Here is a 72,089-nt window from a genome sequence, read left to right on the forward strand (position 1 = left end):
CTACAGCTGAACCCTGTAAAGCAGATATATTTATAATTAGCATTTGAGTACATGAAATGCCTAGCTTTGGGGCTTCTTGAAGCTGAAAAATCAGTCAGAAGGCAGGATACATTCACCACCAGAAGTATCCTTATCCAGGTTCAAATTCACATCAGAAGTGCCATGGTAGATTGCTTTTCTGATACAGTGAAGACTCAATACTTGAACTTAATTCATTCCAAATGACTGTTTGACTATCGATACTATAAATCATGTAATTCATTCTAATCTTAGCAAAACCGAGTTTATAAAAATTTCAATTTATTTATTTTATTTTTTTTTTATTTTGATTTGTACATACCGTAAATGAATGCTGGTGATGGATAACTTAGAAGAGGGCAGACGAAGGAGGGAGGTCATCAGAGAACGAGTCACCATCCATGAAAACGTCTTTGTAAGTTTTCTCCTGGTGTTATTCCTCTGAATCTAATAGTTGAGGGATGTGGCTCACTAACACTTGCACTCTTACCAGATTCCTTATTTTCACCAGTAATAAGCCTCTTTAGTGCCATCGCAAGTTTCTAAATGAAAAACAACCGACAGAATGCAGAAGAATGCTATTTTTCTCAAGACTGTGGCAGGACTAGGGATGTGCTCCAGTGTCTCATAAACCGGATTACCAGTATCAGAATGGGACAGTGACAGTTGTGAGAAGGGAGAGGACAGAGCTTTATATACAACCAAATGTGCGGCTGTTTGATTACCAGATATTTTCACCACTAATAAGCCTTAGGCGTCAATGTAAGTTTATAAATGAAAAACTACAGACAGAATGCACAAGAATGTATTCTGATGACCATGGCAGCACAACTGACGGAAGGAGGGGAGCGAGAGGCCAGAGAGCCATGTGTATGGGCGTTCAACTGTCAGGTATTTCTTTGAGTATTAAATTGAACTTTTGCATTCAAGTATTGAAAAGTTTGACTATTTAGATGTTTAAGTATTGAGTCTCCACTGTACACTGTCATGTCATAAGCTGTCACTAAGGTCTAAGTGATCTTTAATAGGCCACGATTGTCCTGATGCTACATGCAGAAAATAGTTATGATTACATACTTAGTGAAATACATTACTAAATATTTACTTTATGAGCATTATTTAAAAACTTTTACATTGCATATAAAAAAAAATCTTAGTTGGACAAAACTGCCTACTACAGAAACATTGAACATTACTTCACAATGCTAATCCAGTCTCCATAACAGCATATATTAGTACTACAGCATATTCCGGTGATTTTGTGGCTCCAAAAAGAACAAGTATGACGTCAAGCTTGACTTGTGTCTTGTTACTATTAAATAACTAGAACTATCACAGTTGACAATCTTGTGAATGGTGATAAAGAATCTTTGATTTGCCCAGTGATCATCATAAACTAACAGATTACTATTAGACTTCGGATATGATATAGTCAGCTACAGTTCTCTTGATGAAAAAAATTACAGTAAATATCACTTTCATGATGTTATGAGTAATATCAGAGTGCCTTATCAGAAAATATTATCTTATTTGAACACATCTGATTATAATAAACTATCAGATGGTGATGGTGTAAGGTTTTACATTTCACTTAATACATACCCATCCTAATGCATGAAGGGTGGGAGATGACTGCAAGATTTCTTTCCATTCTTCAAAGTGACATGTCTTTTCCCATTCTCTTCTGTTTTCTTTTTCTTTATTTTCTTCTTTTCCTGAGGAATATTCCTCAAGTTTGTTATTTTCTTGAAGAATTTTCCATTGCCATGGAGGGCATTTTGGGTGAAAGTATGCCCTGCCTCTGCTTTTAGTATCTGGACTCCTGTTGTCACATGATCTTGTGTGGAGCCCCTCAACAACACCCAGACAGTTGTCATATTTTTTTAATGTTAAGGAAATTCCGCATGAAAAAGAAGAATAGTTCCTGAGTGTTGCTGCCTTTGCTTTAGACACTTCATTGCAATGGTAGTGGTGGCTATGGTATCTGCTGGGTCCTTCCTCAGAGCAGTCTTGGGGGCAGCACTGACTGGGACGAACACTCCGTATGCCTGCAAAATGTTTCTGTATAAAATTTCTTGATTTTTTAAAGTTTATTTATTTATTTATTTATTTATTTTATTTTATTTATTTTTTGTACATTAAATATATACAGAATATCATAAAGCACTAAGTCATTAACATGATTAATTCTAGTACATTACCATTATTGATTTAGATTAATAATCTAGAATCCCTACGACTTGAAGTGCTCCTAATTATGAGTAAGTTAAAAAAAATGTTATATGTTTGATTACATCTTTAAACATTAATCATGATTCCAGTTTTATTCTTGAAAAAATAAGTGGTACATTTTCTTGTAACACATGCCAATTCATCCACAATAAAGAGTAGTTGCTGGGGATTCCATACTGACACCAGTCCTCTATAAAGATTTGCAACTGGAAACATAAATGTATGTCCCTTACATTTCAATACATTGCCTTATTTTCTATTCATTATGGTGTGGCACAGTCCATTTCTAGTTTCATAAAAATGCACACACACACACACACACACACACACACACACACACACACACACACACACACACACACACACACACACACACACAATAAGATGAAAAGGACATATAATTGACAGTACTGGTTAACTCTTGCATTAGAGATGTAGACATAATAGGTATGAGAGAAAGAAAGTCTTGTGCAGTGAGGCCATGGGAGAAGGGGAGACATGCAGTTAGCAAGATCAAAAGAGCAGTTAGCATGAAAATAGTGGTAGAAGATAACAAGAGATACAACACTGCAATGGTAATAAAGAGGCTGAATTAATCATGCAGTAGCAAAAACTTCATTAAAATGCTAGAGAAACATAAAATGAATCAAATGTATGAAAACTAATTTCATCATTCTAAAAATAAAATGAAACAATAATTAATGTCATAATGCTAAAAGTAAAATAAAATCCAACTAATGCCATTATTCAAAAATTAAAATAAAAGTGAGCAATCATGTAAGATGCATGTCATTAAAATGATCAGCTTACTGGTGCTTCAATAATACACAAACTTGAGTCTTCATTTATTTACTGACAAATCATAATTATACAAATAAATGTTTGTGCATGATCACATAATGCTGCAATATGTTTCTCATACATATTTTGTTGCCATTAAGAGAAGGATTATTATGAAACAATAGAAATGACAATTAAAATTTCTTGCTTGAAAATGCAGTTTTCAATGACTGAGGGTGGTTGCAAATCTTTAGCAATCATCCTGACTACCAGTTTGTTCAACTCTTTTTTTCTAATTAGAATAATTTTTGTATGGTGTTGCCTTGTTGATTGTATCAGTGGAAGTGGGCTGTAATTTGGAGGTTGATGGGTTTGAGGACAGTGATAAATGCCAATATATTCTTCGGAATTGCTAAGTTATATTCAACAAATTTTCATCTGAATTCAAATTAAAAAACGATTGTGCACTTTTGATGTCAAATCAAACTTGGCTTTGCATAGTACAGGAATTATCTAATGTAGGCAAAATGAATCAGAGTGGGCGAAATGACCTTTTGGTTTGAGCGAAATGACTGGATAACGGTTGACTTAGATTAAGTTTGTTTTGGTTTAGTTAGTTGGGGTACCAAAATAGACCACATTTAGTATTTCAATTTAAAAAAAAGAAAACTAAGGAGATAAACAGCCATATTTGACAAATGAAGGCCTCTCGTACTGTCTCCCATTCTTTTGCGACCAATCATAATCACTTCTAAGCAATGACTCCATACAGTGCTGGCGAAATTATTCAACAGTGTGAACGAATGACTCCATAATGTGGGCGAAATGACTCCAAGATGTAGCGAATTGGCATGTGCACGAAATAATTGGATACCCACGCAACCCCCTATCCTTGATGCCTTCCCAGGACCAAGTGCTACCGGTAGCTTATTGATATTTTTGTGTTCTGGTTTATTAGGAATGTAGTAAGAGGGCCCAGAAAATCAGTGTGATGTTTAAGGTCACGATAAGAATTTCATCTCTTATTTCCTTACAACTTCGAAATACTATATGACTCCTAATTTCTCAATGACTTGTCATGACAGTGAGGTGTGGTGGTGAAGTGGTAAGTCTTCAAGGCAACCTGCCACTACTGTGGACACGCGGATATACGCTGGCCTCGGGAGAAAACATTCATTTTAAAGGTTACCAACACTGACGACACATCTTACCTCTACCAACGGAGTGAATCACACGCCACATTTCCACTTATAGAGATATTTTCAGGTGCATTGTTGAATAAATCAGTTACTTAAAACTGTGGCGCAGTGCAGCCTCCTTTCACCCGCCGTAAGCAGTGTCGTCTGTTTTCTGTTGTGAAGAGTAGACCGTCTTTAATTCAGTACTTTAGTAAGTTGTGACTGTCTCACTTTCAGTTTTGTCAAATATTATTCGGTATTCAAGGTAATAATCACATTTTAATTAAACCCTGACCATGTATTCCAGCTGACAACGTATTTATATTATATAAAAAAAAGATACTAGTTTTCTTTGAAAAAATGAATAAATAAAATAAAGGCTTGCCAAATACGAGCACTTTTTTTTTTTCAGTGGACAGACTGCTATTTTTTGTGGTTAAAAACTTAGAAACGAAAATGTACATTTTGTGTGTGTGTGTGTGTGTGTGTGTGTGTGTGTGTGTGTAAAAGCCATCAGTAACGCGCTCAGGTAGAAACTATTAATCAAAATCTGTCTGGTTATCAGTTATGCTGAGTCTCTCCAACCACTGTCCGATCAAGTTGACAGGCCTAATTCCTCAACATTTAACAACCTCAGCTTTACGAGCTATAGCCAATGGTTGATTGCAGGTGTCTACATTAGCGTCTAAATAAAGAGAAATATCAGAACTAAACTGCTGAGTAAAGGCAGGTTCACACATGCCAATTTGCGACTGAAATTTTACGTCGGTAGAGTTTCCGACTCTTCCCTTCTAGTCGGAAAGTGTCACACGTAGCGACTGGAAAGTATCTTCCTCCACTGGCGATGCTGAAGCTGCAGTAGGCTACGTGGTTGCTCTTCTTTTGGCGTACCGGAAGAATAATAATTAAAAAAAAAAAAAAATGCCTGTGGATACGTCCCTGGCTAAGTAGAAGGAAAGAAAGGAGTGTTTATCACACTCTAAATTAGCCTACATTTCTCATAAGAAAATTGTTAATCTTAAGAAGACTGCATAATTGCGATTAAATTAAAGCCTGACAAGCCCTCAATTCTCACCTCTAACAACACCCTGCATTGAGGGAAACAGTTCTCGCAGAGTGACATCTATTTCGTCGAACGACGATTTGATCAATATATATATATATATATATATATATATATATATATATATATATATATATATATATATATATATATATATATATATATATATATATGTGTGTGTATATATATATATATATATATATATATATATATATATATATATATATATATATATATATATATATATATATATATATGTGTGTGTGTGTGTGTATATATATATATATATATATATATATATATATATATATATATATATATATATATATATATATATATATATATATATATATATAATTCATCTCGGGTCTCAGATGTGTTCTTTTCCGCTCTCCACCTCTAACATCTCTATATCTGGAGACCACATTTTCAAAGCTTTCTCCGTGAGACCACGACGTAAGTATACAGTCGCAAATCGATTAGCAAGATCAACATGTTGGTCTTGTTTTGCGACAGGTTTCTCAACTCCCTAGGCACCGATTTTAAGTCGAAAACTCTACCGACGTAAAATTTCTGTCGCAAATTGGCACGCGTGAACCCGCCTTAACATCAGTATGACTGTCTCAACAACATCGTGGGTAATAACTGAACTATTCAACAAAAAATGTTTGCGAGGTGTTCTGAATATCTGTGATTAGAGGTCATAGAATATTCGATAGCAAATCATTAAGTCTGAAACATTTGCTATCGCATACTCCATGACCTATAGTCAGATTTAGAACACAGAATGTTACTTAAACCGTTGTTACACCTGGAGCTTACGTGTGTGTGTTCCTCCTAGGGTTCGTGTACTGCTGTGTCGTTGCCAGGAGACTGTAACAATCTGTGGAGAAGGATACGCTGGGCAGAACTTGTGAAGTTTAATTTCTTGTGTACTGGTTACAACAGCAGCGAGTCCATTTCGCCTCTGCTATTTCTTTTCTATATTCAATCTTTTCTGATTCTTCTTCCTGACTCACTGATCTTCTAACTGACTTCTTACTTCTTACTTACATACTAACTCGTATTGACTCAATACATCATGGTATGGTATAAAACATGTTACATCTAGATCATTCCACTATATTACAGAATCCTCTCGATCACCTTTGTCACATAACATAAGACCCACTTCTCCACAACATACAAATACAATATTGATCATACCGAACAATGCTAACCCAGGTTACGCCCACCCACCGCCAGTGAGCCGGAGCAACCCCCGTCCCACAGTGGGTGACGCAGTGCCGTTTTCAGATATTTCTGGAGCGTTTCCAGGACAACACTGTATATTTCAGAAGTGTGTACTGTGTATGCGAGCATTAGGAAATAAGTGATCAGAAGTATGGTTGTATATCAAAAAGAATTAACATAGCTATCACGTTATCTGATGATGTTATAGTTTCTACAACAAAACCGAGGCATTTGTTTGTTCTCTGGATATCTTTAGATGTCAAGCATTTGGTGCTGTATTACACGATGTCATTTTCTCAATGACATGGTAGTGATTCCTGACAACTGTTGAGTAACTCTAGCTGTTTAAATAACGCTGCAGATTAAAGAAGTGGGGAACAAGTCAAACAACATTTAGCAAGGTTGGCTTTCATTTATTCTCTTTCTCTTCATCTTATTCTGTAGAGATTCGTTATCAGAGTTAAGAACCTGTGTAAAGCGCTTTCTGACAAGAAATTACCCCATCTTCAAAATTTCTATGTAACTCTATTGAATTTGTTATTAGTATTGTTGTGTATTAATCTTTTGTTCGTATGATGTGATTTATACGATTGAAAAATAATTCATTTATGGTTCGTTAAAATAACAGAAAAGTGATGCAAAATAAACAATAGGAGAGGATCCAAACTGTCAAGTTTTCAGTGTTCACCAAATAGTCACCATTGTCTCGCGGTACAGAGTAGTACGTCGTCTCAGAATAAGATGTATCTATTGATTTACCATGCTTCTACTCCTTCCAGTATTTTACTGTTGTTATTTTTACTATGGAATTTCTTAATAGTTGATTGAGTTAATACGACTAACATCATTGTATAGAACAAAATTATAGTCGCCTGGTGTACCAAGGTCTTTCAATTTCAGAGACTAATGCAGCACAAAACCTTAACACACATTTCACCTTGCCTCTGCAGAGGTTAATGCTTCACATGGAAAGTGTAGAACAATTTATGAGGAAAAGGAAAATTTACTACCCAAACCGAAATAGTCCGTGGATTCTGTAGTGCTGCAATCACCGCATCCCTAAGCTGTGTTTTGCATGAACATGGTATGCCTTTAGAAAAAAAAAAAAAAAAAAAAATCAGGATGGCCAATGTCCATAAGCTAACATCGTTAGGTCTAGGCTGCAAGGTCAACATGACTTGTATACCCTCATTGACTATTTCTTAGACTCCACCACTCTCAGAGATATACTCAAGGAATATCCTACATTTGCTCCCAGACTGTAGGATATTTATGCAATAAGGTGTGCAATATCTGTATTTGTTTATTTATTTATATTCTTGCTATGTATACCTACTATCTATTTTTATATTTTTTATACTCTACCCTTAAGTCTTTGTCCAGGGTTCGGTGGCAGGGTCCATCCTCCTCCTTTGTTGTATTTTATTATTAATGTAACAATAAATGTATTAGTCAATCAATCAGTCAGGTCCCCATGTCGCCGAAAACATCTATGCCAGCGTTTCTCAACCTTTTAACCCTTGCGTAATCCTTAATCTCTTCAGTACTGGGAAAAATTTTTACCTTGAGCTTTTTGTACGATTAGATAATTTTATTGACATTAGGAAGGGTCTATGTAGGTCAGAATATTAATGGCCACAGTCTTCACTATTTTAATCTTCACATAAGTTGCTAAAGCTGTATAAAATCACCAAATAGTAAGCAGAATATGATAACGCGTCATGGTAGTACTGAAGGGGTTCAAATAAATTACATATCTCAAGGAACCCCTGCGCAAAAACAAAATTTTATATCATATATTTATTTATTTTTTTTTTTTTCATCGTATTTCACGTGACAAATATCATGATATAAATTTTAATCGCTGGTTTAAGGAAAATAATATATTATAATATTACAATAACCAATAATATATTGTGCGTGTTCAGTTATATTACGTATATGAAATTAAATAAAAAGTCAAAAGTGCATTAGCTTATCTCACTTGTTCTTGCGGAACCCTTAGGGACCTTCTGCGGAACCTTAGGGTTTCGGGGAACCCCGGTTGAGAAACCCCTGGTCTATGCAGTAGAATTGGTTTGGTTGGCAATAGGCAATCTCACTATCAGACATTAATTTCTTAGTTATGAAAATAAACTCATTTAGCGGGCTTCTTATGTTCATAGTTTCTTGTAGCCTATTTCCTAGCCAAGAAGAAAAAATACTGACTTTGAGTTATCAATTGAAGAATGAAGTAATTTTTCCCAGGAATAGAGATAGTACTGTATAAAAAATGTCCTCAGTGCATTTATATAACCTTGTTATACTATCACAGTATTTTGTCGTAGATACATGTTTAGATATATTTTATATATTTCAGTATCTCGGTATCTTAGAGTAGAATATCCAAAAATATACGATATGCAGTAAGCTACATCCTTTTCTGTGAAATATTACGATATCTAGTGTATCTGGCAACTGCAACTTGTTTCGATCCTCTCGTATTGATACATAATGACAATAATAATAATAATGATAATAATAATAATAATAATGATGATGATGATAATAATAATAATAATAATAATAATAATAATAATAATAACAATAATAATAAGGCAAGAAAACTAGTGAATTTGCAGTTTTTAGGGTAAAATGTCCGAACGGCCTTCTACATCATAATGGTTGTTATGTGCCGGGTAGTCATCAGACTCATGCCCTACCTCCTCCTCTTTGGAAAATAACACATGGTCATCGTCTTGGTCAAGGCCTTGGTCATGGTGATTGCTGTTTGAGTCTGCCGTGTCCTCGCCCCTCACTACCGCAACGTCACGTGAAGCCCGTCGACGAATTTTCATTTCAATGTAAGTGAGGACGAGTACCTGTTCACGAGACTTCCACCAACGGATGTTCTTGCTGTCCGTTCGCCTGTAAGATAAAATGTACCTCACTTAGCATTTTTTTTTTCATGGGTATAAACGCTATCATTTAGATAGAAAGTACGTACTATCGGGAAAGCCAGTTGCATGCAACCAGGGCCAGGTTGTATGTAACGCAGCCCTAGTAACATGCAACCTGGCTTTCCCAATAGGTTGCCTAGGTTGCATGCAACCAGGGTTGGGTTGTTTGCAACTAAGGCCAGGTGCGTGCAACCAGGTTGCATTCAACTAGATTCAGTTTGCATGCAATCCAGCACAATGTTATTTTCTTGAGGCCGTTTCATATTCATTTTTTTGCATATCGATGTCTTTATATTACATGTAATTATTTTTCCTGTTGATGAATATAAAGTTACGCCTCTAACTGGAGGATGTGAATTGGTCGCGCCGCGATCACTCCTGAGCTTCGACCGTTATATTTCTTCAGAAATGAAAATTAGTCAACGGTGTACTGACCCGAGCGTGGCCGGGAAGCAGCCGTTGGGGTGTGCAGAGTAGCAGGCGTCGAACCACCAGCCTCCCTCCTTGTCCTGGGCACAGCTTTTGTTTAGGGTCATATCCTGCAGACAAGATGAAATAAGTGAAATGGTATATTGAAAACACTTCATAACGTGTAGTCATACAAAATAAAGGTCATTCTGAACAGAAATTGTACAAGACCTTTGGTTTGCCTTTCATTTGCGTGGCAAGCTACGACAACTGACTATCACTAGCTCTTGTAGAGAGGTCAAACACACCTGGTCACGATCAAAGGTGGAAAAGCGACGGCCAGAGTGGTAGTACGAGAGCGCGTCGCCTGCATCACCTGAGTAGTTGGCCACTAATAGCCGATAACCGTCCTCTTCGGCACCCACTTGGAAAACCTGTCAGCGGACATTTCTGTTAAGTGCTCAGATGGTATCTATGATCAAGCGACAGGTCTTTTCTCGTGACAAATACCGTGTCTTAATCTTGGAAGAAAAAACAAATGCAGCTATTAATGTTTTGGATACATGTGACCCATAATATCAAGCCATAAATGACACTTATATTTCATGTTTCATTCTAAGAGGACCATTTCTTGTAAACTAGAGACACACACTATGAAAACTCACGAAACAGAGGAATAAAGCAAGAACATGTGTGTGTGTGTGTGTGTGTGTGTGTGTGTGTGTGTGTGTGTGTGTGTGTGTGTGTGTGTGTGTGTGTGTGTGTGTGTGTTTTCAAGGAAGGTGCTTGGAGTCATTTAGATATTTAAGTCAAATTAATAATTTGTAAATAAATCTTACAGGTTCAGAGTCGATATATATATATATATATATATATATATATATATATATATATATATATATATATATATATATATATATATATATATATATATATATATATATATATATGTGTGTGTGTGTGTGTGTGTGTGTGTGTGTGTGTGTGTGTGTGTGTGTTTGTGTGTTTGTTTCATTAAAAGCAACTGCTAATTCAGCATTTATTATCTTCTTTAAAATATTTTCTTTATATCTAACCTTTACCAAAGAAAACAACAGTGACGGAACCATGCCCTTCCTCGACGTCCTCGTCAGACAAGAAAATGAGAAGTTCACAACTATCGTTTATACGAAACCCACCAACCCGGGATATTGCCTCAACGGACGCAGTGAGTGCCCCCAGAAATACAAGGACTACCATCGGAGCCTATATAAAAAGAGCCGTTACACATTGTAGTACATGGAAACAAGTCCACGAAGAAATTGAACGCTCATCTCAAGTTTTAGTTGACAATGGCTTCAGTGAAAAGGACATCCATCACCTTACAAAGAAAATCCGGGACAGCTGGTACTACAACAAGAAAGAGAAGAAGGAAGAAATTGAAATTTTCTACAAAGCTGCATTCTTCACTGCGTACAAAGAAGCAAGCTGGACCGCCCAGCAACTTTGTATTCTGTATATATATATATATATATATATATATATATATATATATATATATATATATATATATATATATATATATATATATATATATATATATATATATATATATATATATATATATATATATAATTTTTTTTTTTTTTTTTTTGGTTGCTTGTACTGTCCCCCTCCCCCTTTGTATCTCACCCCTCTTTTCTCAATAAACTTTGTAAACTGGTCAAAGCATTCCCTCTGACACCAGCCGATGAGAAACAACGGTACTGAGGAAGGGTCACAATGTGGTATGGTATACCTGCATACATGACGATGGAGAAAGAAGAGTTGAAATATATGTAATAGAGAAAACAGATAAACCAGCAAATTTGTTGTTAGGCTCAAGCAGACGGGAAAGGAAAAAGGTTATAAACTTTGACCGCGTGAGTGGGGCGGATGACGGAGACAAATATGTTTTCTTTGGGCACGGTGTACGAAGGAGGGGAAAGACTACACTTGACCTGGCCATCGTCAGGCTATTCATGTTTACTGTGATGGGTCAGTCAATGGCAGCAGGTCTGGATGTGGGCTGTTCATCCGTGACTATATCTCTGCCAGTCTCTACACTGAGACTGAGGTTTCCAGGCGGCTCCCTGCACCCATGTCTTCCACTAGAGCAGAACTGTATGCTGTACTGGAGGCGCTCCACATTGTGGCGCCTCTCCATAAGAATGTATATTTCTTTATTGACAGTCAGGCTGCATTGTACGCCCTTCAATCCACCTCCCCCATGGACTGTGATCTAGTTAATAAGTGTCTTGATCTCATCCACGCCCTAGAAGGTGCCGGTGCCACGGTCCATTTCATCTGGATACCCTCTCATGTGGGTATCCCGTTAAATGAAAAAGCAGACCACCTTGCTCAGTGTGCCCTACAAGATGACACAGTGGACCCTGGCACTGAGTACACTCTGGGTTATGTTAAGAGTAGCATTAAGGACTTTGTACAAAGTAGCATTAGTGATCAGTTGGAGCTTTGTTGCCATGGGGGCAGTAGCACTAGTCTTCGCTATGCACGTGTCTCCCAGAGCTGTGCTTACACCTACGGGAGACACTGCATCACATGACAGGGTGACAATGAGGCTCAGATTAGGCTACAAATACTTTTGGGAAGTCAGTGCTTCTCCTGGTGTGCTGTGTGCTACACCAAGGGGACACACTCTGCGTCACTATATCATGGAATGTCCTCTCATTGCTAAATTTAGGCCACAAGGTCAGCATGACTTGTACAGCCTCATTGACCATCTCCTAGATTCTGCCACCCTCAGGGATATACTCAGGGAATATCCTCAGTTTGCTCCCAGACTGTAGGATGTCTTAGGCAATAAGGTGTGCAATATGTGTATTTATTTATTGAAATACTTGTATTCTTGTTGTGTATACTGTCCAGAGTTATTTTTGTGATACTTTAACCTTAAGTCTTTGCCCAGGGGGTGGGTGGCAAGGCCCATCCTCCTCCTTTATTGTAATTATTTATTAATTCAACAATAAATGTATCAATCAATCAATCAATCAAGATTCCGCCCCTGTTCGATTCTGAGTGGTAAGATTATATATATGGACACGCCTATGGGGCGGGTCATGTACGTGGGGTATCCTGGAGTACATAAGCAAGAATATTGAGAGAGAAGGGGAGATCTCCCGCGGCCCAGGGAGAGGCCGCGGAACAGAATCTTGTAACAGTAGAGTGGAGTTTAGAAGTTGTAATGCAGTCTTGAAAACAAGTAATTCAGTAATTAATATTATAATGACGGAGGAATAACGATAGGATGTCTACATTTAATATTTTGATATTTGGTTATGTAATGGTTATAAAAGGAGTAGTTGTGGCCGTGGCATGTCGTTCTGTTGTGTTGTGAGTGCTATGAGAACATCGCCGTATCGAGTAAGTGTCGTGTCTGTATAATGTATTTCTGGTATCAATATCTTGAGTATTATGAGTAAATCGCCGTGATGCGGATATGTGTGAATATAGGAGGAAGTCGCAGCAACGCAGATATATTACTTATGAGCGGTATATGAGGTTTAATGAGTACATCGCTGTAAGACCTATATATTTCATTGAGTGTTATCTTTGAGCTAATTGAGTAGGTCCTTGTAACGCAAATATATATGATATATTGTCCAGTAAAGAAAACGAAAATCTTTGGTGAGCAAATTTACGTGTTTGTGTTTGAAGTTCGCAGTCATTTTCATATGTGGTATTTATATATACTTGAAGGGTGTTGATTGTCGGAGACGTATTGGATGTGTATAGTAGTAATGATTTAAGTAAAGGAAGAAAATTTGATTGGTGTGTCCATAACCAGTAGCCAGAGAAGTATGCAACATAGTGCAACATTTGTGCAACAGATCGGATCACGACAGCAAGACCCGAAATCGCGATATAGCCAACATGACTAGCTTCGGCAAAGTCATACAAAAACTTGAGAAAGAGATAAAGATAATTATAAGATATAAAGAAAATATCTTAAAGAAGATAATAAATGCTGAATTAGCAATCACTTTTAATGAAACATGTATAAGAGAAAGACTCCTGCCTATATATATATATATACTCTTGATATATATATATATATATATATATATATATATATATATATATATATATATATATATATATATATATATATATATATATATGATTTCCAGCAAGCAAGGGAGGGCTGGTGGTATAAGCCGAGCCATACCTCTAGGAATAGGACAAGCAAGAAAAAATGAAGCGGAACAAAGCAATACTAACCTGGTAGTGGGCGTATTTGCGTCCCAGCTCATAGTCGACCATGTCCACCCTCAGCTCATAATGGGCGGAGTGCGTGAGCAGGTGCAACGCCTCCAGACCCAGCCACATTTCGCCCCTCAGTTCCCCGAAGCCTTCCCGGTAGGAACTCCAATCTCGTGCGAAGTTTTCTTGCACTCTCTGCGATTGTCTGTAACCAGTCAAATTAAGTTAGACCAATAGTTCCCAAACTTTTCCTGAGCGAGTACCACTTGGAGGTCCTGTACAGCCTCTGCGTATCACCTGGCTCCAGAAAAAATCAATTCCAGCAAATATCAATTAATTCACAGTGATAATACACAATTGAACTAACAAGGAACACAACTTAATTTACTATAGGGATGCATCTGTTTCTTCTTCACCAGCAGATAGATGATAGATTATCTAGATTATCTTATATAATAAAATCATATTTTTTTCTGAAAATATATTAATTTAATTTAATTAAAAATCACATATGATCCCAAGTGCTCATGTACCGCCTGGAAGGTCTTCGCGTACTACAGGTTGAGAACCACCGAGTTAGATGGTCGTGTGTATGTACATATGAGAGAGAGAGAGAGAGAGAGAGAGAGGCGCCACACAACCGCCATGCACTTAATAATTTACATTGCAAATTTCAAGGTCATGGCCAATGCTGGACCATATATGAAATATTTGCACATCTAAAAAAAAAAAAAGTAAGCTGAAATAATAAATAGGTATATAAAATATGATAAAATGAATGAGTAAATTAGAGAAAACTTCGCACTTTAATCATAGTTATGTAAGTCATATATACAAAGTTAAGTGAAGACAAAATGAATATGTAACTCCGCGAGGACATCCATATTGGCTTTAGTATAATAACTAATAACAGGCTTTTGTAACTCCGAAACAACCGTCATTTTTCCACTCATAAAATCAACCATGCAACCACCGCACATCATAAGTGCTCTCTCTTTATCAAGGTTGCTAAACGTTCCATCTAATATTGAAAGAATATATCATTGGACCACACACACAAACACACTCACAGGAAGGAGGTCTGTCCCTTTTACTGCCCTATCGGTGTGGGTAGTGACTCTTCAGACACCCTGAATCTTTGACTGAGTTGTATACCTGCGTTGTATGACTGTCCAACCCCCGCCGTGTTTCACCATGTCGCAGTACACCTTGAAGGTGAACGGAAACACGTGGTACACTCCGCTGCCCTGTCGAAAGAACGCAAAACAAAGCTTAACCTACTTGCAGAAACACCTCTATAGCAAAATCTTAAACAAAACAACTTTTCTTACAGTTACCTGTATCCCCGCCAAGCGCAATGAGGAACAATCTTGGACTACAGGTGGCGGCTCCGGCGGCTGCAGCGGCATGGCTGCTGCACTCCAAGATTGATGTTGGTTATTAGCCGTCTATATTATTGGGAAATACTGGTAATTCTAATGTAAATTCAAACCAATAAGATATACTGCGCGTATAAGAGAGAGAGAGAGAGAGAGAGAGAGAGAGAGAGAGAGAGAGAGAGAGAGAGAACATTATACAAATATCAGATATACTTGCTTTGGTTGCTAATACTCAAAACTAGATCAGTGATAGTGTATAGTTCCTGTAGAAGAGCAGCACCACACGTTGCTAATCCCGGCTGCCCGGCTAAGTAATCTTCTCTGCTATCAACGCTGTTGATGTCGTTATTGCTGGGGCGACGAGGTCCAACCGCCGCTGTTACATATATGACTGCCATCACCGTCACCCACGCACACAACAAACGGACATCAACACACATCTTCACAAATCAAAAACCAAAGAGCCAAAATCAATGCAACATCAACTCTTGAAATTTGATCATTCATGTAGAGTGTAACATTACTGAAGCGAATGCACCGTACTACAAATAATTTCTTTTTTTCAGTGTTATTTTCGCTATGCTTACGTACCCTGCAAGGTGACGGGGGGAGTGGTGTGTTGTTGGCGGCGTGTGGAACATTAGTGGCTGGGCAACACAGAGAAGCATTCACCCACGCACGTCCTCCCTCGGGAAAATGGCTTCCTGTGGTCCGCAGTTCATCAAGAAATTGTAGGATGCGTTGTGTGTTACCCGCGAGACATCACTGAGCGGCGCAGCATTCAGTAATGCCTATGTTGTTACAAGTGAACAAGATGCTGTGTACCTCCGTGACGAATTTTCTTATAGTCTATCAATTCTGCAGTTTTATTCAACTTTAAGATCGTCATTACTTACCATGCAGAGCAATGACTGCTGAAATATGTAGTTGTTGTTAGTTCCAAGCCATAGACTCTTCCTAACAATGTTTTTGTATGATCATATTCCTATATTAAAAGAGTCATTTATAAGTGTAAAGGCTTCTTACGTATAGCTTCCCATATTTTATTGTGATCTGATGTTCTTAATGCTTTAGAAAGTTTGGGAGACCATATAGTATGCACAAGGAAGGAACTAATTTCAGTGAGCATCACGGATCTTCCTTTTCATGAATCTCAGAAATCTAATTAGTTTGCCTTTCAATCTATAAACTCTTAAAGTTGTTTTAAAACTAGTGAACAAAGGATTTAATAATAAATGCAACGAAATCTCAGATCAGTGTTATTTGGTTGATTTCGTATTTATGATTAAATTTAAACGATTTCAATCAAAAAGAGATAAGGATCGTAAACCTTTTAAGGTTTTGTAATATTACGACACTAAGTGTCGTAATATTGCAAAATTACATTCCTACTCACGCTTTGCTGTACAAGTCTTGTACAGCAAAGCGTGAGTAGGAATGGTACTGGTAGCCTATTGATTTTTTTCTTAGTAACGATGACAGTTCTAATTGTATGAATGGTAAAGAAGGAAAAGTTCCTGCAATGTCATTTCGGTCTGACACACACACACACACACACACACACACACACACACTCACAGAGAGAGAGAGAGAGAGAGAGAGAGAGAGAGAGAGAGAGAGAGAGAGATGACTATTATTACAAAAGTAGACAACAAAGGAGGAGGTCAGAGCATGTCGGCCGGTCCCCCTAAACGTAGAACAGAGAATAGACATGCAAGGAGGAAAATTACATTGTACTTGGAAAAAAAAAAAAAATACATACACACACAGTTGAATTAAAATTCAACTTAAACACACACACACACACACACACACACACACACACAGCTCTGAGCTCGCTCCGTAATGGGGAAGACTGGCTGGGTGACCAGCAGGCAGTGCTTCCATGAGTTGATGAAATCTTACCCTAGATTTTTGTCGATTTTACCCTAGATTGTCGAAGTTGCACTCTTATCATACATAAGTTTAAATATTGCCCCCGCCCCTACCCCCAAACACACACATTTTGGACCTTCGGACGGTTAGACTAACCGTCCGAAGGTCCAAAACTTGTACGCGTAGTAGACGGGTGAGTGGAGTCTGGGGAGAAAGGGGATGGGGTGGGGGGGTGAAGGGATGGTACAAGTCACGGGGATGATTGTGTACATGAATCGAACATGAAAGAGAACCAGCCTGCCACTAGATTGGCACCATTCCAAGCACACCTATTCATAGGGCGGCAGATTACCCTAAAATTAACCTAGTTTATGCATTACCTTAAACACTACCCTAAGAAGGGTCCAATTACCCTAGTTTAGGGTATTTTACCCTAAAATGGAAGCACTGCCAGCAGGCGACCCAGAGTTTTTCGGAACTAGGGATTGATGCCAATCATGCCATGCTTTGCGTCTAGATAAAGGGACGTACATGTACACCCTACATGTGTAACGGTCGTGACGCATAGTGAGTTATGAACTGATACTTGACTAATATAAGGGATGGCTAACTGCTTTTCCTCAATAATGACAGTACTGAATAACTGCAGGGGGAAATTTTTTGCAGTTTGAAATTAGGCTGTTCTTTTTGGATGGTATTGTTTGTTGGCGGACAAAGGTTTAGTTCCCATACACAACAGCAAGTTTTGAAAGAGTATTTCAGACCTGATGCATGTACGAGTACATGTATTGTCCAGGGGGAAGCGGCAGTTTTACCAGTGTAAAAGATTGGAATGCTTTGTATTCCAATCTTTTACATAATAATAATAATAATAATAATAATAATAATAATAATAATAATAATAATAACAAAAATTAACGCCACATAAAAAATTATTATTATTATTTTTTTTTTTTTTCACTCTCTCCCCCGGTGTAGTGTAGTGGACTCGTGGAGTTTCCCCGATCCGGTTTCCAGCCTTGCTCTCGTCTAGATGCATGAGCGGCGCAGGTGTGGCTGCGATACTATTAGGTAATCCGTTTCCGCCCCACCCCACCAAATAGGTCTCCCTTCCTGACACTCATACACTCCCTCGTCCCCAGCAACTCGCCACCTCTTGTTGTATCGTACTCTGAAAAGTCTCTGATACCTCGCTACGTCACACCAGACTCAAACCGTTAGCACAAACGGCGTGCCATATCCACATTTATCATCGCAGTATTCGCATATACATTATATAACATTTCTTTCACTATTTTAGATGCCCATGTCACTAATACTTCGTCCATTCATCATCAAACATTATTCATGATGTACAAATACGTCAAAAATAACTCAAATATCCACATGTTTTGGCCTGTAACATCAAGATCAAGATCGAATCACTTGTGACGTCACGGCTCTTATGCCTTTTCGATTAAATGCCACTTTTTTGCCTAAAACAATGCTGGTCCGTATATTTCTCATGGTTTCCTTCAATTTTGAGGCCGTTCCAAGGTATTCCATGCGGTACAACCTCGACAGAGTGACTGCATCATAGAAAATTAGACGTCCCGCATCATTACCAGGCAAATCTGTACTAAACTGTTGTGTTCCATCAAAGCTTTCGTCGTGTAGTGCCACCTTGCGGTGGGTTCCGGGAACATTGCGTCGAGATTAATTACACACACACACTATAGGGAAAAGTATAAGACAGACGAGATCTTATACACTATGGAAGGGGTAGAAATTCAGAAAACAAAAGAGGAGAAAGACCTGTACAATAAAAGACAATTTATCACCGGAAAAGCAACTTAAACAACATAAATGGGGAAACATATGAGTGACTAAGTCACTAAGAAAAACGAAGTGGGCAGTTACCTATGTAGATGAAAAGATGAAAAAAACTAATGGAATATATGATTCGACCTAAACTAGAATATGATACACTTATGGTCACTACATAATAAGAAAGATATTATGAAGATAGAGAGGTTTCAAAGAGGTGCAACCTAAATGTTTTTAAGTTTGAGAGACCTATGATGTTTGAGGACAGATTAAAGATATTAAACTTCCAACACTACAACAGAGGAAAGAAAGAGGAGACCTAATTGCTATATACAGGGCATGGAAGGGGATGGACACAGTTGACAAAGAAGACCTGTTGGTGTGGGACTCAGGAATGCAAGGGGACATGGTATGAAATTGAAAAAAGATAGCGTGTAGAAAAGACATTAAGAAATATAGTTTTTCCAAACAGAAGCATAAAAATATGGAACATTTTGGATGAAGCAGTAGTTCAAACAAGAAATATTCATGACTTATAGGATAAAATGGACCACATTTGGAAACGGGACAGCACGAACATAACTTTTTTTGTTTTTCCTGTAAAACACAACTAGGTAAATACACACACACATACACACTGTGATGTGGTCTCAGTCCTACCCGAAGATCGGTCAATGAGCTCTGTGCTCGCTCCGTAATGAGGAAGGCTGGTTGGATGACAGCACCATACTTGCTAACTCTCACGCACCAAGCGTGAAACTCAAGCATTTTACTTCCATCTCAATCTTACACCCATCACCTCTAAAAAGTAACTCATTTTTACAAATATTCCCCAAATATTCTTAACATGATATTTTACTAGAGAAATTGTAAAACCGAATTTTCCGGATTATAAAACGTCTGCTTGCTTTAATTTTGAAAACCTTCACCTGATTGCTCGATTACAGCCAACCAGCAATCGCTATACATAAATTCATCGCGTACTTTGTTGTTGTTGAAGGGGTGTAGGGAGGCGCACCAAGGATTTACAAGAAACTGCCGAGTGATATCAAAGGTTGTGCCAGGATCGATATTTTCAAAAAAGAAATTGAAGACATATTTGTTCAAGGAAGTTTATGATTTTAACGGCATGGAAATCAAAGGCAATTATAGATGCTAGTTGCTTTTGAGGGAGGCCTGAGTGCTGCCTCGCAGTGGAGCGGAGTCTTGAACAAACACCCCAATTAACAAGTAACAAGTAACATCCTGAGAGGTGCCGTGCCTCTCATAAGTATGATCATTGTCCTGGAAGACACGCACATAATGAAGGCAGAGACTGCCATCAGCACAGCCTTGCGTAGACTATCATTAGTAATGATAGTCTACTATTTACAAAATAACGAGAGAGAGAGAGAGAGAGAGAGAGAGATTGGGGTATCTTTTACTCATTTTGGGATAATCTGGGGGAAACAGTGAAATAGCGAAGATAACGGTTAACTCTCTTCGAAGGGCTACCTTCAATCGGCTGTAATAAGCAAAAAGGCAGTAATATTTGTATTTTCAGTCACTAGTCATTTAGTTTTCCTCTCATAATTTTAATAGATTATGATTTTAGCATAATGATACTTTTCTACAGAGGTATTTATCAAAAATATATATTACACCAAGAAGAGCGAATTACGAAACAGAATATTTAATTTTATATTTACTCGAAGTTCGGATTGAAGATTCAGAAACGAACGTTGTGTATAATACAAGCATGGCAGTTAACCTCCTAAGGTTATCCCTTTTCGAAATCTTTGAGAGGATCATAACTTCAAAAAGATATTGTAGTAACGAAGAGGAAGACATTCCTCGACGCAATCGGACGAGATACTGTCCATAAACAACGTGTGGCAGGACACAGTGCGCCGTGTGTGCGAGGCGGCAGAGACTACAGTCCCGTGGCAGCGCCACACAGCGGATAACCAGGGAAGATGGCAGCCGTCGTCAGATCCAGAATATATTTTTCCTCTGTTGTGCGCTTCTCCGACCGTGAATCTTTTGTCTGAACTCATCAGCACGCAGATAATAATGGTGAGGATCGTTGTATCAGAGCTTTATTCCCACTGACTATTTTTTGGCGCAGACATGGGGAGTGTGTTTGGAGCTGCTGCTACTCCACCTGCTACTGCGTGGTTAACGGAATGATGAAATGTAAGGCCAGTGACTGATGACGGCTCATGCTATAGTGTGATAGTGCTTCCTTGTCACATGGATTTCACATTACGATGTTGACCTGAACTGTCACGCCGCCGTACTGTCAGGAGATGGTCGGTGCTTGGCATCGTTATTTACATTAGGCCGGCATCACATAAAAACGTAATTTGGAGATATTAAAGCCTTGATTGCATTGAATTTCTTAAGCAAATAAGTTCTCGGTAATTCTTTTCAACAGATATTCAATGTTTTCCTTTATATTTTATTTAAAGTCATTACGATTTGATGTTTTGCTGAAGCAATTTTATTCTTATTTTCAGTATGTTGCACTAATGATTCCTCACTATAATTGCTCAGAATTGCACAAAGTTACGTGACTGCCATGAAACATTTTCCTAATGACTAAACTTTCCAAGGATATTTTCAATGAAATAAAACTCCCCAATTATTCTCAAAGCGGAGGGCAAAGACAAAATGTATGTGGTTAAGTAAGCTATAATTTATTTCTCTTACCCTATAGGGTTCCCATTCCTAAACAACCAGTTGTAGAGACCAATGTAGTGCATTCACATTAATAATTGATAGGTGTGATAAGTTGCATGCTACAGATGTACTGGTTATTTAATAAGGAATTATATGTCAGTTTAAGTAATGATAATATTATATAGATGATGAAGACAATATGTAGTATCTCCTGTTCATATATCCCTTTCGACATCCTACCTAACATCCATATTTGCCTGACTTTAGTTATGGCTAGGCACAGAGGAGGAAAATCCAATACAATAATAGTAATATTAATTACATCAACTACTAGTCCTAGCATGTTTGTCAGACTTTTGGGCAAAAATAGAAATGGCTCAAGTTTTTGGAGCTGAAAATTAAGGTACTGTCTGAGCTGCCTCTGCCTTCTGGACAGAATGAGAGCAAGATTAATGAATTTTGGGATTAGTGAGTGCAGAATATGCCATATATGGTATTGCATTAATTGCTGCAGCTCATTTAGTATTGGGTTGTTCTCGAAGTTCAGCAGTTAACCATATTTGAAAGTTTTAGAATCTTGTAACTTTTGAAAGATGAATATTTATTTGATGAAATATTTTGTTAATTGATTTCCAGTTTCTTTAAATTAAATATAAGAAACCAAGATCTTTCATGAAACTTCAGAGTACTAGATTATTTTCTTGTTTATTTCCAAAGAAACAAGATTATTATGTATGGTGACACTTTTTTGCATCTCAGTTTAAAAAATTTTAATATTATTTCAACGAATTGGAAAGTTACAGACGTCTTTGAATAATTGTAAAGCTCTTACTTAACCCATACAGTGTTTAGTATGTACATATACATACCTCCGTGATAAGTTTTTAGTATGTATGTATAGTTTTCTTTTAGTGCCTTTGTACGTCTGATTTTTTTTTTTTTTTTTTTTTTTTTTTTTTAAAGTACTATTAAGATTTGTGACTAACAGTAATATAGAAGTTTATGACAAGTCAGGAATGAATACTTATATGTATGCCTTTATTTTAGGTTCATATCATAGTTTTTATGAACTGAATAGCTACTTCAGTAGGAATGGAAACTTTATTTATTAGTTTTTTATTATTATTATTTTATTATTTTATTTTTTAATGCTTTGGCCTATAGCACCTGTAGGTAACTTGAAGAGTATTGGAAGTGCTGTTAAGGGGACCGTCTGGTGACCATGGTACCGAAAAATATTGAAAATCCCCAAAACACCACCAGAGCATCCCCGAACATATGGCAACTTAGTGATGGAGTATTTTTGGGAAATACGCTAAAATACGTGGGGTATTTAAACTTTAAGGGACCCTGCCATGCCCATCGCAGCCCGGGGCTTCCTCCCTCCCACTCTGTACCATAAATGATGATAATAAGCACGGAAAAAGCCATGAAAAGTGGTTTCTTTGGTAAGGAAAGGTGGGCGCTGGCAACTCAGTACTATGGCGTACACAGGAACACACCCTCTCTCCTTCCATTTCAGTGTCCATGTGACTGTGATGGGAGGAGGATGTATTGAGTATCTCGCCTATTGTTTCACGCCTTGCAAGCCACAATCCAGCCTATTTTACCTGCATTTTTTGCCTTACAATGTCTAAACAAACGGTGCAAGGGGAAATTACAAGTTGTACCGACCATGCACGGATGGGAGACAACCTCGCCTTCGAACGACTAATACATACAGTCATTGTAGGGGCAGCCAGGTGCCATATGAGTCTTACAGAATATTCTAAACATGCCTAAAAAACATATATGAGCACAAAATATCCAACCCAAATAAATGTACAGGGTCATAGAGGCCAAAATGACATCTCGTTTTTTTTTTTTTTTTTTTTTTTTTTTTTCAGTTTCCACTTTTTTATCATTCAAATTGTATCTTCTCCCACATTTCTCAACAGATTTTCAAATTTGAGGTATCATTTTGAAGCTCAATGAAGCTGCTACATTTCCATCTCATAGAATTTGGAAAAATTTATTTTCTGTGCCGCAATGCAATTTTATATAAAAAAAAAAAAATTCATAATGGCCATCAAAATAAAAAAATTCAAAATTCTATGAGATGTAAAGTTTTGTTACACGACATACTTCATATATGTACCAGCAGAGTTGAAATCTGCCCTCCGGTGACAAAGTTTTGTAGGAATTTTTTTTTTTTTTTTTTTTTTTTTCATGCAGTTATTTATGCTTTGATTCACTTGTAACTACAAAACTAATATCGTGTAATAGTCATCTATCAGTGCAAAAAGTATTACTCACATACCTTTTTATTTTTTTAAACCTAACCGGACGGTCCCCTTAACTTCAACCCATTAGTGGCACAGGCAATTTTATTTATAGTGGTACTCATATTAAGGCCCATAAGTGCATTTTTGGTGTAATCACATAGAACCTGGGTATCATGGTGACATGTAGGTAACTTTAAACCACTTGACAAATGGCAAAGTATTAAGGCGATACGTGGAGGGATTATTTTGCTCATTACTTTTTTTTTTTTTTTTTTTCATGCATATATTATCATGCATATGATATTGAAGCAATAAAATGAAACAAAAAATCTATGGCATTGGAGAGGGAAAAAAAAAAAAAAAATGGGTACATATATTTTGGCGCACTTGAAATGTGGGGTGTTGCCATATGCGCATCCAACTATTTTTCCTGAACTAACAGTTCTTGTTTACCTATAGGTATTTGTAATGTAAAAAAGTATTTATTTTTTATACACATAATAGAGTTGTGGAATGTGTATGTAAAGTAGAGACTAAAAAATAACAAAAATGTAAATATAAAATTCACTTTCCTTAGTCTGATGTTGTGAGCTCTCAGAAGAGAAAGTATTGGATAACAAGTATCGTATGGTAGCCACACTTTGGCTCATTACATTATATATATATATATATGAAGCAATTTGTGATTTTTTTTAGACTGTCAGGTAAATAAAAGATATCTAAAAAAAAAAAATGCAACCTACCATGAGCCATTTTTCTGAAAAAAGATGACGCTGTATGGGTTAATGTGTACAGTAGTACCTCGAGATAGAAGTTTAATTCATTCTGTGATAGAACTTGTATCTCAGTTTACTCGCAACTCTAACAAGTTTTCCCCATTGAAATGCTATTAATCCATTCCAGCCTCCCCGCCAAAAAAAGCACCCCAATTTTTTGTGTTTTTAGGTAAGAAAAGGTATTCATAAATAATAAATATTATATAAAACATAATAAAATATAGCAAAAGAGAATATAAATAGATAAACTGGCTTTATAAAGTATATTTATCTCGGAGATCAGGGGTGCATTTCACAGCACATTACCACACTGCATCTTGCCCCCCACCCTTCTTTTGGGACTGTCAATCAGCTGGAGTGTACAAATATAGCCAATCCTGCAGACATTATTCATATAATAAGTGAAGTTTTAAGTAGGCAAGAGAGAGAGAGAGAGAGAACAGAGGCTGCAGAGGTTTGTTTACAACTATGTTCACTCTGGGGTGTTAAGTATAGGTGAAGAGATAAGCAGAGATGGGAGAAGTTTGTTTCACCTTTTCCTTTTTTTTTTTTTTTTTTTTTTTTTTTTTTTCCGTTCACCATGAACTCTCAATTAATATCTGAACTCAATTGTTATTCTTAACGCTACACTTTATTACTGAACTTTTTTTTTTTTACTTCACTTTTGATTAACTTACCATATTTGATGGCATATAGGATGCACAGGCATATAAGATGCACCTTCATTTTAGCAGATCAAATTCAGGAAAAAAAAAAAAAAATTCTGTGTTATAAGCTTGTACTGTTGAAAGCAGTTTATGAGCACATTATACTAGCAGAAAACATAATCAATTTGCAATTTCATCTAACTATGGAATATGGTATGTGGCTTATGTTTTTCTGGCGAGAAATTTAGTGAAATGATTGATGGTATATGTAATTTCCATCACAAATGAATATTTTTGAGATATGATTGTTTTTTGAACTCCAACTTACCCCTGCCTCTCATTTCCAATGATCTTGAGAGATTTATGGGAAAGCAGGATTTTGGGGTGGGGGAACATTAAATTGAGTAATATGTGTTGCAAAAAGAGTTAGAAATCAACAAAATCACATAAAAAAAATTAAAATACTTTGATGGTAGGGGTGGCGGGTGGATGTAGTGGCCCAGGTGTTGGTTTGTTTACATCAAGCAACGTTGCCAATTCTACACTACCAGCTGTGTCTGCTACACCACGGCCCACGGCCTAAAACCCCTTGCTACTGCTCTATTGCCATGCTCCTTAGCATAATCTACCACTTGTAGATTGTAGGAGATTGTGTAGCTTGATTTTTTCCTCCTGCTGCCATAATGGTGAGGGTGTTGATGTGTTTTGTTATGATCGGATTGTATTGATGTAGAGTCGCGGGATATCCTTTGCAATAGGCCCCCTGGTATTGTTTTCTTTTTTGTTTTTGCTGGTTTATTTATTTTTTCCTTTTTTTATCATAAGCTATCTATTATCTATTTTCTTCAGCAAAAAATTTAGCCATTTAAATGTACAAAAAGCACAACACAAGAAATGCTTCCTTGGTTAAAAAAAGAAAAAAGACCCATGAACTGAATGGGTTGGATATGCGTCAAATAGTGGCAGCATACTTAGAGCTAGCTCATAACTCAAGAAGTATTGGCTCACAAGTCAAAGCAAAAATTTGACTAAGCAACAGCTTGTATCTTGAATTTATCTTTAGTTAAGCTATTCATGGCTTGAGGTTCTACTGTATATAATTTTTCTTCTATTGATTATTAATGAATTACTGCTTTCTTTGTTATTCAGGCTGACACCACAAACTCTGCTGGGGCTGATGATGACATTGCTCTTGGTGACTTAACCGAGCAAGAATCTAATGCCAGGAATCGCCAGGTGAGATTCAAGCAGCAGAAAGTGACCATTTTTAGATTTAGCATACTAGTATAATGTTTTTCAAATGTTAATTTTGTAGCTTCAAAATCATATAGTATCTTAGTAGTGATTTTGTTGGCTATGTAGATGTGCAGTAGAATAGGAAAGATGGAAGCATAGAATGATTATGACCATGATATCTAAGTGGCAGATTGTCTGACAGTACTGTATGTACATTTATAAGTAGTACTTGTATATTGTTTTATCAGCTGTTAGGTTTCGTGGCAGTAGAGAGAGAGAGAGAGAGAGAGAAATTCATTGGATTATTATTACATATTATTATTATTTATTTATTTATTTATTTATTTATTTATTTTATTTATTTATTTATTTTTTATTTATTTACTTTTTTTTTGCATTAATGTTTAGAATCCATATAAAGATTGCTTAAGTGTAGAATCTATAGGAGGATGCTTTTTGCTTAAAAGTGTACACAATTTTATTACTCTATCTACACAGTTGTGGCAATTCTGTTAGTGACTATATATTTTTTAAGACAGATGTTTATGTCTATCAATTGATATTTTATATAAATTCAGTCTTGTTTCTCCCTTGGTATATAACTTGGAAGATTTTGATTTCTTGTAAAATTGGACTAAATTTATTGTTTATTTCTGTGGACTCATTACACCCTTGTTTTTAAAAATAATCTTTGTCCTGTTCAAACAAATTGGACTAAATTTATTGTTTATTGAATGTTAAATTATTACAAGAATATTGTAAATTTCAGGACCCTGAATCTGTACTGGCGTCCTTTCGTGAGGAATGGCAACGTGAACTGGAAGGTGCTCAGGTCCAGAAAGGCCTTTGCAATGTGTCTATGCAATCATCTCCTTCGAAGGAGGCCACTCAAGGTTCCTCAAGCCATAATAAAGGAGGTCTGAAAGCTGTGCAGAGTGCTCTTAAGGACAATGGTAGTGATAGTGGTGGTGGCATCATTAATGAAGGTGGTGAGGGAAGTAGTGAAGGCTATGGTGTTCCTAATGTTGAGAGCAGTACTCCAATGGAGGAAGTTACATCAGACGTTGAAGCAAAGGTAAGGAATTTTTTCTCAATGAGACATTAAAACGACTGATGTTAAGTAAGATAAATTTTCAAGTTTTATTCCTTTGGTAAAGACTCAAAATCCTGTAGTAATCCATCTTTTTTCATGCAGGCTGACATACCTAGTAACGAGATACACATGCACACACATTCTATATGGTATATTAGTTAACATGTTCAGCTCACATTTATAAAGGAAAATGTTTGAACAGGACAAAGATTATTTTTAAAAACAAGGGTGTAATGAGTCCACAGAAATAAAGATGTAATAAGTTCACAACTAGATAAGTCCAGCCATCCCCTTCTGGTGAGGGGATCATAATGTTTCTTGGTTGGATTGCTCTTCTGGTATCGATCCTTATCTTGACACCCCTCTCATCTTTTCTTCATTAATTTCTGCAACATTTGTGGTCTCAGATCTAATTTTCAATCTATAGAACACTACCACTCCTCTATTAAGCCTCATCTTATTTTACTCACTGAAACAGGTATCTGAAGCAACTGACAGTGGCCCCTTTTCTGTTTCCTCCTATTTTCTCTATTCTCATTTTTGCTCCAAAGCAGGACATGTGTATGTGTACAACAACTTGACTTCCTCTAGTACCCATGCTCATGAATCCCACAAACTACCACCCTGTAGCTTTAGTATTCTGCTTTTTATTAAGTTTTTAAATCCATCCTCAATAAGAAGATCTTTAAACATCTTTCTCTTCACAATCTTCTATGGTTCTTGACAGTGCTGCTCTGCTGGTGATCTGGCTTTTGTTACCAAGTCATGGTCATTCTCTTTTAAAGATTTTGGTTAAATTTTCATACCATATCAAAACCTTTTGATAGAGTTTGATACAAAGCTTTAATCTCCAAGCTACCCTTCTACAGCTTTTATCCATCTCTCTAACTTCATTTCAAGTTTCCTCTGCAACTATTCTATTGCTGCTGTGGTAAACATATTATTTGTTAAGATAGCTAAATGAAAATTGCATTTTAGGCTACAGAGCTCTTCAAAAAGGCTGTTGAGTTGGAGCAAAGTGGACGACTCTATGAAGCTATCCAGTTCTACCGGCGAGCTATGACACTGGTGCCAGACATAGAATTCAGGGTCCATCATCAGAACATGCTTGAATGGAGTGAAAGTAAGACATAGTTCACTTTTCATCTGGTTGATAAAATTATTTGTAGTGATTAAGTAATCAATTTTTAATATTTATTTCTTCTAGCAGTGGTAATGTAACAATTATGGATTGCATTTTCAAAAAGCACATTTTGTATTGCTAAGACATCATATTTATTAATGTAGTATTACTAGATCAGGAACTCTCCAGGTTTACAGACAATTGAATCAGGTTTTGGAGGAGAATATTGGTATGAAAAATATGTATCAGTTGCAAAAGCAATTTTTTTTTTTTATTTATTTTATTTTTTTTTTCCATAATTGAAACATGTCTTATTATTTATGCTGCACTCCTAGGAACTCTAACATTTTTCAGAAGTGTGTACAAGTATTTTCTAAGTAAGGAGCGTATTTCAATTATCAAGGAGAAGCACTTGAAATGAAATTTTTTCCAAATATTTTGATGCAGGTACGAAAAATGTAAACATTTTTATGATGAAATATTTTCCACTAACTTTACAGATTATTCATTAAGTATTTATAGAAGAATAGTGATATAGAAATTATGTACCAGTTCAAAAGTGAGTTTTCTTAAGGTATCTTAATTTTGTTTTGAAAGGTAAAATTGTTGATTATGTATGCAACCTTTCTAGGAATTCTAAAATAGTTTATTACTGTATATATGGATTCTTCTTTTAGTAAAAAACATTTTCTAATAATCTGAAAATATATTTGAAATTATTATTATTATTATTTTATTTCTCTCTCTCTCTCTCTCTCTCTCTCTCTCTCTCTCTCTCTCTCTCTCTCTCTCTCTCTCTCTCATCTCAGGTCCAGATGTTTACAAAATATTGAAAAATTTTTCTTCTAAAATATTTTCCTCTAAGTTTGCAAGCACTTTAATTGGCTTTAGGAGGAGAACAATATTGATATGAAAAATGTACATCATTAGTAAAAAGTTATTTTTCTCTTATTTTATTTAAAAGTGAAAATGGTTATTATCTATGCTTATTTCTTAGGAACTCTAAAGAAAACACTGTAAGAATTTTCTTTTAAATTAGTTTTGTACTTGAAGATAACATGTTGTTAATGGTAATATATTCAAGGTACAGTAAACCCAGCAGTCAGACTCAAATAAGCAGGATATCAGATTAGTCAAGACTGTTTTAGTTTTTGCCCTTTAATTGAGTAATTTTGAGCCATTAGGATTTTATACTGGCTAAAATACTCCTGATAGCTCTTACAGGGTCTGTCATTTGAATTGTCCGAGCCAGTAGAGACACAAAATCAGTGTTTTACATAGCTGACGTAGTAAGAGCAAGGCAGTCTATCCGAACTTTTCCTTGCCTAAGGGGTACATTTTTAGTGTGTGTGTGTGTGTGTGTGTGTTGGGGTGTTTATTGTATTCACGATCACTTGCTGGTCACCCAGCAAGCCTTCCCCATTATAGAGTGAGCTCAGAGCTCATAGACCAACTGATCTTTGGGTAGGACTGAGACCACACCAAACTCCACACATTGGGAAAGTGAAGCCACATCCCCCCAAATTACATCCCGTACCTACTTGCTGTTAGGTGAAAGGACTACACGTTAAGAGGCTTGCCCATTTACCTTGCCATGCCTAGGACTTGAACCCAGGCCTTCTCGGTTGCGAGCCAAGCATGCTAACCACTACACTACTTGGTGTGTGTCTGTGTGTGCGTGCGTGCGTGTGTGCATGCGCGAGTGCACATCCCAAGTACAGGCAACCCCTGTTTAACGAAGGTTCACACAAAAAAAATTTTGCTACAATGAAGGTTTCATTTTTCTACTATCGTTTAACGAACACCAAACTCGCTTTAACGAAGTTTTATCCAGGTAATTTTTTCCAAATTTGAAAGCCCCACCGTATCATGCAAGCTGACAGGCTTTTGAATACACCAGAAGTTGCTGGTACTAAGGCCTGCCTCAGGAGAAATCCTGAGACACCTGTAGAATAAAGATCAAGCCTCTTGTGGACAACACAGTCACTGCCGATACAAAGGCCTGACTCAGAAGAAATTCTGCGTCACCTGTAGCATCAAGATCAAGATCACGCGCACCACTCACTCCCCAGTCAAAACATAACAGCGTCACCAGCAGCTCATCTTCCCTAGTTCAACTTACTACCAAAATGCCCGGCAATGTGGCCTAACATTCCTAAGAAGACCAGGAAGTGTCTTACTCTCGAAGTGAAGCTGGGTATTATTCACAGACAAGAGAGAGGCCAGAAAACTAATAACATTGCTTGCCACCATCTTGACTCCATCTACTGTCTACTATTTTCAAGTCAGCAGACTCTATTAACCCCTTCGCGCTGGATTTTAAGAAAGCCCGCCTGTATGATATACGAGTGGTAGTACTGCGCGCCCGAGCGCGGGAAACTCGTGCAAGCTTGTCATACTTGTCGTCTTTGTGTATTATGCTGCTATTTTTTAGTCACTATATCGCCTTCGAAGAGGAAAGTGGACGCTTCTCTCTTCGGAGAAAAAGAGAGAGAGAGAGAGAGTGACATTTGCTAATATTTTAGACACAAGCGGGACGCATGTAGCTTATCTTTCGAGAGGAAGAGGGGGAGGGAGGTAAGGGAGAGGGAAACAAAGGGAGGAGAGAGAGAGAGAGATTAGAAAATTTGTTGTTTTTGTATTTGTGTGTATGTGTGTGTGTAATTCACTGTTTGATCTGCTGCAGTCTCTGACGAGACAGCCAGACGTTACCCTACGGAACGAGCTCAGAGCTCATTATTTCCGATTTTGGGATAGGTCTGAGACCAGGCACACACCACACACCGGGAACAACAAGGTCACAACTCCTCAATTTACATCCCGTACCTACTCACTGCTAGGTGAACAGGGGCTACATGTGAAAGGAGACACACCCAAATATCTCCACCCCGCCGGGGAATCGAACCCCAGTCATCTGGCTTGTGAAGCCAGCGCTCTAACCACTGAGCTACTGGGCCGTGTGTGTGTGTGTGTGTGTGGGAAGGGAGAGAGAGAGAGGGAGAGAGAGAGATGGGAACAGTCTATGCCATTGGGTAATTTTAGACACAAGGTGGGACGCATGTAGCTTATCTTTAGTGATTGGTGGAGACAGGGATGGTGGGAGGAGCACTAGGATTTCAAAGACAGCATACGGTGTGTGTAGTTGGTATCCAACACACTATACTGAACTGAACTGAAGAAAGCTCAGAAAAGAAATATGATGCCTACGTAGGCGTCACCGTATTTGCTACTGGGGCTTCATGACGCTCACATAGGCGTCACCGTATTGAAGGGGTTAAGAAGGCTGGTGAGACCACATCTTCCTTGAAAGCTAAAAGAACCACCTGAACTCGTGACTCTACAATGGATAAAATGGAAAGCCTTGTGGAAATGTGGTACATAAGTTTTGTATGCAGTACCATGATGCGCATTTTGTTTACACTCCACAGGTTGCCGGTTAGTGTATTTCCCGTTTCACTCTCCCTCCCTTCATAAAGTTAAGATCATCAACATTATAAAGTTACGTACATACATACATTAGTGTACATTATAATGACTTAAATTAAACTACCTAAATGTTTAACTTCCTAATTTTTTACTTTCATTAAACCTTTTACTATACTATGATGCACTCTCACTTTGCTTACTCTCAATGGAAGTTCAAATCTGGGATTAAACTTGGTTATAATCGGTTCGCTTAACGAAGTTTCGCTTAATGAAGTGTTTTTTAGGAACGTAACCCCTTCGTTAAGTGGGGGTTGCCTGTATCTAGTACCTACTTACGTATTTATGTTATACTTTACACAGATAATTTCAACTGTTTGTGGCAACAAGCCTCAAAAGTATGAAAAAAAAGAAAAATACAGTAAGCCCCCACACTTGGCAAATCTTAGCTTGGCGAAATTCACTTTTAGCGGTAGGGTGGTCACAGACCACTGAGTGCACGCTTGCCGACTTGAATTCAAACTTGGCGGCCGCATGGCGAACCACGCAGCTCCCCTGTAACATCAGACCTCTCTCTAAACCTATCAGAATGCAGTGTGAAAGTCCCCTTCAGCCATTTTGTTTGTGCTACCCTCTGTTCTGATAGCGTAGGAACGAATTCTGGCGATTTACCGCCAACATGGCCTCTACCAGCGCAACAGGTGGTACTGGAGGGGATAAGGACAATGGTGGTGGCGGCAAAGACGAAAGTGGGCGAGGGAAACGGGTGAAAAAACGGGACTACAGACAAGAAAAGCATCACAAATGCTTGTTTATTGGTCTGTTTTGAACATGTGTTCTAATATGTGAAGACAAAGGATTTTATTTCAGCTCAAAAGATGGTATTTTAGGGGTCAAAAGGGAACTGGTAATGATCAAAGATTGATTGAGGGATTTTTTTGGCAATTTATATGGTATGAAGAACTTGTGTTTGGCGAAATTCACATTTGGCGGTAGTTTCGCCAGACTAATTAATTCACCAAGTGCGGGGCTTACTGTACATAAATGAATAAATAAATAGCTTCGGTAACTCAGATTTTTGGATAACATGGATTGGCCATCCAATTGGTCGGACTTACACAGGGATTACAGTACTTTTTTTTTTTTTCATTTGCTGGTATATCACTGTCTTAGTTGTCTGGTGCTCACTGATCTAAACTTCATTTAAGCCAAAGTATGTAGATTAAGGAAATGTCAAAATTATTTTATATTAATGTGAATGCTACTTTCTACCATTTACTTACTCAGACTACCAGACACAAGGGGAGGGTGAGGATACAACTTCAGAAGATGAATTGGACCAAGAGGAGATTCAAGACCTTGTATTTAGATTCCAGGCATTGGCATCTTCCTCTCAAGCTGTATGCATTCCCCAGTTTGACCAGGAGGTATGCAAAATGTCATCAGTTTTATTCCATTTCTAGAAGACTCACTAATTTTTATTGTTAAATATGGATTTGCTTTTCTTTGGCTTAAAAATGGCCTTGTTTTATCTCATCACATTACAGTGACCTATTCAAAGCATAACTGTCTTGTGTTCTTCCCATTGCTAAAGTATTGTTTAACAATAATCAAATTTCATAACAAAGTATTAGTAATACAGTATCAAGGTACATGTATTGATTTTCCAGGCACCACATATTTCTTGTCTGCCTCCTGAGATGCTGGAGCGCATTATGCACTGGGTAGTTGGAAGTGATCTGGATATGAGGTCACTAGAACAGGTGTCTCGGGTGTGTCAAGGCTTCTATCTGGTTGCAAGGAATCCTGAACTGTGGCACAAAGCTTGTCTCAGGTCAGTTTTCTGCTCTAACTGTATTCGTGTGCTTTCTAAGTACTTTTCTTTATGAGATATGTTGATGGGAATCAACATATTTGAAATATTTGTAGGGATACATTAGAATGCCTTGAGATAAGAGAGAAAGGCTTTGGCCTTTATTTATTTATTTTTTTTTTATGTAGGGAAGAGGGCCAGCCAAGGGCAAAAAAAAGAAAGTTAGAAAAAAGCCCACTTGAGCGCTGGCTCTCCAAAGAGTATAAAAAGTGGCAAAACCGTCAGCCAGAATTAGGGGAGCAAATGCCTCGATACCTCCCTCTTAAAAGAAGATAAGTTGTAGGAATTCGGAAATACAGATGCAGGGAGGGAGTTCCAGAGTTTACCAGTGAAAGGGATGAATGATTGAGCATACTGGTTAACTCTTGCATTAGAGAGTTGGACAGAATAGGGATGAGAGGAAGAATAAAGCCTTGTGCAGCGTGGCCGCAGGAGGAGGGGAGGCATGCAGTTAGCAAGATCAGTAGAACAGTTACCATGAAAATAGCGATAAAATATAGAAAGGGATGCAACATTTCGGCGGTGAGAAAGAGACTGAAGACAGTTAGTCAGAGGAGGGAGTTGATGAGACGAAGAGCTTTCGATTCCACCCTATCAAGCAAAGCTGTGTGACTGGAACCCCCAAACATGCGAAGAGTACTCCATACAGGGACGGATAAGGCCCTTATACAGAGTAAGCAGTTGGAGGGCGAGAAAAACTGTCGGAGACGCCTCAGAACACCTAATTTCATAGAAGCTGTTTTAGCAAGAGATGAGATGTGAAGTTTCCAGTTAAGATTATGAGCAAAGGACAGACCGAGGATATTCATTGTGGAAGAGGGAGACAGTTGAGTGTCATTGAAGAAGAGGGGATAGTTGTCTGGAAGGTTGTGTCGAGTTGATTGATGGAGGAATTGAGTTTTTGAGGCATTGAAAACTACTAGATTTTCTCTGCCCCAATCGGAAATCTTAGAAAGATCGGAAGTCAGGCGTTCTGTGGCGTCCCCGCGTGATCTGTTGATTTCCTGAAGGGTTGGACGTCTCTGAAAGAACATGGAAAGATGTAGGGTGGTATCATTTTCTGGTAATAAATTGACTTTTGATACTATGGGTATCCTGTATTTTCTGGATACAGGTGTCAGGTGACAGACAGATCAGTAGAAATATCACTTGGCTCTTAAAGTCTCAGAGGGATTATAATAAAATGTTGTACTGTCCATGTATTAAGTAAAATTGTTACTTTCAAGGCAAGAATTATGCTTCTTTAACTTTACTGATGTTTGAGTCATCTTAGCTAATTTTTCTCATACACCCAAGCTGCAAACTCTCTTGTAGCACAGAGACACACAGACACGTGATGTACACACACACGAAAAACCGCACCGACAGGACGTGTGAAAACAGCTCCTAGGGGAAGCACTACAGCAGGCATTGGAACCTGACCTAGACCGTATGTACAGGGGAGCAGGGGCCATAGGGTTCTCCTGTCTCTAAAATAAACAAGATTTGGGTACCATAAAAATTATGAAGTTAAACATTTAAGCAGTTGAATTTAAGACTAAGTCATTATAATGTACACTAATGTATGTATGTAAGTAACTTTAAAATGTTGATGATCTTAAATTTATGAAGGGAGGGAGAGTGGAGCGGGAAAGACACTAGCTGGCAACCTGTGGAATGTAAACAAAGGGCGCATCATTGTACCACATTTCCACAAGGCTTTCCATTTTATCCATTGTAGAGTCACGAGTTCAGGTGGTTCTTTTAGCTTGCAAGGAAGATACGGTCTCACCAGCCTTTTTAATAGAGTCTGCTGACTTGAAAAAAGTAGAGACAGTAGATGAAGTGAAGCCATGGTGGCAAGCAATGCTATTAGTTTTCTCGCCTCTCTTGTATCTGTGAATAATATCCAACTTCACTTAGAGAGTAAGAGACTTCCTTTTCTTCTTAGCAACGCTAGGCGACATTGCAGGGCTGGTTGCAGGTCGTTTTGGTGGCATGTTGAGCATGAGATGATGAGCTGGTACTGGACCCTGTTTTTGTTTTGAACTAAAAGCGAGGAAGAGTAGGGGAGTGGGTGGTGCGCATTTTGTCCATGAGAGGCGCTGGTGTATTCAAAGCCTGTTGGCTTGCGTGATACAACGGAACTTTCAAACTTGGAAAAAATTACCTGGATGAAATTCCGTTAAAGCGAGTTTGGTGTTTGTTATACAAGCAGATGTAGTAAAAGGAAACGTTCGTTGTAGCAAAATTTTGTTGTGTGAACGTTCGTTAAGCAGGGATTGCCTGTATATGTAAATGACATACAAAATGGGGTAACCAGTTATATTAATTTGTTTGCTGATAATGCAAAATTGCTAAGAGTAATCAAAACTCGAGTAGACTGTTTGCTGCTGCAGGAAGATATAAACAAAATTTATGAGTGGAATAAGAAGTGGAAGTTAAAAGTTCAATGCCAAGAAATGTCACGTAATGGTATTAGGAAAGAGTAAGAGAAGACCAGTATGGAACTATTGGATGGGAGAGAAACAAATAATGAAGACTAAAGAGGAAAAAGATCTGGGAGTGGTTATACAGGAAAATCTGAACTCCTAAAAACATATACGTAAGATATTTGGATTAGCATATAAAACTTTGAATAATATTAGAAAGGCATTTCAATACATGGACAAAGGAATGATGAAAAAAATTATTACGAGCATGATACGTCCAAAATTGGAATATGCAGCAGTGGTGTGATCACTGAGCTTGAAGAATGATATAAGAAGATTAGAATGAATCCAGAAGATAGCTACAAAGATGGTGCCAGAACTAAAGGACCTAACATATGAGGAAAGACTGAAGGAAATGGGAGTGCCAACCTTACAAGATAGAAGAGAACAAGGAGATCTAATAACAATGTGTAAAATAGTAAATGGCATTGAAAAGATTGATAAGGAAGACCTGGTGCTGGTAACAGAAGAAGCTGGAAGGCCAAGAGGGCATGTAAAGAAGATTTGGATGAGGCAGAGGGTGAAGGATATTGGAAAATACAGTTTTCCACATAGAACGGTGGAAAAGTGGAATGCATTAAGTGATTAAGTTGTTACAGCACATAATGTGCATAACTTGAAGGAAAAATTACATAAATGGAGACTTGGAGACAGGAAACCGAGTCCCCCTCAAACCTTGTACAATACAGCTAGGGAGCCAGGACAGCACGAGCCTAGTGTGGCTCTTTTTTTGCATTTCACAAGTAGGAGGTAAATACACAACTAGGTAAACACACACACACATAACCTCAGAGTACAGGCAACCCCCGATTAACAAACGTTCACACAATGAAATTTCACTACAACAAACGTTTCCTTTTACTAACATCTACTCATACAACGAACACCAAACTCGCTGTAATGAAATTTTTATCCAGGTAATAGCATTGCTCGCTACCATGACTTGACTCCATCTACTGTCTCTACTATTTTCAAGTCAGCAGACTCTATTAAAAAGGCTGGTGAGACCATATCTTCTTTGCAAGCTAAAAAAACAACCTGAACTCGTGACTCTGCAGTGGATAAAGTAGAAAGCCTTGTGGAAATGTGGTACATAAGTTTTGTATGTGGTACAATGTTGTGCCATTTGTTTACATTCCACAGGTTGCCGGCTAGCGTCTTTCCCGCTCCACTCTCCATCCCTTCATAAATTTAAGATCATCAACATTATAAAGTTACTTACATACATACATTAGTGTACATTATAATGACTTAGTCTTAAATTAAACTGCTTAAATGTTTAACTTTATAATTTTTACTTTCATTAAATCTTTTACTGTACTATGATGCATTCTCGCTTTGTTTACTCTCAAGGGAAGTTCAAGTCAGGGTTTAAACTTGTCCTAATTGGTTTGCTTAACAACTGATGGTTTATATGGATAACATGGAACATATCTCTTTTCTGGGAGATCTTGTGCTTTCCATTTTCTTAGTTTTATCATTTTCTTTTTCTGGGATTCTTGTCCTTCAATGCATTCATCTTGTGACTCTGAAGATTCTATCACTGCAAAAGCAGTTAGTTGTGTTGCAGGAAGATTAGAGATATCCACGCTTTCTTCTTCGCCAGAATCTTCATCTGTCACAGAACCATCATTTGCAGGCATGATGTGAAGGCCATGTAGTTCCATTTGTTTTACCATTCCACTGGGTTCATCTTCATCACTAAATTCACTCTCATCAGACATGGTAAGTTTCTCTAGCTCGTCTAGAATGTCGTTCAGTCATTTTTCTGGGAAAAGAGAGAGAGAGAGAGAATATATTGCATAAAATTTGTGTACAAGATATGTATGCTGTCAAAGAACAATGCTAGGCTACACATATATATCTATTTACTGCAATTATATGTGCAAAAAATATTATACAGCACAAAATAACTACATCAATGAAGAAGCCAGTGCCAATGGTTGCGTTGTACATCAATGAACAACTAGGTGCTGATGGTTGCGTTAGCACAACTTTTTCTTTGTAAATTTTTTACACAACTGTCATCAGCATCCTATCAAATAAAACATGGTTGAAAAGAGTTCTGTCATCAAAAGAAACATAGAAAATTACTGTGAAATAGATATGAACAAATATTCGATAATGATTTTCTTTAATCACCTCCTTTTTGATGAAGACATCATCTTTCAGAAAGTGGAGCTTTTTTCACTGAATTTTCCCCTAAAATGGTGAGACGTCAGGAATCATATGGACCTTCCACCGGGAGTTCTGGGTGTCTATTGGCAACAGAGGCAGATACAGGATGCAGCATGCTGTCCTTTCAGTGTAGCTCAACATCATGTATTATAGCTTGTTTCATGTTGCATTGACAGAATGAGTGGGGCAAATTGGCTAAAGGACAGAGAAATGAGAACAGTGATGAAAGGTGAGGAATCAAAATAGTGCAGAGTTAAGTGGAGTTTCACAGGGAATGGCTCTGGCCCCTGTAATGTTCATAGTGTATATCAGTGATATGGTTGATGAGGTGGACAGTTATATGAGCTTATTTGCAGATGACGCAAAGTTACTGAAACGAGTGGAGAATGACATGGATTGTGAAATACTACAGAAAGACTTGAATAAGATACACAAGTGGAGCAAGAAATGAGACCCAGAATTTAATGCAAAAAAGTGCAAAGTGATGGAACTAGGGAAAAGCAAAAGAAGATCTTAGAGATCTTACACTATGGGAGGGGTAGAAATTCAGAAAAGAAAAGAGGAGAAAGACCTGGGTACTACAATAAATGACAATTTATCACTGAAAAACAACACACAGTTAGAGGGAAATATACGAGTTACTAAGAAATGAAATAGGCATTTACCTATATAGGTGAAGAGATGATGAAATTAATATAATAAATGATTCAACCTAAACTAGAATATGCTGCACTTATATGGTCACCACATAAGAAAGATATAAGGAAGATAGAAAGGACTGAAAGAGCTACAACCTAAATGTTTCCAAGTTTGAGAGACCTAATGTATGAGGAGAGATTAAAGATATTAAAACTTCCAACATTGCAACAGAGGAAAGAAAGAAAGAGGAGACCTAATTGCTATATACAGGGCATGGAAGGGGATGGCTGCAGTTGACAAAGACCTATTAATGTGGGACTCAAGAAATAAAAGAGGACACAGCATGAAATTGAAAAAAGACCATGTATAGAAGAGACATTAAGAAATATAACTTTCCAAACAGAAGCATAAAAATATGGAACAAGTTGGATGAAACAGTAGTTCAAGCAAGAAATATTCATGACTTTAAGGCTAAACTGGATGACTGTAGGTATGGAGACAGGACAGCACGAACATATCTACAGGTCCTACGAGGACGCCCTGACCTGCCTGAGTCTGCCGAGGCTGGCCACAAGACACCAGGAAGCCTTGGAAAAATTTGGGGAAGGACTGCTGCGTCATCCACGTCTCCGCCACCTGCTACCCCCCGATGTGCCTCCCCCAGCTCGCGCCACCCGATACCAGAATCGCGTGGCGCCCTTAAGAGCACCGCGCACTGATCGGTACCGACTCAGCGCGCGGTGCCCACTATTGTGCGAGCCTTAAATAAATAAGTGAATTCTAGGTTAAGTTAGCTCCATAGTTAGGTTAAGCATTTTTAGTTCACTGTGTTAATGTCCACCCCCCTGTACATTTTCAGTGTAATTTTTTACATTGCCTAACTAATAAACCATATATTATTATTATTATTATATCTCTTTTCCTGTAAAACACAACTAGGTAAACACACACACACACATATTCATGATATAGTAATTTGTTTTATTTTAATAATTATGGATAGAAAAACATACCAAGGGTTTTTCTACTTAAATGATGTCAGAGGCATAAAATTTGAAACTAAAGCTAAACATTTTTTGTCAGAATTTGGGGTCTGAGTTGTGGAGTTCCTGGAGCTTATGGATCTTGGCGGAACATGTTCATCCAACGGCCACACCCACGATATAATGGGTGCTATATCTCCCGCACCACCTACTTCAGATCTGGAGAGAGTAGCTTCCAAGACCAGAACTACCAACCATGGCATCTGGTTCAGTATTACCGTTATCTAAGGTGAGAGTGTAAGCATACAAATCTAGCAACTTTGTGACTAAATTAAATACAACTCATTCAATACAGAAGAGAGGGCATAGTATGAAAGAAAATACCACACAAACTGGCTAATTATCAGCTTATGTTATTTTAGAAATTACCCATAAGAAGGAAAGGTACTAGTAGTGGAAGTCGGTTTTTCATGATATGGTTGATAATTTCAGGAAATCCTTGACAAAGTAATTAGAATTGTTTAATTAATGTCTTGCAATTTGTCCATAGATTAGGGACTACTTGAGTATGACTGGTTTTAAGCTACAATTCACAGGAGTAGGTAAATTTTATCAACACGATAGAAACCTGTCTATAGTATAAATAGATTACGTATAATGGAATCAGAAATATCTGAATGGAACTTTCAGTGCTTACAAAAAGACATTGATGGTCTAGATGTTACAAACACCATTTTGTTCACTTTTATTAGCTCCTTCATGCACCCCACATCAGATAATATACCTCCGCAAAGACTGTAATTGCTTTACAACCATACCTGGAGGTCTGTAGCAACTTTCAGGACAAATCAAAATGGTTAGTAGAATCATATGATATAGTAGGAAATATCTTTCTCAAATGCTTTTTGAATACATGCAATTAAATAAAAAATAAATATGTATAGCATTACTACATCAATGTACACAACTACACACAAAATCAGATTGGAGAATCAACTTTATCTAGCTGCACAACAGAGAGTGACACAGATTGTGAAAGAAACATTATAGAAATTGTATTAATAAACACTTCTATGATTTTAGGTTTTTTCCTGATGGTATAGTCAGTATGTTGACAACTGCTGACGAGCCTCATGCGGTGGTGTCTCAGCTACGCACCCGGGATGTACGGAATCCTCAGGTTAGTTTCAATAATTGCATAATTTCCACTTCCTTAATTAAGTAATTGTACTTTTTCTGATTTAATTTAAATTCTTGAACTTTATGATAAAAAATATGTGGGTTATTCCAGGCAAGTATTTCAGTCATGTTTCTCATTAATACAGTGACAATTGCTTCCTTTAAATCGACTGCTCTCTCTCTCTCTCTCTCTCTCTCTCTCTCTCTCTCTCTCTCTCTCTCTCTCTCTCTCTCTCTCTCTCTCTCTCTCTCTCTCTCTCTCTCTCTCTCTCTCAGTTGGGGAATGGGGAAAGAAATTAACTATTACTACTACCTGTGGATTAACAATATCTTTGACCTTGCTTCTGGGTTCGCTGTATATGGATATGCTTCTGGGTTTGCTGTATATGGATATTTTTATGTTCATTTCCATCTTCAGTAGAAGCTGAGCCCATAGTACATGCTGAGCAGTTGATCCACCAAGGAAGTCTATGAACTTTCCTGATTTTTATTTTGCAATTTGTGGGATGTGACAGCTGAGAAGATTGAGCAAGAACTTACCAGAAAAAATTGGGAAGACTAGACATTTCCTGTATTATATTTCAGGTGCTGCAGGGACATTACTGTATCCTGGGCTCTAGTTTATCTTTGGTATTGAAGAGACGGTCTCGGGAAAGGCAGATGAACAGGAGGAAGGGCCGTAGATACAGAGGGGGAACTACTGATGTAGCAGAAACCATCTTTCAGATTGTGAGTTTAGTTGAGTTTGTGTGTGTGTGTGTGTGTGTGTGTGTGTGTGTCTGAGTGAAGGAAACTAGCTAAGGACATGGAAAATGTGGGGAAGAAATTCTGTTGTATCAACTGTAAAAAGAAAAGGAAAACGGGAAGATTTCCAGAAGCCAATCCAGCTTCATCTTCAGCACCTCCTCTTGGATCTTGCTGTTTTGTGTTTTCTTAGTAGTTTGTACCAATCTCCTTTTAGTTGTCTGATTGCTCCCAATACAGCCACACTCAGGTTCTTGCCCTCTGCAGCTTTCACTACCTCCACCACCTATTTCTACACAATCTTCTTCAGGTCATCACCACTGCCCTAGATCACAAGTAGGCGGTCACACTCAGGATTACTCCTGAAAACAATTGGTGTACATTGAGATTCTTTATTTCTAAGATTGAATTACAATCTTAACCATTGTCTCTCCTCCAAATTGTTGAGATTAGTTTCTAATATATCACCATATGGGACAGATACATAATTTTATTCAGAAAATGCTTTTTAAATATGAAAACTGCTTTCAAAATTGTTACAGTCTAATAAAACCCAATAATTCTGTAGTGGTTATTATGTTGATTGACTTTTCTGCTTCTCAACAGGAATATGAAATTCGACCTGTCAAGGAACACCTGCACTGGCAGTTGGTGTGGCGAACATACACGATTATCTCAATCTACTTTGATGACAAGCAGAACATCTCACAGATTGATGTTAGTGATGCTAGCAAGTTTCCACCTTTGCTTTTCTCCAGAGTGAAGAGCTATTCCATGACATGTGACAGCCCTCTTACATAATCATCTGACTGGAGAATTTTTCTTTTAAACTTAGAGGGGTATCACACTGGCCTATGATATGCAGAATTAGGAACATCTGCTTGAGATAGCTGGAGCTTTCCCAAGATTAGCAGAGCAAAGTTGAGATGGCTTGATATCTATTCCAGTTCTCTGTATGCTATCACAGGCAGTAAAATATAAACATAAAATATGTAAGAAAAAACTATTATTTAAACTAAAAAGAACATGCATAAATGTTTCATATTGGAATATTGAAGATTTCATCAATCTATAAAGATCAAATTATACATTATACTATATTAGGCTTGGTGTTAGTTGCTGGGCCATTCACCTAGCACAGCAAGAACACAGGCAGCTTGTGTATGATGCCATTCAAGGTTTTCGCACCAAGAACCATGGCCCGTATTCTGTGTATCATAGGCCAGTGTGATACTCCCTTTACAGGAACTACATTCAACATTAGTACTATGCATCTTTTACTTATTTTGTATTGATTTAACATTGGTACTGCCTGTTGTTTACCATTCTTATGTTCTGTTCAGAAGGTATGATTACCCTTTATGTAATGCACAAGAGAATTTCAGTAGCAGAATGCCTGTAGAATTCAGTTACAGCCACTCATTGTCTTTGTTTGTGGACAAACTTAGTAAAGGAATGTTGCCTCATCCTGCTTGACAGTAATATTAGTCTGATGTGTACATCAAAGTATGAAAATGATTCTAGTGATCCATGAACATCACTTTTTAAATGATTCACAATATTATATTTAAAATTTTCTAAAGTTAATTATGATTTCCTCCAATGTGTGTTTATAGAGAGAGAGGGATGCACGCACACACACACACACCAAAGTAGATGGGCAAGCCTCTCAATACAACCATTGTTTACCTGGCAATAATGGATACCAGATGAAAGCCAAAGAGCAGTGACCCTGCTATGCTGGTGAGAAAGTGTGAGTGGTTTCTGTCCTGCCCAAAGATTCGTCTCTGAGCTATGAGCTCTTTCCACAAGGGAATAGATGGCTGGGTAAGAAGCAGACAACCATAGATAAATAATGCTTACACACTCAGTATAGTGTAGTGGTTAGCACACTTGGCTCACAAATGATAAGAAAACCTGGAAATCTAGTCCCTGGAGTCTGGTTAAATTTTCCTAAGGCATTTATTTAATTATTATAATTTTTTTGTAATACAGTGTCAATCAGATATGTATGGAAGACAGGAATATGGTCCAATAAATTTACTTCCTTATTGATAAAAAAAAAAAAAAAAAAAAAAAAATGGGGGCGGGTGGATAATAATATTAAGTTATTGGATGATGACAGAAATTATGTTGTGGACAGTGGTGTTAAGAATCCGTGTAGTCTAAAATCACCCTAGGTATTTTTTTTTAAAGTGGACACCACTACATGAAATTAAATTCTAATATGCTGTATCAATAAAGGTAAAGTGAAAGTAACCATCTTTCAAAATTAATCTACTTTGCAAAATGTTTGAAAAATATATAAATTATGTATAAATCTATGTATGTGAACAATTTTAACTTTTTATTTAATTTGCACTATACAATGTCTTGCCAAATAAATCCTCTGTTTTGGCTTCCTTGAGTGCTGGTTATGAAAAGAGGGAGAAAGAAAAGGCAGACTGGCAGCAGTGGATGGAGATTGTGATATGCTAATTAACCCACTCACTCTCAGCCCTGTATCTAATTTACCACATCTATGCAATCTGTCATGTATCCTGTAATTATAATTTATTGCAACAATGAGGTAATGGATGTTGATAATACCCCATTAGCTCAGCCTCATTTTATATTAATTTTCCAATAATGACCATATCATGAATATGGTGGAACAGTAAGATGGACTCTAGTATGCAATAACACTGATACCCTTTTGAAGGGGAAATCATTTATGCAATTAGCATTTTGGTTTTGGTCATGGTTTTACATTCAATGTTTGCATGTTCACTTAAGAGACTAGATATCTGGTCTCTTATGTCTTTACAATCTTAAAACTGAAAGGCCAGCAGTCCTACCCTTGAGTGTTTGTGTGTGCGTGTGCACGCAGACTTATGTGCTGAGTTACAACCCAACCACATGAAGGAGGACAGCTAGATGGGCACTGCCCGTAACCAGGCTAAGAAAGCAGGCACAAATGTACTGTTGACCAAACATTGTACGTCTGGCTCAGTCAGACCCAGACAATAGCCAGAGAGAGTTGTTTCTTGAGTATGGGCAATGTCTGGTGATTTCACACAACTATTAAAACAGGCACTTTGCCTGTGTGTTAGAAGGCACGAGCAGTAAGCCAGTCAATGGACAACTGCCCACTTGTGGTTGTGGGCACAACCTGGATCTTCTGTATGCAGCTTTAGTCGATACATAACACTTCATACAAGATACGTACAAACATATAGCTTCAACATACTATGAGTGCAAAAGCCATGGATTTTAGTATATAATGCAGTTAAATATTTTAGTATTTTTTTCAACTTTGCTTGGGAATATATTTAACAGAATCAAATACTGGAGATTTAACTGATTTCATCAATGTCTGCAATAAAATATAAGTTAAGAAGCAACTAAGCATGATGAAGATGAAAAGTAAACCTAGACAAATTATTCTCACTTAATGTTTCCACAATACTTGCACCCTCAAAATATTCACAATGCCATGCTCAGCATCTCAAACTTGTAGGTGAAAAGTAGTTATTAAAAAATAACAATACTTGTTTGCTTGATGTGTTCGTGAGGCAAATTCATAGTGTTGATTTTGAAGCTAGAATACCTCACATACATAGGTTGTGACATCATTATGTACTTTCATGTCTAGCATGACCCAAAGATTTAGCACTAATCCTTCTGCTGTATACTAAGAGCATCATTCCTGCACATTTCCTGACCAAAGTAGATTTTAAAGCACAAAGGGAAAAAAGATTACCTTATGTAACAGCAGCAAAAATATGATTTATAGACAAGCACAGGATGCCTGTGTGAACTGGTGAAGATGATATGTATCTGATACATAAGATTACTCAACTTGTGAGGATGTACATATGCACTAACATCTTACCTGTCCAGTTCTCCATGTCAAAAAGTAGTTAATCTAAAGAATTCAAGTTGTAGGAAAATGGAAATACAGAGGCAGGCAGGGAGTTACAGAGTTTACCAGAGAAAGGTATGAATGATTGAGAATACTGGTTAACTTTTGCATTTGAGAGTTGGACAGAATAGGGATGAGAGGAAGAAGAAAGCCTTGTGCAGCGAGGACACAGAAGGAAGGGAAGCATGCAGTTAGCAAGATCAGTAGAGCAGTTAGCATGAAAATAGTGATAAAAGATAGAAAAAGATGCAACATTTTGGCAGTGAGAAAGAGGCTGAAAATGGTCAATCAGAGGAGGGGAGTTGGAGACAAAAAACTTTTGATTCCACCCTATCTAAAAAAGCTGTGTAAGTGGAACACCCCCAAACATGTGAAGAGTACTCCATACAAGGATGGATAAGGCCCTTGTATAGTGGGACAAGAAAAACTGGTGATGTCACAGAATGCCTAATTTCATAGAAGCGGTTTTAGCAAGAGACGAGGTGTGAAGTTTCCAGTTAAGATTATGAGTAAAGGACAGGCCGAGGATATTCAGTGTGGAAGAGGGAGACAGCTGAGTGTCATTAAAGAAGAGGGGATAGTTGTCTAGAAGGTTGTGTCGAGTTGATAGATGGAGGAACTGAGTTTTTGAGGCATTGAACACAACTAAGTTTTCTCTCCCCCAATCAGAAATCTTAGAAAGATAAGAAGTCAGGTGTTCTGTGGCATCCCTGCATGATCTGATGACTTCCTGAAGGGTTGGTCATCTCTGAAAGGACGTGGAAAGATGTATGGTGGTATCATCAGCGTAGGAGTGAATAGGGCAAGAAGTTTTGGTGAAGGAGGTCATTAATGAATAATAGAAAAAAAGTGGGTGACAGGACAGAAGCCTAAGGAACATCACTCTTAATAGATTTAAGAGAAGAAAAATGGCCATCTAGGATGGCTGCAATAGAATGATAGGAAAGGAAACTTGAGATAAAGTTGCAGAGAGAAGGATAGAAACCATAGGAGGGCAGTTTGGAAATCAAAGCTTTGTGCCAAACTCTATCAAAACCTTTTGATATGTCTCACACGACTTCAAAATTTTCACTGAAATCTGTAGAAGAGGATGACCAAGACTCAGTAAGGAACGACAGATCATCACCAGTAGAGCGACGTTGATGGAAGCCATACTGGCAATCAGACAGAAGATTGTGAAGTGACATGTTTGAGAATCTTCCTATTGAGGATAGATTAAAAAAGTTTAGACAAGCTAGAGATTAAAGCTATAGGATGGTAGTTTGAGGGATTAGAATGGTCACCCTTCTCAGGAACAGGCTGAATGTAGGCAAACTTCCAGCAAGAAGGAAAGGTAGAAGTTGAGAGACAAAGTTGAAAGAGTTTGGCCAGGAAAGGTGCAAGCACAGTTTTTGAGAACAATAGGAGGGATCCCATCAGGTCCATAATCCTTCTGAGGGTTTAGGCCAGCGAAGGCATGGAAAACATCATTACAAAGAATTTTTATTGAAGACATGAAATAGTCAGAGGGAGGAACAAGCCCAAAATCATCCCAGATGGAGTTATTAGCAAAGGTTTAACATATAACATACATAACATAAATAATAGGATAACAAAGGGCCACCAGGGCCCATCTAGGTTATCCTGTATCAGTCGCACAGCGACCTCGTCCTCAGTACTTAAAGATACACTTACAAGTACACAATACATTATATACTAATTCTAAATATTTGGACCATTAACAGGGCTAAGTCCTGCAGTGAATTCCTCTACAATCTGTGATCCCCATACATGGGGATCATGTCTTGTTTAACTATAGTAAATTTCTTATAAAAACTATCATGCAGCGCTATACATAATTATAAATCTAATAAATTTAAGTGCTTATCTAATTTGTTTTTAAACATTGTCAAACTAGTGCTATTTACAACCCTCTCTGGCAATGCATTCCAGAAGTCTACCACCCTATGACTAAAGAAATATTTTCTTATATCTAACCTGCAGCCTTGCTTTCTAATCTTCCTGCCATGATTTCTAGTCCTACTTCCCTCCTCTAAGGTAAAGAAAGATCTCACATCTATGTAGTTTGTATCTGAGAACATTTTAAATAACTCTATCATATCCCTCTTATACATCTCCTCTCAAATGAAAACATGTTTAATTCCTTTAATCTATCTCTATACTCCAGGCGCTTTAATGCTGGTATCATCCTAGTTGCTCTTCTCTGAACTGCTTCTAACATGTTGATATCCTGCCTATAATGGGGTGACCAGGCCTGTATGCAATACTCTAAATGGGGCCTAACATAGGAATTATATAAGCTACGCACCACTTCCTTACTTTTATAACTAACATTTCTATTTATAAAACCCAGGATCCTATTTGCCCTATTTCTTGCTTCTAAACATTGCTTTGAAAATTTCATAGTCCTGTCTATCACTACTCCTAAATCCTTTCCTTCCTCTACTGCCTCTAGCCAACATCCCTCCATCTCATAGTTAAAGTTTGTGTTGTCTTTACCTAAATGCATAACCTGACACTTTTAGAATTAAACTCCATCTGCCACCTGTCTGCCCATGCTATCAGCCTGTCCAGGTCTCGTTGTATTCTGTAATTGTCCTTTTCACCCTGTACTGCACATGCTATCTTAGTATCATCTGCAAACTTTGATACTTTGCTACTAATTCCTATATCTAAATCGTTAATGTACACCAAGAAAAGAAGAGGTCCTAGCACTGATCCTTGGGGTACCCCACTAACCACTTCCTTCCACTCAGACATTGCCCCATTTAATACTACTCTCTGTTTCCTATCAGAAAGCCATTCACTAATCCAATCAACTAACCTACCCCCCTATCCCATGTAGTCTCAATTTGTACACTAGCCTCCTATCCGGTACCTTATCAAACGCCTTGCTAAAATCTAGATATATAACATGCTATTTCCATCATCTAACTCCTTGGTAATATATTCTAAGATATTGAGCAAATTTGTAAGACAGGACCTCCCTGATCTAAAGCCATGTTGGGTATCTCTAATTAATCTATTCTCATTTAAATGCTCCCAAATACTACCCTTAATGATTTTCTCTAGTATCTTACATACTATACTAGTTAAACTGATCGGTCTATAATTATTCGTATCATCCTTCCTACCTTTTTAAATATTGGAGTAACATTAGCTAACTTCCAGTCCTGAGGTATCTCAGCAAACCTAAGTGATCTTTCAAAGATTAACTTAAGTGCTTCAGAAATACTGTCTACACCCTCCCTAAGTACTCTGGCATGTAGCTCATCAGGACCACTAGCTTTCCTATCGTCTAGTTCAAGAATAAATTTCCTAATAATTCCCGGTTTTATATCAATATTTTCTAAAGCTCTTAAACTACTCGTCGCACTGTTTGTAACAGGATTTCCTATTCTTTCCTAGTAAATACTGAAGAAAATTGTTCATTCAATAATTCTACTATGTCTTCATTTTGATCCACTACTACACCATCTTTTCTGAGTGGTCCAATCCTATCCTTATTTCTTTTATCACTGACCTTGTAATAACTATATAATTTTTGGGATCTTTACTCCCAGCTCTAGCTAGTTTTATCTCTGCCTGCCTTTTACTTTTTTTATAACCTTACTCAAATCATCTCTGACCTGTCTGTACCTAATCAAATCTACATCTTCCCACTTTTCTGCAACTCTCTATATGCCCTCTTCTTCTCTCTGATCTGGCTACCTATCTCATGAGTCCACCATAATGGCTTCCTGTTTCTCTGCCTTATATCTTTGTAAGGGATACACTGCATCACTATACCCTTTACTACAACCTTAAAAATATCCCACATCTCCTGTGCAGTTTTATTTCCAAAACTATCTTCCCAGTTTACCTCTCCTAATAACTGACGTAACCTACCATAATTGCCTTTCTGATAGTTTGGGACTCTAGTCTTATTCACTATATTATCCCTACTGGAATTAATGATAAATCTAATTATATGATGGTCACTGTTTGCTAAAGTCTCTCCTACCTCAACTTCCTTTAAACAATGCTCAATATTTGTTAGTACTATGTCTAAAACCTTCCTCCCCTAGTAGGTTTATCTACCATCTGCACTAAATAGTTATCCTGAAAACTTTCCATAAACTTATTTTCACTAGCATCTCCTACCATCCTCTCCCAGTTTACTGACTTAAGATTAAAATCCCTAAGATAATTGTCTGACTAGTACACCCCTATTTATCTCATCTACCATAAGGTTGTCTACATCTGCTGACTGGTTAGGTGGTCTATAAAAGCTCCTACTCTAATAACCTTACTTTTGTTTACTCTAACATCCAGCCATAAGGACTCTACTCTGTTATCTACCTTAATACCATTAACCTGACTGGAAATGAAGGATTTTTTACATAAATAACTACTCCTCCACCTATCCTACCAATTCTCTGGTGTAAATACATAATGTATCCATCTACTTCATATTCTTTCCTATTTTCCTAAACTTTTCCTCATTTACCCATGCCTCTGTGACACATACAACATCTAAGTCCTCCTCAACTATATAACTAGATAACTCGTCCTTCTTGTTCCTAAGACTCCTGGCATTTACATAAAAACATTTAAGTCCTGCTACCTTCCTAGATGCTGTCTCCTTATTTGGAATCCTAATCTTATTCTCTCCTATTTGCACCTGGAAATCTTTCCTAATCTTTTCACTATCTCTGTTTATCCTATCTAATTTATGTCTAGCATCTTTCTTCTGGAATGCATTTGCTACCTCACCCCCTACACTCCATCCCAACTCCCCCTCCAGACATCCACTCAGCACATCCACACCCTTCCTACTCAGATGCACACCATCCCTAGCATACAAATCCCTTCGCCCATAGAACCTATCCCATACATCCACAAAGCTGACACCCACATCCTTACACATCCCTTTTACCCGATCATTCACACCAATGGCTCTAGACAACCATTCCCTGCTAACATACACACGAGGCAAGATTCCTGACACTACACACCTCCTACCACTCTCCCTTATCTTGCCTAACATTTCCCGAAATCTTGCCACTAACTCCTCCGACCCACCTGCTCTGACATCGTTCCCACCTACGTGCAAAACTACTACACCCTCCTCTCCATCCCCCAACCCTCTTCTGCACCTCCTCACTCACTGCCTTCACACCTGCACCAGGCATACACACGTTCGTCCTCCTATCCCTGTCTTTCCCACAGAAAGTGCTATCTAAATACCTAACCTGAGAGTCACCCACCACACACACCTGAGGTGTGCTAGGCACAACCCTCCTCCTCCTCTCCTCTACCCCCTTCTTTCTCCTTTCACTCACCACAACCACTTCATTCACTCCACTCTCACTCTCCCCTCCCCTTCCAACAAACCGAACGTATTTTCACACTCAACAGGTTTAGTCCTATTCTCCCTAACTGCCTCCGCTTTCCTTCCCCTCGCAACCTGCCATCTCTGCCCATCCTGACTACTACCTTTCCCAGTCTGGCTCGCCTGCTCCCTCTTCCCTACTCTGTTCTTCCCAACAGAGGGCCAAGCCACCCTATCGCCCTCAGAAGGTCCAACCTTCGGCCTAACACTGATCTCCTGCCTAATTTTTTCCACTGCCTCCCCAAGCCTCTTAACCTCCTCCTTCAACTCAAAGATGAGAACTTCGTTCGCACTTTTCCCCTCACTTAGCTTTCTCATTTCCTCTCGCAATTCTCACTCTTGAGCCTACACACCATACACTCAGAAAAGTCAACGACCTTCCTGTCATGCCCACACATCTCACACACAACAAACTCGCCCAATCTCACCTCAACACTCTCTTTCACGCACTCAATCACACTATGATATACCTCAGTAGCTATTGCCATACTAATTTACAATCTGTTAACTCACAAACAAATAAAAATACTTGGTGACGGTGGGGTGGGGGAACTGCGGTGGTGGGGGGCCTAAGTGAGGTCAACTAATCTTCTTCCAAGGTCAACTTGATGGTTACAAGCCTAGTCTCCTCACTCTACCAAAATACTTTTAACTCACAAACACTGATTCTAACCACTATTTCCCTCTAATCTAACACTTGCAGTACACACTTTCACTTCACTAACACTCAAAAGCACCACACACAGACACCAAGCACAAACACCACTCGCTAACTATAAAAACAACAGCCAAAAACGGAGCGCACACACAACATGTCCACTCGCCACCACAGCTACGCAGAGAGGAGAGTTCAGCTTTAGGGACAAAAGAGATGGCAGTGGTGCCATCAGGATGAATTACAAGGAGTGAAAGATGAATAAGTAAAGTTATTGGAGATGTTTTTGGCCAAATGCCTGAAGTCACCAGGGGAATTGGAGTTTGAAAGATTTTGACATTTTCTATTTGAGAAAGAGTGTTTGACAAGTTGAAGAACAGACTTGGTATGATTCTGGATAGAAAATCAATTCTGTTATGGGTTCAGCACTTAGCGATGGGTCTCTGACATGGAAACAGTAATCATTCCAGGGAAAATCTGCATAATACCTCCTCAGGTCTCCCCAACTGGCAGAGGCAAAATGCCAGAGGCACCTTTGCTTTGGGGATCCAAAGGAGGAATTGGAGAAATAAGACAAGATACAGAAATGAGATTATGATCAGAGGAGTCCAACAGAGAAGATAGGATAATAGCATAAGCAGAAGGATTAGAGGTAAAGAAAAGATCAAGAATGTTGGGCGTGTCTCCAAGACAGACAGGAATATGAGTAGGGTGTTGCACCAGTTACTCCTTATTGTTAATATTATCAAGCAAATTGTACTTAATTTAATAATCTGGATTACTACTTATTTGAATTTTTCCTTCCTCTACTAGGAAATATATCTCCAATTTGCACGGACACACACCGCGTAGTGTAGTGGTTAGCACGCTCGACTCACAATCGAGAGGGCCGGGTTCAAGTTCGGTGGCGAGGCAAATGGGCAAGCCTCTTAATGTGTGGCCCCTGTTCATCTAGCAGTAAATAGATACGAGATGTAACTCGAGGGGTTGTGGCCTCGCTTTCCCGGTGTGTTGTGTGTTGATGTGGTCTCAGTCCTACCCGAAGATCGGTTTATGAGCTCTGAGCTCGCTCCGTAATGGGGAAGACTGGCTGGGTGACCAGCAGGCGACCGAGGTGAATTACACACACATTCTCTCTCTCTCTCTCTCACACACACACACACGCCCGGTAGCTCAGTGGTTAGAGCGCTGGCTTCACAAGCCAGAGGACCGGGGTTCGATTCCCCGGCCGGGTGGAGATATTTGGGTGTGTCTCCTTTCACGTGTAGCCCCTGTTCACCTAGCAGTGAGTAGGTACGGGATGTAAATCGAGGAGTTGTGACCTTGTTGTCCCGGTGTATGTTGTGTTCCTGGTCTCAGGCCTATCCGAAGATTGGAAATAATGAGCTCTGAGCTCGTTCCGTAGGGTAACGTCTGGCTGTCTCGTCAGGGACTGCAGCAGATCAAACAGTGAAACACACACAAGAAGAAAGGCATGGAAAAAAAAGATGAAAAAAATAACTTTGCAAAGGTAGCTAAGCAGCAAAAAAGGATACAAGTGATTAAAGAAAAGAAAGTTGATGAGGAATGCAGGAAATAAAAAGTGTATTATTATATATGAATTACAAGAAAAGAAAAATGAGTAACAAGGATGAGGAAAAGAAATTGAAGAAATATATAGACTTGGAAATTATAATGAAGGAACTTTTTGAAAAGGCTATTAAAAGTAAAAAGAAAAAAAAGATACAAAGTGTGAGTCAAAGAAATTTTAGCAAGGACCAGAAAACTGGCTGGAAGTACAGAATATAACATTTTGATTAAGAATATGAACCTGGAAGAAAGGGAAAACGAGAACTGAGAAATGAAATTAAGGAAAAGAATGAGAAGAAATTTCACTGGAGAGTACTAAACATGAAGCAAGGGAAATGGTATATTTGGGAAGAAGAAATATACTACGAGTAATGTATACAAAACAGATAGAATAATAACAGAAGAACTGGAAGTGAGAGACTATTTACTGGAAAAAAAGACCAGATGTGATATAAATAACAAAGACAAAAGTTGAAGATATCCAATTAAATTTTAAAGAACAGGGATATAATGTTTGGGGGAGAGATACAATGGGAAAAACAGGAAAAGGAGTACAAAGGTGCAGTACATAGTGCAGTTAATAAGTACCAAAAACTCCTGCGTTCAGTACTTCCGCGCTAGGGGTGTGGGCAGAGCTATGCTACATCACAACTGACTGTCGCCTTGCGTGTGCCATGTTGTGTACCTATTCAAGGTGCACTATGTACCACCTGACTTTTTTGCAAATACCGCGCATGGTACTTTCTGTGCTCAGTACTTCTGCACACAGCATCTACACCTGTGTATTGATAATAGCTGAAGATGATAAATATATGTGGAAGAAGTACAGTTAACTCTAGATTAACACGAGTTTGAATAATGCAATTTCAATTTAACACAACTTGATTTTTAAGATAATGATTAAATAATGTGATTTATTCTATTTAACGTGGTTTAACTCAATTTTACGACCACATGTACCCATGCTGCTTCTGGTGGGAACCGCATTGGGTCAGGATCCGAGAAATTTCCAGTCGAGAAATGGTATCCATGAACACATAGGGAGACACTATTGCCATGGTGATGAGGTTGCTATGCAGGTTTTTGGTAGAGCCACCTCCTAAGGAGGTGTTACTATCTCATATATACATTTATGTTCATGGAATGACATTTCTATCAGCCTTTTACAAGCCTTACCACTAAGAAAGAATTATTTTGTGATACACAAAATGAAATCTTTCTTGGAACAAGGTAAACAAAACAGATGAGGATCAAGGTATTTGTTTGCTGCTGATTGACGATGGTCACTTCTTCTTTTGACCATCTTTAGAGCTTGTGTGTTGCTTTCACAACAATATTTGTTTCTGCCCCTCTGTTGCCTGCTATAGTGCATATCATACATTTGTATTCATATACCATCATACATAAGGATCACCTTGACTCTGTGGCACTGAGTGATAGTTCAGAGATGCTCTGTTCCTTCTCAAGGAAAGAAGGAACAAAGTGTCTCTGAACTATCACTCAGTGCCACAGAGTTAGGGTGATTCTCATGGCATAATGGTATATGAATACAAAGATATGATATCCATTATAGCAGCCAATAGAGGCAAAAACACAAATATTGTTACGAAAGCAACACACAAGCTAAAGAGAGTCACAAGAAAAGGCCATCCCCAATTAGCGGCAGACAAATGCCTTGATCCTCATCTGCTTTGTTTTCCATGTTCCATGCAAGATTTCCCTTTGTGCATCACAAACAATTCTTTCTTGGTGGTAAGGCTAAGAGAAATGTTGTTTTGTTAACCTAAATGTATATATGAGACCTCACTCCTTAGTCTTGCACTAACCTGCACTGTGAATGGATCGTTTCTCTGCCTTTTTATCTAGTGTCCTATACTATGGCATCCAAGCATCCAATAACCTTCTCATAGGAAAGGGATTCCAAGAAATCAAGGAAGACTGTGACCATTAAAAAGAAGTTGGAAGTGTTAGATTGCTGTGCCAGGGGAGAAAAGACCTTGATGATTGTACGTGATTGTCCATACGACGGGACTGAGGGAGAGTACGTTCATACCATTAGAGCTAATAAAATGAGAACGTGTTTTTATTGTTTCCGTGACCTAGTGATGTATTAATAATTTTTTTTTTAAGGTTTGAGTAGATAGACTTTCCCAGTGGCCAGGAATGTAACCATCCCCTATTACCTTTGTTTTATATGGGAAAACTGTTTGAGCAAAGCGATGTCTCTAGGAACGTTACCCTTGCATTACTCGAGAGTTGACTGTACAATATGGAGACAGATTAGTAGATAGATGTTTTAGGTATAACAATTAGCCTTTAGGACCAGTGAGAAGGAAAGGAGGAGAATCATAGTAACATATGTGCCAATGAGGACTAATACATAGAGACTGGATAAGCACAAGGAAAAGCAAGAAGTGCTAAAATGCTTGGACAACATGCTGAGGAAGGAGAGAAAAATATTGCTTGTGGGAGACTTTAACTACAAAAACGTAAATTGGGAAGAAATGGAAGTGAATGGTTATGCTGAACAATGAGGGGAAAAAGTGTTACAACTGGTAATGGTAAATTCAATGAACCAATAGGTGAAGGACTACACACAATACAAAGAAGATGAACCATCAGTGCTTAACCTGGTGGTCACAAAAAGTCAGAGCCTTGTCCAATCATTTAATATGGCTCAATGGGGAAAAGTGATCATTCAATTTTGGAAATTGAATTGGAGTTTTGGGAAATGCTGATATGCAAAGAGGGTCATTAACAAGGAAGATTAACAAATTTTGAAGGATTAAGTAAATACTTTGGTAATATCAACTGGTAAGAAATCATTGAGGGCAAAACAGTGCAATATGAAATATTCCTAGAAAAGTACAATGAGTAGGTGAAGAGGTTATGTTCCCATATACAAAGTTAAGGAGAGCATGTGGTATAATGCTAGATGTACTAAAGCTAAGAATATGAATGTAGCTTGGAAGAAATTTAAAAAAAGCAATGAAATGAAGACAATAGGAAGCAATATCAAGATACAAGAAATAAATATGTTAGAATAAGAAGGGAAGAAGAAAGAAAGTTTGAAAGGGATGTAGTTAAGTGATGTGATGAGGAACCCAAGCTTTTTCAAAATTATATAAATGGAAAGATGACAGAGACCATTGATAAGTTATTTATGGGAAATGGGTTATGAAGCAATGGAAGAAGTGAGTAAACTTATTAATGAGAGTTTTATATTGATATTTAATTTAGGAAATTTTACAAAACCAAAACGATGAAGTGACACAGGAAGGATTAAGGAATGTTGCAAAAACAGAAAATTAAATCATTAGAGAGTGTGTATGTTAGATAAACAATATGGACATATGGAGTGTCATGAGGGACACTGAGAAAATATAAGGTACAGCTGGTGGAACAAATTTGGGATGTGATCAACAGCTCTGATGGAAGAGAAAGTACCAAGGGAGTGGAAAAGAGCAAATATAGCAAGTGCCTATATACAAAGGAGGAAAAAAGACTGAGCCCCTAAATTATAGACCAGTGTCACTGATTAGAGTTATGGGCAAGGATTTGAAAAAGTGTGATCAAGGAAAAATAGGTGGAATATCTGGAGGAAAATTAAATTATAAATAACTCCCAATTTGGTTTTAGAAAAGGACAATCATGTAAAACAAATTTACTAAGTTTCTATACAAAAGTTATAGATGAGGTACAAGGAAGAGATGGATGTATCAACACAGTGTATTTGGATATCAAAAAGGCTTTTGGCAGAGTACCACATAAAACACACACAGAAAATAGATCACATAAGAGGAATACAAGGAAATATCATATATTTTGAGAAAAGACTACTTAACAAGGAGAGAAATGAGGACTGTGATAAGAGACATCTCATCAAGTTAGAGCACAGCAACTAGTACCATACTACAGGGTTCAGTGCGGGCACCAATAATGTTCCAAATATATATATTAATGATATACAAGAGGACTTGAGTAGGTACACAAATGCCTTTGCAGATGATGCAAAACTATTGAGAATAATGAAAAGCACCAATGAGGACTGTATGGAATTGCAAGGAGATTCTGACATAATCTGGAAGCACAGTCAAAAGTGAAAATTTTAATTTAATACTAAGAAATGCCATGTGATGGAAATGGGTAAAAATAATAAAAGACCTACCTATGTGGGAACATAAAATGTGAGAAGAGATTATAATGAAGAGGAAAGAAGGGAAAGGACTTGGGACTGGTTATACTAGACACCCTGACCCCAAAAAGACACATAAATGAGTTATTTACTTAAACATATGACACAAACAAATATCAGAATGGCATTTAATTACATGGGTAAGAGTATGATGAAAAAAATCATAACCACTATGATAAGACCCAAGACTTGAATATCCAGCAGTGGTGTCATCTCCACATATGCAAAAGGATATAAAAAAAATTAGAATTCAAAGGATAGCTACAGAGATGGTGCCAGAGATGAAGGAACTTACCAATGAAGAAAGACTGAAGGAAGTGGAACTACTAGCTTTGAAAGGTAATTGGGAGAGAGGAGATTTAATACCGATGTATAAGGCAGTATATCGTATAGAAAAGATACAACAGACAAGACCTGGTATCACTGACAGAAGAGGGAAATTGATGGACAAGAGGATACTCTAAAAAGATCATGAAGTCAATGTTTAAGGAACATTAAAAAGTTTAGTTTCCCACATAGAATGGTTTATATATGAAATGGCTTGAGTGAAGAGATTGTAACGGCAGAAAATGTGCATATATTTAAGGAAAGATTGGATAAAAATAGATATGGAGACAGATCACCATGAGTCCCACTTGAACCTTGTAATATACTAGTACAACTTGATAAACACACACACGAACACACACACACACACACACACACACACACACACACACACACACACACACACACACAAATCATTATGTACTGCAGGTTAAGAATTCTTTGGCCAGATTTTTTATTGAAGTGTTTTGGGAAATGCACAAAATGCAGATACAAGTTCATGAAAAATGTGACCCACCCACTAACAAAAGAGTTTTATAACTATACAAACACTTTAAAGCACTACATGCTCATTATAATTTCTTAAGGCAGCTAGCAGCTAGCTCATTTTGCTTGTCACTGAGAGCTTTTACAACTTTTAAACAGTTGCATGTCAAAGAATTTGACAGAAGGAATCTTCAATGACACTTTTTTTTTATAAAGCATTCAGCTTTCAGAGCAAGCCAATATTCAGTTTCTTATGTAGAACTCATTCATAATGAAAATCTTTTCCTCAAATTATTAAAAAAATTTCCTTCTCCCTCAGTAAATAGGGGTGGGTCTCATCCAACAACAAATACAGTTTATATTTGCCATTTAGTGATGATTATTTTACAGTATGTATTTTTTTACATCTCTGAGATACGACATGCTAAGGTTGTTTGAAAAGTTATGAAAAGTTACCATGTTTGGTGATGAATTTGCTTCATGTATGTGGTATACAAGATCATCTATTTAAGAATGGTTTTATCTGAAAACAAACATCAATTAAGGTGTTCTAAAATCTGTACCACTTCTGGTTCTGAGCATTCTCAATAATAGATTCCTAACCTATACCATTATGTATATACCATAAGCTTTACAGATTCTAGGGGTGGATTCCTTTCCTAGTTAGGCTGCTCTTGATTCAAACATCACAGCATACAAATCAGGATTCTTAGTACAAACAATGTGAGATTTATGGTATTTGTTGTGAATTATTGATTTCTTTCCAAGTGAACACCAGGAATAGTGGAAGTGGACTGAAAAATATTATTTTCATCAATAGAAAATTCCTGTATACTACTTGATAAAAGTTTTAGTAGATAAGAAGTTACAGCAACTCTCTCTCTCTCTCTCTCTCTCTCTCTCTCTCTCTCTCTCTCTCTGTGTGTGTGTGTGTGTGTGTGTGTGTGTGAATATAACTCTGTAATGAAAACATTAAACATTTCACACTTATCACCTTATCACTCCTTTCTTGAAGATTGTTATTCAGTGTTATACACTCATATGAATAATGATACCATATATTAAGCATCTTTACACAAATGGCTAATCTTGATACAGGCAATCTTTGTGTTATGAATATATATATATATATATATATATATATATATATATATATATATATATATATATATATATATATATATAGATAGATAGATAGATAGATAGATAGATAGATAGATAGATAAGGAGACAAATGACCCTGTTTGGCAAATGATCCATCAATGCATCTGAATTTTTTCATTATCTGGACCAGTGCCTGTACAATTTAGTCCGGAAAAATTAGGATTGTGTGTGTGTGTGTAATTCACCTTCACCTTGGTCGCCTGCTGGTCACACAGCCAGTCTTCCCCATTACGGAGTGAGCTCAGAGCTCATAGACCGATCTTTAGGTAGGACTGAGATCACAACACACTCCACACACCGGGAAAGCGAGGTCACAACCCCTTGAGTTACATCCCGTACCTATTTACTGCTAGGTGAACAGGTGTGTGTGTGTGTGTGTGTGTGTGTGTGATATATATATATATATATATATATATATATATATATATATATATATATATATATATATATATATATATATATATATATATATAAATTTTCAAGAATAAAGTATTTTCAACACAAATCAGTGATATGAATAAGTTACAGCCCAATAGACAGAGCAAAGCAGAAAAAAAAACTAAGTTGCTTCATTCTGTTCATAGCAGAATAGTTTATAGATGATCATTTAGAACATGTAATGTAATAAGAATTCTGGTGTCCTAAGCCTCTTTCACACATTCACTGTTTGAGCCAAAACAAAATTGTTTGATTTATGGATACTGGTACTTAAGGCTACAGTTCATTCATGGTTCAGTGGTGCTTACATTTCTCATACAGTTAATTACAGCTCACTTATAACTATACACTGGTTGTACTGCCATCCAAAGTGACTGCATGCCAAAGTTATGGAGACTGATGAAGGTAGGCGTGAGGATAAAGTACATAACTTCACACTGCCATGTCCACATGTCTCTCCTTGTCTGGCTATACATTCCAGCATGGACAACACTTATGCTGTTTATTATATTTTTCCCAAAGGTAGATAGTAAAATCCATAGATACTAAGCAGTATGCCTAATTTGTAGCTCTGTCTGTCTGCCTGTAACTGATGTAAAGCACCTTTGAAATAACTCAAAATTAAGGGGCTATACTCTTGTGCACATGTGATTGTTTAATAATAGGAACATTATGCCATTTGTTGAGATATACATGAGACAAGACATTCCTGATGAGTTTTTGTAAAGGAATACCAGATAATATACAGTATCAAGCAAAATCAAGTATCTCACTGCTTGCTAGGCATACCCAGTGGAAAAGTACAAATAAGCAACTACATTGTACAGTTATACACACAAGGTGCATTATCATAACAAAGATTGCCTGTAAGGTACTTCAACTACTCATGGTAAACAAGCTTTCATTATTCAGAATAAATATGAAAAAGTTAGTTGTTCTAGATATATGCTATTTACAAATACGAGTAATAATAAATTAACAACTTCTTTAAAAACTTTGATGTTGACAGAGTATTTAATGTATTATGATGTTACTGATTTCATTAATGAAGAGAAAATATCCCTAAGCATTTAAAAATTTTGATAAGCAAAAAATATAGTTTATATACAGTTTGTGTTAAATATAAGTTTAGTCTTTTTAATATTCTATCTGTACCTAATTCTGAACAGGTTTCTGGAGTTAGAATTTTAATCTACATTAAGATTTTGTCTTAAATGTCATGTGTATGAATATAATAACACATTAATTTCAACCAATGTTTATATGTTTTTCCTTGTCTGTTAAATTCTCTTTGCACAAGTGATCCTCTACCTCCTCCCAAAACTGGAATATTCCAAATCACAAAAGGATAAATATTTACAAGAGGTCCTTCGTTGGCTAAATTTGGCCATCTGTTTCTTTATATATTCTAGGAAGTGCAAATTTTGGTCTATATTGGTGTCTCCAACCAGCTAAACCAAGACAAATTTAATCTAAGCTAACCTAACCCTTAAACTATCTTAATCTAATAAACTTAAACCTAATCTAACTTTGTTTTAGGTACATGCTGATATTCAAAAGCATCAATATGAATCAATAATAGCAAAAAAAAAAATAAATAAATAAATAAAAAATAAATAAATAAATAAATTTTGGCACATGTTGATATGCAAAAGCATCAATATGAATCAATAATAGCAAAAAATTAATAATAATAAATAAAGAAAAAAAAATTATATATATATATATATATATATATATATATATATATATATATATATATATAAATAGATAGATAGATAGATAGATAGATAGATGGATAGATATAGATAGATGGATAGTAGTGAAGTACAGTTAATATACTACCACAACATGCAGTCATGCCATGAGTTACTGACAAGTACTGATTGGGAGTCCAGCAGGTGTGACACGTAAACAGTAACCGACCACTGCCATACATACGCGCATTAAGACACCTCGCCACCTAATAAACAAAATTAGGTTAGTGTTTACTATCGGTCCTAGCCAGTAGCTCATAAACATGACTATATATCATTATGGTTGTATACTCACTGTACTTCCCGTCTATTATTTTATTTTATTCTATTTATTTATTTATTTATTATTTTTGAGGGGGGGAAGGGGGCTATTTATTACCAACTCATATTGATACTTTAAAAAATCAAAAGAATTTTGCCAAAAAGAATTAGGTTTAAGTTGGATTAGACTAGCTTCGGTTACGTTAGGATACTTTTTGGGGGTGGGTTATGTTTTAGTTTAGTTGGTCAAGGATACCAAGAGAGACCAGATTGCGCATTTCCTGAAGTCTTAAGGAGACAAACGGCTATATTTGGCAACCAAAAATTAAATGTCATCAGAGTTTAATGAAGTAACAGGTTATGTAGGCTGCCTAAAGGAATTCTGTTAACCTCTTTGGTGGTCATACATGTAGATAAACCATTCAAAGCCCGTATCTGTATTGAAAACTATCACGGAGATGATCACTTTGCATAATTGCGCTATAGACTTATCTTTTTTCATAATCATGGAAAACTGCCACATTAACTAAGGCAACTGAATGATCAGGTTCCTTGCAATGACTAGATTTTCGCGGCCCAAACATCTATAGCAACATACACCACATACCATGATACTTGCATATACGTGCATGCTGATATAACTCAGCCATAACCCAAGTTGCGGGACTGGTAATGCTGAGCATACGTTCCCGTGTCGTGAGGAAATAATAAGAGTACTTACCCCATCTAGGACATCAGTGCTGAACAATTTTGCGACGCTGAATCAGGCTGGCCACCTCGGCCGCAGACACTCTCGCTGGTGTTGAATCGCAGTTTGCTGATGGCGATTAAATGAATCAGCTGATGGTTCGTTTCGAACGAAGGTTTGCACGAGTTCACCACACCAAGCCAGCTACAAAGGCCTACGTATGTTACGTATTAAATCGAGAGGCAAGTTATTTTACATAATTAGAGAGAGAGAGAGAGAGAGAGAGAGAGTACGATTGCACTCAAGCAGAGCGCAGCCGCACGTATTCAAAACAGAGGGCATCAGCAGATTAGTATAAATAATTGTTTTCATAAAGAGCTCAGACTATTACATTATCTATCATTACAGTATCCTTTGCCAAATATATGATACTGTGATAATAATATAACAGTGATAATATTCTTTTTACCGAAAGTTCTTAATGGAGAGAGAGGAGAGGCGGATGGAGAATGTTAAATCGTAACAAGCAGCCCATCTACTTAAACCACATTACAGGAATAGAATTTTGTCGATGACATATGTGTAACCGAGTTTGCTTCTATACACAAGCAAGCAAGCGCTCGCTCACTCGCGCGCACACGCACGCACGCGCGCGCGCGCGCTCACACACACACACACACACACACACACACACACACACCGTAATGAAAAATGCATACAATTTGAAACAAAATAGGGTGATGAGATTTCCGCACTCGACCTCTCACCTCGAGTTAATGGGGCAGACACTTAAGCGGCGGCGTGAGGCAATAGCACAGCCACCACTCAGATCTTCATCCTCACGAGGACATATCCAGCACAAGGCTAAATATCCAAGTGAGACACCAGATACCTACCTACCTTACTGCCTTCCTTTATGAACAATATCAACATCAAGGCTGTTTGAAGTCAACTGCTTCGCCTACCACTTGCACCCATTCTTCCCATGAGATGCATGGGTTTGATTTATATATTCATGTGCCGACTTAGTAGTAGTAGTAGTAGTAGTAGTAGTAGTAGTAGTAGTAGTAGTAGTAGTAGTAGTAGTAGTAGCAGCAGCAGCAGCAGCAGCAGCAGCAGCAGCAGCAGCAGCAGCAGCAGCAGCAGCAGCAGCAGCAGCAGCAGCAGCAGCAGCAGCAGCAGCAGCAGTAGTAGTGAAGAAGAAGAAGAAGAACAAGAAGAACAAGAACAACAACAACAACAACAACAAGGAGAGAGAGAGAGAGAGAGAGAGAGAGAGAGAGAGAGAGAGAGAGAGAGAGAGAGAGAGAGAGAGAACAATTTGAGTACCGCGATGCTATGCTAGTCAATATATCAACAAATACGTGAGAGAAGCTTGAACCGGACGCAGAACCAACCTTACTGATCCTTCTGGCTATCCGGATCGGCTAACAGTGGCTGGTGGGATGGGCAGTGGTGGTATCCAGGCGTAAATTCCATTATGCAAAGATAACACTAAGAAATAGAAAATACCTTGGTAATTATATAGATGGGACCACGCAGAATTACAGAGTATAATTTGATGTTGAACAGTGCGAATGAAGGAAAGATCAGAGAAATCAATGTCTGCGTGGAGCATATAATTTGTGGATAAGCAGAGATAATTGGGAGCTGCAGGAAGATGTAGTTATCGGTGTGTTTACATAGTACTGTATGGTGAGCGTAGTAAAAGAATAAATGACTGAGTGAAAAAAAATAATAATAACTGCATATTCAGTAAATAATGGAAGAGTGGAATGCAATCAAACGTAACTGATGCATTTGATGTATGTATGTTTTGTTGACTTGCCCTCGAACCTCCACCATAGAAAAAAAAAAAAAATAAATAAATAAATAAAATAAAATAAATAATTAATTAATAAAAAAAATAATTAAAAGACTTACAGAATCAAACTTCTGCTCTTTCCATATATTCAGAATAGTCAAGATCGCTACGTAACCTTCAGTGATTCAGAAACTACTTATTCACCCATCAGCTAAGTGAAATTTACATCAAACTTTACCATAACAACGTAAACATTGTAAATTTGCCCTAAGTTTTGAAAGCTATGGAAGTAGTACAAAGAAGGCACAGTGTAGGGCCTACACTGTGCCTTCTTTGTACTACTTCCATAGCTTTCAAAACTTAGGGCATCAAATTTGATCTTTGGTAATATCAGAATGAATATTAATTCGAAAAATATTTCAAATTTTTCATTCAATCTGGTTATCTTGTCTGGCCTTGTTTGAAATGTCTCTGAAGTTTGGGTACTGAACGTTCACTTATGACTTATGACAAGAAACCTTCCACATGAAAATGAAAGTCAGCTTTTCCCAGTGAATGAGTGATGTATCAGTTAGTCTTTTTCTATTAGTGCCGTCTAATGTTATTCTTAACTTGCATAACACAGTCCTACGAATTTTGCTGAACTTACAAACCCCTATACTTTCCTATATTATTTATTTTATTTTTCTATTTTTATTTTATTTTTTGTTTTGCTATTTTACTAATTCATTGGTATATTTATTCAGTATATCTCATTTATTCTTTCCACTTGTAAGCCCATCTCAGAACACTATGTTCTTGCTCTCAACTTGTGTGTGTGTGTGTGTGTGTGTGTGTGTGTGTGTTTTATTCACCACGGTTGTCTGCTGGTTACCCAGCTAGCTTTTCCTGTACGGAAAGAGCTCGAGCTAGTAGTTACCGATCTTCGGGTAGGACTGAGACCACATCACACACAACACACACCGGGAACGCGAGACCACAACCCCTTGAGTTATATCCGTACCTATTTACTGTTAGGTGAACAGGGGCTACACATTAAGAGGCTTGCCCAGTTCCCTCGCCGCTTCCCGGAACTCGAATCCGGATCCTCTCGATTGTAAGTCGAGCGTGCTAACCCCTACACTACGTGTGTGTGTGTTGTGTGTGTGGCGCTTTAATGTTACTGGAAAATCTGTATTTCTGATACGTGCGAGATAATTGATGCAGGAATGCGCTAAGTGAAACTAGGCCCCGGGAGAGGCGGTTCTTCATTCAACGTAGAGAGCATGGACTTATTATCGCAGAAGTGGGTACTTGTTTGCACGTCCGTGTGTTAAGCTATGGAATGAATGCGGACGGACTCGGGCCTACTTGAGGCAGCGTCAAAACCGTAATATGAGGAGCCACATCCGGGAGCAGGCGGCGCGTGCCCACCACCTCTCACCGCCAAGCCGTTTCCACAGGTGTATCTACATAAGGAATTCCGATTTTTCTTCCTTCGCTTCTCCGAGCAGACGTGAGGAGAGGGAAGGAGGGAGAACACAAATTATGAGAGGAACAGGCGTGACAAGATATTAATGTCACTTCATGGACATTGATATGTCCACGTTCACAAATTCAGTGCGAATTATATTGGCGAACAAGATTAAATTACTTATTACGCCAAGTAACTGCTCAATTAAAAATGAATGACCGAATAATACACGAATAAAGTGACTGTCCATAAGCTGCTACATATTTCCATCATTGATGCGTGATCGACTCACAGGAAATTCAGACTCAAGATTATAAGTGAGGAAAACCTTATAAAATACACATGATCTTACACAGATCATGTGGATCCAATTACGAGTGATATTCAAGATGAATAAATAGTATAGACAAGATATCCAGACACCTCATCAAGAGACTACCTTTCCATACTGGATAGTGTGCGTGTGGGGGGGGGAACTACTATTCTTTGTTATTTTCTTCTACAGCGCAGATTCTACATTTCCCACTTAACCTCTCACACTCCACAGAATCATACCACCAACACAAATGATTAACCCTAACACATCACACACATGTATACACACGGCTAAAAATAAAAGGCACTTATCTTTCTTGGTCTTTTTTATTCAATACAACATGACATCAGGTCCTCAAATTACTAATTGCGTCCTGGTGGTGGGGTGAAGTGGCCCGGCCCGCCACCACCACCCAGCACCGCCAGTGATCCTCGCCCCGCCCCCACCACCACCTGGCCGGCCGGACGCCCCCAGCACCCCACACATCATGCCGGGGAGCAGGAGAAAAGGACGATAATTGCTTCACACCCAGCGTTCGTTGGATGTCCGATAAGATTGATCACTGCCATTAGGACTGAGAAACCGTGGCGGCTCCCAATTTGACATAGCACTGTTCGAGCAGCCATGACCTCCAACCATGCCATTGTGGTGGGAGCTCAAGGGTGGGAGCATGAGGGTGCACTGGTTGAAAAAGAAGAGTGTGTAATAGGCTCGACCACGATATTAATAAGAGGATCACTCTGGTGGTGATGGGCGGGGCGACACCACCCACATGTAGCATCACACTGCAGGCGGTGCTGCTGGGTGGTGGTGGGGAACTTCTTGCGGCTCCGGGTCTCACCAGCTGAGAGGGTCTGGGGGGCGCGGGGGGCGGCGAGGAGAGCCGTGGAGGCAGCAGTGGGTGGTGACGGGTGGGGAGGCAGCAGCAGCAGACTACCACTACCTCTTGACCCAGCCTCCCTCTCCCCCTTCCCCAAACAGGGGTGGTCCAACTCTCCTCGGGGCTCCCCGCTCACCTTACAACCACACTAAAACAAGATGGGCGAGGCAGCCATCTGAACGTGCCACGCCCCTCACAAACATAGCAGCATAAAGGAATGTTCATCGCGAAGCGGAGTTTGGTCGCGTGTCACATTGTTGATACAAATACACAACAGAACTACCGCCACGCACCACCAATAAAAAGGTTCCCCCAAATGAATCTAAAATAGCCTGCAGGGAAGATACCATGTCCTACCTACAATCCCAAGCTTGAGCCGGGATGGGCAGGATTTGGCCACCCTGGGTGCTGAGAACACAACACAAGCATGACTACACACCTTCCGTCAACTGATGAGACCCAGATAAGCTTCAAAAAACCAACAATGCCATATTGGCTAAAATGAATGAGGAAAATAATATTCTAAGTGACATGAAAAAAGAGTGGTTTACTTTAAAGAATAGTATTTTCCTACACAATAATAAAACCATCAATGAGCATGGTGTATTGTAATCAAAACATCAGACTCGTCAGGCTCACTGGCAGGACGCAGTGGCATCTTAACAGTGTCAAACAATGCGGGAGGTGGGAAGAAAAATTAATGATGTGCCTTACATTAGTATTATGTAGTACAAGAGTAAATTTTCAACTTCATTTTTGTTTTTGCAATATGTATACATTTCCTATTCCTTTAAGAAAACTGACAAAGACACAGCTAACAAGAAGTATATGATACGGAAATGTATCAACCCCATTCAACCAACACAAAGTACAGCTCACCCTCTCCATCCCCATCACTGTATCAGACAAACAATATAAAATGGTCACCATGAGTGAACTTTCAATAAAATATAAAGAAAGAGGAATTCAATCAGGGTCCACAACATGGCCACCGCCGACCCAGGGTAGGTGGCATTGGTTCCTCCTTCCATCATTTCACAAACAAATTGAACTAAATAAAAATAATTTCCTAAGTTTATAAAAAGAACAAACTAGCTTTCCGCTTTCAATCAGGAAAAGACTTGTAAAATAAGAGAAAGAGCTCGGTGATGTTGAGACTGGCAGGGTGGCAGACCCCCAAGGTGTTAGGGTGAGGTACCAGGAACAGGCCTGGCCCTCCTGCTACACTTGACACATCAAATAAATGATGTGTCTCCCAGGAAGTGCAAATACTGGTAGCAGCGGAGTGTAAAGCTGGTTACTCCCTCGAGCAGCAACCCCAGCACACCAACCTTGGCATCAAGGAGCGGCTGTACTGGGTTGGTGGTGCGTCTACGGCGCCACCACAATCCCGCCCTCTGAATTCCAAACACTGTACTACTGAAGTAATTATGTATAATAAACGACTTATACATGAGAGCATTTTCTGGAGGGCCGGCCACCCGAAGCGTGTCCCTTGAACAACAACCCATCTTGATAAACTGCGCTACCACTACAGGGCGACAACAGCCCTTTTTATAGGCGCCTCCACACCCCTCCACGCCCATACCTCCAGTAGAGGGCGAGGGGTCATCGCTGCTACAAGACTAAATGATGGAAGTAGTTCTGTACATGGAGGCTGTATGGATAGCAGCTTAGGTAGTAGTAATAGTGGTGGTAATGGAAAGTTGTTGGTAATTGCAGTGGCGGTGGTGGCGGCGGCGGCATGATGGTGGTGGTGGTTGTCGTCGTAGTTTCCGACGCTAGCGCTTCAGAGCCAGATAGTACATGAAGGCAATACGAGATTTTAGCAAGAGACAGTATCGTGACGTTTATTATTAATATTATAATGGGTTTTAGCAGTTCCTTTAACAAGATAAATTGGAAAGCAGAAAAAACTGTTCGTTTGAAATTTGTTTACAATATTAGTGGGCGCGATCACTTCACTTTGATGTCATCATTGTGACGAACTCTGCAAATGGGAAAGATAGAAAAGACATGTTAGACACTATCCTATGACCCATTCTTTGCTGTTATGCTCCTGTAAGTAAGCAATGCACACAACTACTACATTTTCCTTTTGCTTTTTCCCTATAGCACAAATACTTGGTGAAATATATCCATTTTTGGAATAGGGAAAAAATAAGTTCAATCAAGTTTTAAAATTGCACAAATTACATTTTTTTCTGCATGACATACAAGTTCATTACAAAAACTACAGGAGCAGAACAGTCCATCATACCCACCATCTAAAACAACACACTGCTATGACAGCACCAATATTCATGTGCCTAGTGTGTGTGTGTGTGTGTGTGTGTGTGTGTGTGTGTGTGTGTGTGTGTGTGTGTGTGTGTGTGTGTGTGTGTGTGTGTGTGTGTGTGTGTGTGTGTGTGTGTGTGTGTGTGTGTGTGTGTGTGTGTGTGTGTTACTGAATAAATTTTATTCAATTACATTAATTCAGAAGCAAAATTAAACATTTCTGGCATTACAGAAAATAAAAAAAAATGCAAAGCATCATAGCAAATGAGATTGCATGAAAGAAAGCAGCAGGTTAAGTTTTTGGAAAATCAAAAGCCATAATCAATCTAATGACATCCACTATTCTCAAAAAGGAAGACAATGTTACTAAATTAATGTTGGTTTTTCTAAGCATTAATGGCTTTTGGGTCAAGTAGCAATAAAAGGTGGAGGTGGCACGCACGTGCATCCCCCCCCCCACAGACACACACACACACCCACACACACACGCACACACAATCAATGATCAACTGGCAAATGACAAATAACTAACAGGTGAGACTAATGTTAAGAAGGTGAGTCACGGGCGAAGGGAGTTCAGACGCCGAGGCACTAACGTGAGGTCATCATTCTCACAAATTCTGCAAAGAAAAGAAGCAAAACGGCTACTCATGCACAACAGTTACAAAAACAATTGATGGAAAAAAAAAAAAAAAAAAAAAACTACAATACCATCCAGTTCTTGTGGTAGTTCTAATGAAGACACTGAAGAACTATTTGAAGAGCAAGTTTCATGCAAACAAAAATAAAAACTATAAATGTCCGTAGCTTTCACTACAGGTGTCCAGTAATTATCACTACATATATCCATGCACTACAATATTCTACAAGGGTCATGCAAGTCAGTAATAAGGCCATGCAAAGCTATATATTGCAGTCTAGTTCCACATACTAAGTGATTCAATCAGATGAACAATTTCATAGTGAATCACAACTGTAATTGTATACAATTAATATCATACATGAATAAACATGAATAAAAACTATTTGTATCTTACCTGAGAAACAACTCCAAACCCAAAATCACCTTCAACCTCTCTCCAATACTGAGGATTATCCTGCTCACTGTTATAATTAGTCACTAACCATGTCTAGCATGAATAATAAACCTCAACAGATGACACAAGCAGTGAACCCAAAAGCTTAAATAAATATAATGCTGAATTGAGGAACACTCGTCATTCCTCCATTAACTAATAATTTCAAAAACTTTCATTTCAATTCTATACTAACATAATTATCTAGTCACCAATTACATAAAACAGCGTCTCTTTACACCACTGTAACAACCTCCGATCCCTTTGAGCCTTCACTAGTAACACTAGATAAAATGAACTGGCTGCAATATAAGCTTTGACAAAATGCCAGCGTGAACACAAATAAGATAAGCAATGCCAGCAGTGGCCATACGAAGGCCTGCCGAAAGAGGGTGGAAATGGATAAACAAGTACTTACCTTCATAGTTGACCTGACCATCACCGTCAATATCAGCTTCCCTGATCATTTCATCAACCTCTTCATCAGTAAGTTTCTCTCCCAGGTTGGTCATCACATGCCTAAATAAAATAAAAGTTAATAAAATAAAAAAAAAATATATATATAAATGAATAAAAAATAAATACATATAATTTTGTTTGTTTAACACCTTTCTGCGCCATTACTTAATCAAAGAATTTCTGAGATCAATATTGAAAAGCACTTGGGACTCAGGATGATGGTAGTCATTATCCTTGTTCACATCTCATCGCCAAGTCACAGCGCCCTTACCTAAGCTCAGCCGCAGAGATGAAGCCGTTGCCGTCCTTATCAAACACTCGGAAGGCTTCCCTGATCTCTTCCTCAGAATCAGTGTCTTTCATTTTGCGCGCCATCATCGTGAGGAACTCGGGGAAATCGATAGTTCCGTTACCTGAAAGAAAAACAAATACGCTATAATCAGACACTATCAATGAAGGAACGATCCCCCCAAAAAACTGCACGTCTCGGATCGGTTTTTAATATCTTTACTGTTAACAAGCGATTTCAAACCGTTACAAGTTTAACATGCATTATCTCAAGC

General features: G+C 38.0%; 4 protein-coding genes and 1 long non-coding RNA gene across 9 annotated transcripts in view; 1 reads left to right on the plus strand and 4 right to left on the minus strand.

The window, feature by feature from the left end:
• The window catches only part of LOC123517617, a 7,369-nt gene extending 2,971 nt beyond the window's left edge, over positions 1-4,398 (minus strand). Inside the window, exons 1-3 of the mRNA XM_045277895.1 lie at positions 4,242-4,398; positions 1,621-2,066; positions 1-13 (exon numbers count right to left, since the gene is read on the minus strand). The exon at positions 1-13 is cut by the window's left edge and continues 824 nt beyond it. Coding sequence (XP_045133830.1) covers positions 1-13; positions 1,621-2,066; positions 4,242-4,272 — 490 coding nt within the window. The 5' untranslated portion in view covers positions 4,273-4,398. The remainder of the gene's footprint in view (positions 14-1,620; positions 2,067-4,241) is intronic.
• A 3,896-nt stretch (positions 4,399-8,294) lies between these two features.
• Positions 8,295-16,192, minus strand: LOC123517736 (microfibril-associated glycoprotein 4-like). Its single transcript, XM_045278140.1, has 8 exons — positions 16,064-16,192; positions 15,690-15,912; positions 15,431-15,507; positions 15,249-15,340; positions 14,112-14,298; positions 10,160-10,285; positions 9,879-9,982; positions 8,295-9,411 (listed from the first exon to the last, which is right to left on the minus strand). Exons 2-8 carry the CDS (start codon positions 15,910-15,912, stop codon positions 9,129-9,131), a joined length of 1,092 nt encoding a protein of 363 aa, XP_045134075.1. The 5' UTR covers positions 16,064-16,192; the 3' UTR covers positions 8,295-9,128.
• Positions 16,193-20,971: 4,779 nt separating this feature from the next.
• Positions 20,972-45,866, plus strand: LOC123517644 (F-box only protein 9-like). 2 transcript variants are annotated; one of them, XM_045277946.1, is made up of 10 exons: positions 20,972-21,208; positions 26,651-26,737; positions 27,507-27,812; positions 28,809-28,953; positions 33,664-33,803; positions 34,047-34,210; positions 40,621-40,809; positions 41,604-41,700; positions 42,285-42,428; positions 43,050-45,866. In XM_045277946.1, the coding sequence occupies exons 1-10, from the start codon at positions 21,206-21,208 to the stop codon at positions 43,242-43,244; spliced, it is 1,470 nt and encodes a 489-aa protein (XP_045133881.1). In that variant the 5' UTR covers positions 20,972-21,205; the 3' UTR covers positions 43,245-45,866. The 2 variants fall into 2 exon arrangements, with proteins under 2 accessions (XP_045133881.1, XP_045133880.1); XM_045277945.1 differs by lacking the exon at positions 42,285-42,428 and having other exon boundaries at positions 21,032-21,208.
• Positions 38,000-40,340, minus strand: LOC123517646. The gene is made up of 3 exons (XR_006678523.1): positions 40,083-40,340; positions 38,863-38,978; positions 38,000-38,488 (listed from the first exon to the last, which is right to left on the minus strand). It is a non-coding gene; the product is annotated as an uncharacterized LOC123517646 (long non-coding RNA).
• Positions 45,867-67,144: 21,278 nt separating the features above from the next.
• LOC123517645 (calmodulin) overlaps positions 67,145-72,089 on the minus strand; it is a 32,217-nt gene continuing 27,272 nt past the window's right edge. For 2 of the 4 annotated variants that reach the window (XR_006678522.1, XR_006678521.1), the window contains 4 exons: positions 71,798-71,939; positions 71,486-71,586; positions 70,524-70,611; positions 69,549-69,704 (listed from right to left, as the gene is read on the minus strand). Coding sequence is in view for 2 of the 4 variants with exons in the window: in XM_045277948.1 (XP_045133883.1) it covers positions 69,676-69,704; positions 71,486-71,586; positions 71,798-71,939 (272 nt within the window). In the remaining 2 variants the exon portion in view is untranslated. Of the gene's footprint in view, positions 69,705-70,523; positions 70,612-71,485; positions 71,587-71,797; positions 71,940-72,089 lie in introns of all 4 variants that reach the window. The other 2 variants (XM_045277948.1, XM_045277947.1) reach the window with 1 other exon arrangement.

Source organism: Portunus trituberculatus, chromosome 42, assembly GCF_017591435.1.
Source record: "Portunus trituberculatus isolate SZX2019 chromosome 42, ASM1759143v1, whole genome shotgun sequence".
NCBI lineage: Eukaryota > Metazoa > Arthropoda > Malacostraca > Decapoda > Portunidae > Portunus > Portunus trituberculatus.

Excerpts from the sequence above, each read along its gene's own strand:
- LOC123517736 (XM_045278140.1), bottom strand. The coding sequence starts at position 15,912 with ATGTGTGTTGATGTCCGTTTGTTGTGTGCGTGGGTGACGGTGATGGCA. Across the intron at positions 15,341-15,430 it reads TGCGCTTGGCGGGGATACAG|GGCAGCGGAGTGTACCACGT; the intron begins GTAACTGTAAGA and ends TTCTTTCGACAG. Across the intron at positions 14,299-15,248 it reads TGGACAGTCATACAACGCAG|ACAATCGCAGAGAGTGCAAG; the intron begins GTATACAACTCA and ends GACTGGTTACAG.
- LOC123517644 (XM_045277946.1), top strand. Across the intron at positions 33,804-34,046 it reads TTCCCCAGTTTGACCAGGAG|GCACCACATATTTCTTGTCT; the intron begins GTATGCAAAATG and ends TTGATTTTCCAG. Across the intron at positions 34,211-40,620 it reads TGGCACAAAGCTTGTCTCAG|AATTTGGGGTCTGAGTTGTG; the intron begins GTCAGTTTTCTG and ends ATTTTTTGTCAG.